The 72,089-nt window shown below is 41.3% G+C and overlaps 1 protein-coding gene across 1 annotated transcript; it reads left to right on the top strand.

The window, feature by feature from the left end:
* The first annotated feature begins 23,034 nt into the window (after positions 1–23,034).
* Tnfsf8 (TNF superfamily member 8) lies at positions 23,035–51,485 on the top strand. Its single transcript, XM_052176640.1, has 4 exons — positions 23,035–23,965; positions 33,928–33,970; positions 45,680–45,751; positions 48,148–51,485. The coding sequence occupies exons 1-4, from the start codon at positions 23,759–23,761 to the stop codon at positions 48,540–48,542; spliced, it is 717 nt and encodes a 238-aa protein (XP_052032600.1). The 5' UTR covers positions 23,035–23,758; the 3' UTR covers positions 48,543–51,485.
* The last annotated feature ends 20,604 nt before the right edge of the window (positions 51,486–72,089 follow it).

Genomic DNA, 72,089 nt, shown 5'->3' with positions numbered 1-72,089 from the left:
CTGTACCATTGTTACTGCAACATCTTCCCAAAAGACAGCAATGGCTGTCGGTCAGGAAAGGTGTAGAGAAATACCCTGGAGACAGTTTCAGGGAACACTGTCTGCATTATTGCACACTAGCAAGTTCTTATATAGTGGAATGTGATTGGTTAGCACTTTACCTTAGCTAGTGAGCACTCACACCACCAGGGTCTCTATGCAGAAGAAGCACATTGAAGGAGACATGGAGAGAGCAGACAAATCCACAGGCCAGCTACAGGCTACTCACAAGACTTCAGAAGACTTCAGAATTCAGTGTTCTGACTCCTAGAGCAAGGTGTGTCATGCTTCTTATTTAGAAGCACAGTATGCCAAGTAAACTTGCTGCCAGGTTATGCTTGCACTTTCTTCTACAGAATTGGTCAAAGTAAAGATAATAACTGTCAGTGATGTACCTAGCCCCAACTAATATAGCTATGACACAATCTCTACACCTAAGCCTCAAAAAACTTTTTGGAAGAGGGGTGGATAGACTGTAAGAGCCAAAGGACTAGGATACCTACTGCAAGATACATCTTCTATAAATGACAGAAAATTAGACTCAAGAAATCATAGCACTACAGTAGACTAAACAAGACCCAAGAGTGATAATCCCAGTCGACATTCCAGTAGTATACTAGGGAACTCTCACAGGTTAACCCTACCACATGAAGAGATACAGGCAACTTAGAGTTGCTAAGATAAAAGAGAATCAGTTTTCTCTAAGGATGAGCTTTATGAAAGGTTATTCAGTCCTAAAATAACAAATTACATATATAATTTTATATATATATATAAAATTATGTGGCCCACACTAAATAGAATCAGTAGGTTGTACTTCTATATGTATATATATATATATATATATATATAGCTAATAGAAAAGAAACTGGGGAAGACCCTTGAGGACATCGGTACAGGGGGAATGTTTCTGAACAGATCACCAATAGCAGCATATGCTCTAAGATCAAGAATTGACAAATGGGACCTCATAAAATTACAAAGTTTCTGTAAGGCAAAGGACACCATCAAAAGGACAAATCAGCAACCAACAAATTGGGAAAAGATCTTCACCATCCCTACATCAGATAGAGGGCTAATATCCAATATATACAAAGAACTCAAGAAGTTAGATCCCAGAAAACCAAATAACCCTATTAAAAATGGGGTACAGAGTTAACAAAGAATTCTCACCTGAAGAACTTCGGATGGTGGAGAAGCATCTTAAAAATGCTCAACTTCATTAGTCATTAGGGAAATGCAAATCAAAACAACCCTGAGATTTCATCTCACACCAGTCAGAATGGCTAAGATTAAAAATTCAGGAGACAGCAGGTGTTGGCGAAGATGTGGAGAAAGAGGAACATTCCTCCACTGCTGGTGGGGTTGCAAATTGGTACGACCACTCTGGAAATCAGTCTGGTGGTTCCTCAGAAAATTGAGCATGTCACTTCCAGAAGATCCTGCTATACCACTCCTGGGCATATACCCAGAGGATTCCCCAGCATGTAATAAGGATACATGCTCCACTATGTTCATAGCAGCCCTATTTATAATTGCCAGAAGCTGGAAAGAACCCAGGTATCCCTCAACAGAAGAATGGATGCAAAAAATGTGGTGTATATACACAATGGAGTACTATTCAGCCATTAGAAACAATGAATTCATGAAATTCTTAGGCAAATGGATGGAGCTGGAGAACATCATCCTAAGTGAGGTAACCCAGTCTCAAAAGATCAATCATGGTATGCACTCACTAATAAGTGGATATTAGCTTAGAAAACTGGAATACCCAAAACCTAATCCACACATCAAATGAGGTACAAGAAGAAGGGAGGAGTGGCCCCTTGTTCTGGACTCAGTGAAGCAGTATAGGGCAAAACCAGAATAGGGAAGTGGGAAGGGGTGGATGGGAGAACAGGGGGAGGGAAGAAGGCTTATGTGACTTTCGGGGAGTGGAGGGCCAGAAAAGGGGAAATCATTTGAAATGTAAATAAAAAATATATCAAATAAAAAAAAAAAGAAGGGGTCAAGAGATTGAGAGGGAATAGAAAGACAGGAGGAATTTGAGGAGAGTAGATGCCAGTAGAATGATGACAACAATGTACTCACCTATGAAGTTGTCAAAAGTAAATAAGTAAATACAATTTTTAAAATGTAAACTAAAGTATTTCATGGCCTACCACTGCCCACAGGACAAAGCCCTAACACCCTGCCCTGTAATTACCACACAAATGTGGCCCGCTTTGTATCTTTTCAGTCTGTCAAGCTCCTCTTTCTCTCATGACACCTCTAGCAGCTTCCTAAAGATTCTAAGTAGCCCATGGCAAAACTTCCTAATTAAAAAAAAAAACATATTTGCTATATCTTTGCTACACACACCAGCTTCTTTGATTGGCAATTAGTAACTAAGATCTCCTTTCTCTGAATGCTTTCTCTTTCCATTGTCACTAGCCAAAACCTATCTATCTGACAAAGTCCCATGCAAGTGCTGTCACCATGACCAAATCCTCCCTCTTCACCCCAGCTGCGGATGTGATATACACTGCTTGCACTTCTCCTGTTAGCATTGTGTAAGTCTGTTTCCCCATCATTCCAGTAATCTGCTACATGGAAAGGCTAGGTTTTTTAATACCTTTGTAGATGCTTTCCCCTCCCTGGTACTCTGTATAGATCACAGCATATGGTTAGTGGTCTTTGATGACTCCAATGATGAATTCAATCTAATCATGATGCCCTCCTAAATTCCTTTAATGTCATTTACTTCATTCAGACTATAAACATACTTTTTCCAATGTCACTGTCATTTACTCAGTCTCATCCAGAACTACCTCCTCTCTGTCCCTACACATACATCTCTCCCTGATGTGTTTCATGAACATATAAAGTTGTCCAACCTTAAGACCATCATACATGTTTTTTTAATTCACTTCTAAAACTCACTTCCTCCCATTAAATATATGATCTACAATTTCTGACATTTCAGGTTGCAATACAAAAAGCCACATCCTTAAAAGACCCTTTGAAGTATGAATCCATCTGGGTAATGTCAAGAACTAGGTGTTGTACACAAATGGGGTAAAATGTTCATAATGGACTATAAATAGCGGTATAGGTAGGGTTTAGAGACCCCAAGAGGAGACAGAGGCAATGCAGTTGCCTGTGACTAGTGATAACAGGAAGAGGTCTGAAGCAGGAGGTAATAGACCATATCTAAAAACTTGAAGAGGAAAAGTGAAAACTGAAGGGCACCTCAAAATATCAGTAGCAGGCTAGGCAGACCTTTTCTCCCAGCACTTGGGAGGCAGAAGCATGCTGATCTTCATGAGTTTGAGGCCTGCCTGATCTACATAGTGACATCCAGGAATACAGAGATAGAGAGTGAGACTCTGTCTCAAAAGCATACAAATCAGCAGCATCCAGAAGAGCACTTCTCTCAAGCAGATCTTATAGAGATCTGATAGGGAATATCCAGCCCTATTACGGATATCCCACCATCTGGATAGCAAATTCACAGCAGAGAGCAGAGATGTCTTTAGGGAAGCCCATCAACTCATTCTTCTTCTTAGTAGTCAGTATAATTCCCACCTGTATGTTTGCCTTGCTGGATTATTTTCTGTAAGTGACTTCCAAGTGAGTTTCTCATGGGCACGGTGCTTGAGTGTTGTTTCACGAGCACGTTATGGCTTTCTCAGAATCTAGCCTATTGACTATGCTACATAATTACCATGGAACGGATGTGTTTATAGCATTGACATATGTCATCATTAGGTGTGTAATGCATGTGAAATTATACATTTAGAAATCTCAGCTTCAAAAGAATAAACCATGTTTTTGTAATTAAGGAATGCAGAAACATATCTTATTTTGGTCAAGTCAGTGGCAAGAAACTTGCTTCCTGGTACAAAGACTTAAAACTCTAACTTCAAACAGAGTGAACTATATTCTAATCTGATGGGGAAAAACCTCCCCATGAAAACAATGAGCTAGATGAGCCATGATCCACCACATTATATGAAATCATTATTTTTTCCCAGTCCACAGAGCACACTTAAATCAAGAGGAAGTATTACACTTTAAACACCTTTTTGACATCATCATCACTCCTACAACATCAAATGAAGAAAGGTATCAGAAAACTCTAGCCACAACGGTCTCATATATCATCCCCAAAGGCCTTGTAGTAATATTGTGAAAAATCCACACACAAACTTTTCTAACTAAATTTCTCCATAACTTCATGTTATATTGCATCCTAGTCTCACTTATGTTTCTGTGACCAAAAAAATAATAATAATACCCTGACTAATCAAAAGCAACTATGGAAGGAAAGGGTTTGTTTGTGCTTACAGTTTCAGACGATATAGGATCAATTTGGAGACAGTGAGGCTGCAACCACATCCACAAAGAAGAACAAAGAAAATAAACACATCCTAGCCTTGTTCATTTTCTTCACTCAGGGTCTAGCCTAGGGAATGGTGTCACCCACGGTGGGCTAGGTCTTTCTATATCAATTAAAAATCAAGAAAATCCACCACTGACCTAAGAAATTCCCAGGAACACTCTCTTTACATGAAAAAAAGAATAAATAAAAGAGAAAAAAAAGTAAGTCTACCATATCATGAGCTGAAACCATGAGGGCATATAACCCTTTACTTTGTAAAAGCCAGCTGTCTCAGATATTTGGTTATAGTGAAAGGGAATTTACTAAAGCCTGCTGCCTACTTTTGACACTATCTGAGCTAAAGGTCACTCATTACATGTCAAAGACGTGAGAAATAAATTTTTATTTTCTTAAGTCTCTGATTTTTAAAGGTTAACATTTGTGGATGCCTATGCTTGTACTGTCTCAACACATCTGAAGACATGGATTAAAAGTCTAGAAAAAAAAAAGAAAAGAACCAAAAATTTCAGTCCCACCTTTTCCTTCAGCATATAAAGTGAGACCAGAAAGTCACAGGCTCTCCAGCCCTAAATTACTCACCTGTGTTACTAACACATGCAGAGATCATAATAGATGATCCAGCTTCCTCTATCTTTATCTGGAAGCAGAAGTCAACGTTTCATTACACCCTTCCCTCCCACACATAGATGAGGCTCTATACATTGGTGAATCATGTTATTTTCACTGAAAACAAAATAAGGTATACCTAGAGTGATCATGCATATTTTACAGTTTGACTAAAACAGGTTGCATGTCCGCACTATGATTCGGATAGAGCTTTGTTGCATGCCTTCTCTTGGAGAGATGTGAATGAATATCCATGTACTCCAGACAGGGTACCATCAACAGACTAGAAAGTGAATCACTGAGCTCACTGGTGCTATTTGCAAGAGTATAGGTAGGGGATTACATAGAGATTCATTGATGACTCAAAGGCAGCAGTTTCCCCGAAAAGCCCACCCCAGCCATCATAAGTAATAAGGTAATCTATGAAAGCTCTGTCCCCAGGGGCTCCTGACACAAAATGCGGTCAGCTGGAACCCATCAGAATCTCTTGTCCCCAACCACTGTGACTCTTCAACACCTTGGTTGGGGGGGCCACGTGTATCTTTATTTTCCTTTTCTTCCCCTTTCACTTCCAGATTGGGCAGCGACAAGATTATTTGTACATTTTCAAACCCAAAGCAGAAAACTTGGCCCACAGAGGATCTCAAAGCAGTGCTATCTCATGATACTAATATATTAGGATCAAGGAAGGCAAAAAAACCCAACTTACAGGTTTCAAGTGCAAAGCACAATTATTCATATGGCATTTAAATTGCATGGAGGGTGTTTAGGAAAACACAATCTAAAGAAGTTTTTTTTTACAAAGGTAGTAAGTTAAAAAGGTGGTAAACACTGTGTTAAAGCTCTTTCAAAAATTATAGTTGGGAGCTCACATTAAAGCCAGCAAGATGTCTTTCAATTTGTTTCATATGGAACTCACAGGTAAAGCTGAAACCAATTGTTTCTCTGTCCGTAGAAAAGCAAAGGAGCGTGTGTGGGATCGTGTTTGCTCTCACCACTCACAGAGCGAGCTGACAAACCTCAGGCAGAACGATCAGGCAGAGCACAGCACCTTTATAGGCCTCAGTCTCTTCCAACCACTTGGGCAGCTTAACTTGAGCTACAGACTACAGAGTTGAGACTGTGGGTATGTCTCGAGAACTTGATAGCAAAGCTTCAGAGGTGGAGGTTGAAACACCCACGGACTCAGACAAGTAACAACAAAGGCAGAAACACTGAGACCTGAACTCTTCCCTCTCAGCTAGTAAAAAGGTGTCAACCACTGCAAATGAGGTTTAGAGTTAAGGATTTCATTGATTTTCCTATTCCTGTGTACGGACATGCCAAAGGAATAACCATGAAGGACAAAGCTGTAAGCCTCAGTCACAGCCTTTACCAAACACAGGTATGGCCCAAAGAGAGTCCAGGAAGCATGAACTCTGCAAGGGTCCCCAGCACTCTCCCAAGTGAGATGGCATTACAAGAGTCATGGCTGCCCCAGTGAATTCACAGGCCCCAACACACGAAGCTGTCAGCATGGAACAAAAGCCTTGCTCAAGTCCTCTCCAATCAGCCCTGCCCTGTCAAAAGAATGACCCTGGGAGTGTCCCTCATCTCTGTAAGCCTCAGTTTCCCTGAAAAGAGGTACAATGGCCAGGTCACAGGCCAGGCAGGTGAATGACTATGATATAGAGACTTGCTATTTCAGAAGCTAAATGAAACTTACAAGGCTTGGGATTTACTGAGCCTGGAGTCCTGCTGAGGCCTAACCTGAGAGGCAAGAGGTAAGAGATGAGAGGCTCAGAAATCCTGGGATGAGCATCCAGAGGGAGAGACTGCCTGCCCAACCCATGCATGCCCACAGGGCTCTTCCTTGCTACCCCCACCCTGCGAAGCCTGGCCTTCTTTGGAGCTGGTGTGATCAGACTTGCCTCAGCCAATGCCCTGGAGAAAGGATGCACATCCGCCATCCACTGAGGACATGTCTCCAGCAGGACTCCAGGCTCAGTAAATCCCAAGCCTTGTAAGTTTCATTTACTTCCTGGGCCTGGCATATTTTATTTACTTCTTCAGTGTTGAGAGCCTCTGTCTTTCCTCCAGGAGGGAATATTTCAATAGGAAGGAAGTAGATACACAACAGTCCTCATTGCCTCCTAAGCATCCTGGTTTAAACAATAGCGTGTAGAGGTAAACTAATTAAAGAGCACACAGTATCCAGCAACACTTACCACATCTCTCTCTACTCATCAGGTCCTTCCTCTACCTTGAAGCTCCACTCCCCTCCCCCTCACCCCCAGTAATCTTCCTGGAACTGCTTTATTGCATCTTCCACATGCAGAGAGCTAGATACTTTTTCACAGATTGAACTCATAGGTCCCTGGCATAGCTCATGGTCCCAAAAATGCAGCAAGTCCCTGTCAATCTGTAAAGGAGTCAAGGGATTGTAGTCTTGGTAGGTTTGTGTGCTCTAACGCAGTGTTAGCACAATGTATCCTCAGGAAATGACTTATGGATTGGTCTTCTAGCATAGCTTATTCCTTAGAAGCTATTTCTTGATACAAATAGAACAGTATCATTATCATTAAGGGGAAATTTACTTTAATTAATAAACTTCAAAAGAGCTAGGAATGCAGGGTGGGAAGAAATAGATTTGGATTTCCCACAGAGCAGGGCCTGGAAGCTGTTATGATAGATTCTGATGCCCATGGAATTTAAAGCTTTCAAGTGGATCTGCTAGGCACACCTTATATGGTCTCATGACAACACCAAACCTATGTCACCAAGAAAAGGAGGATGACAGCCTGAGAACTACTGTGGAGATTCCAAATGAAGATAGATGCACGGTACCATGCAGGTCCTAGGTTTCCTCTGCCTTATTCTTCCAAATAAGACGAGTCACGGAATGGAAGTTTGACTTTCTCCTTGCGCGTTTAAGTGTGGCCCTTGGAAAAGAAACATCAGCATGTCCCAAGAATTTCTTAGAACTTCAGTCGCCTCCACCCAGCATGTGTGAGTTAGGATCTACATGCTCAGAAGCTCTCAGGTCATGCCTCACGCACCATTGTAGTTGGAGAATCAGAAGTGCATATAAACCAGTGCCCAGATCAGCAGCCATATTGGCCAGGCCGAACAACAAACACCAGTCAACTTCTGTAGCACTTGCCTCTTTGTAGATAGACTCAGTATCTGTGTATGTGTTCCTTTTCACTGGTTTTTTGGTTTCTGGATGGCTTAATGAAAACTAGACCAGGAGATCTATGTTGAGGCCAAAAGCTAAAGCTTTCCCCATGGCATACGCTGTCCCCCCAAAATATAACCTTACCAAAAAAATGTTTGTGGTTTATAGAGTGCTTTTAGTTGAGTGAGAAGGTGACAAGAGAGGGATAAGGGAAAACAAAAACAAAACTGTCACAGGCAAAAGGGACCACAGTAAGTAAAATTTTTCCAGGGGATCTCTGGCTATTCCGATTACAGGAGGTCAAGTTGTTCTGCTGAGACAAGATCTGGGGCCAGCATTCTTTCGATAAATATAGAATTCTCACTTTCCATTTCCCAAAGAGCTTGGGTCTTACACAAATCATCCATTTTGGTGTCTTAGGTGACTCTATCTTGGGCCTAAGATCTGGACCAGCCTAACAGTTTCCATCTTTAATTCCTAATCACAGCATTACTAATATTCTCCAGAAGACTCAGAAAGCAAAGAAATCAAGTCCTGTTTTAACCTACAACTAATCAGTTAGCTCTCAGTCTCTAGTGCAGCACAGCCGATGTTCTCAGTGTTTGAAGACTAGTGACATTTAGGGTTCGTTTTTTGACCCCCATATTGCTGACCAAATTCCATCACATCAAAAGAAGTGAGAGAGTAAAAAGCAAAGCCAGGCAGTCCAGAAGACTCTGGAAAGTTGAGTTAATTTTGTTCTCCTGGGCTCTCCCATGGACATGTACAGAAACCAAAGATGGAGTCACAGAAGAGCAAACGGCCAAGATGCTCTCAGCCTTGTCTCTCCAAGGACAAAACGATCACTTAGGGCTTGACCAAACTGGTAAGACCACGCTTCTAGCATAGCGGTCTCTCTCGCATTTCCCTGAGCGTCAGAAAACTGTCCAGTTACTAATCAGCTATGCCAATGTTTTATGAGCTGAATAATGAAAGGGATACCTGGGAAAGTGACTTGATAGAGAAAGGAAAAAGTATGTGCAGGTCTGGATCAACCACTGTGTACTAGGTTTAGGGAGAAAGGTTTAAATCTATTTCTATTTATTCTCATTCCCCAGAAAGAGGTAGTGAAAAATGGTACATGGCATTCAGACAAGGAAACACTCGATTTTCCTATGACACATAGGAAACTACATGTATCAGGAAAGGAAAAATTAGACATGAATCCAAGACATTATCTGTAGCCTTGCCTAAGTCCAGGAATTATGGACTGTTACTAGAATCTTACTCATAAGAAGCAACACCTAATTATTGCAAACACTTTGGATAAAATGCAATAAAAAGAAATGTCATAAGTACACTTAGTAAAACTGCAGCTTGGGAGTTAGTCAACAACGGGATAAAAGAACCTGAAGGGAATTGGATGAAGAAGGCAAAAAGGGAGAGTATGGGAGCACAGAAGGAGGGAAGAGGGAAAGAGAAAAATTACATCTTTGTGGTCCAACTAGAGGGGGGGGGAAGAGCTTTGGCTTAGGTATATGGTCTAGGTGGGAGGATTTGCTAACAGGGTGTGTAACACTTCAAATTAACAAAAGAAAACTTTGGGAACATTCTGAAAAAAACATATACAAGTCAAGGACCCACTCTGTACCTGGAGGTATCCCAAAAATTCTCCAATCCACAGCATCCGCATCTGAACAATACTAAAAGTAAAAATGGTCATCGTGTTCAAAAGAAAGCAACCAAGATTTGAGTGACTGAATGCCCTACTCCCCAGCTCAAAGGTTAAAAGAACCTACCCCACTTCAGGCTCTTATCAAATGTTTGCTTTCAAATGGAAGGAGTAGGGGGGGTCTATAGTCTCTAAAAACCCACCATCTTCTATCACTTCATCAAAGCAAGATTTCTCAGTGAGGTACTCCATTCAAACTTTCCAATTAGAGTCCCCACCACAAAGTGGTTTCTATGGCCCCGTGATACACAGGTGTCAAGGAGATATGTACACTTAAGCATGTATAGCCCGTCAGTGCACCCTGCATTCCATAGGCTGAAAGCTCAATAGTAGAAAGGAAAGGTTAGGCCAGGATGTTTTTGTTCTGAGTAAAAATAATTACTGTGCAAAATGCATTGGTGTGATCTGTTGTGGTTCACCTGTTTCTCTCCAGCTTATCTGTTCCCAAGTGAAAATATGTGCCCCTGTACAGCTAGCGCAGCCAACCAAGGGTTTACTGGGTTGCCCTAACCATCTGGAGATAAATTGATTTTTACTTCAAAGCCATGACTGCTGAGCTTACATATTTCCTAGAAATTGAAAGAAGAAAGTTTAGCCCACTTTAAAGAGAAAAATGTCACTTCCTGATTCTGCTTGCATTAGAAAACACTTCTGTAGGGCATGGGTGTCTCCTCTCACCTCCCATAATGCTCCACACATCTATTACAATATGCAGGCCAGATTGTTCACATAAAATATTTTGTTAGTGAGTTCATAAATGATCCATTTTTCTAAAACAACAACAAAAATACAACAAAACAAAGCAGGTTTCTACTAGGTATTGTTGTATAAGCCTGTGATTCTAGCAGTCAGGTAGCTGAGGCAGGAGGATCATGAATTTGAGGCAGCCTAAACTACAAAATAAATAAGTGAATTCTGCCTAAAAAAATAATAAATACAAATAAATAAATTTAAAAATAAATAACAATCCTCAGATTCCAAGCTTTCAAAATGTCCCTAGCTCCTCCCTCACCACCCTCTCACTTCCTCCTCTCTGGAAATGGCACTGGTCTATCCAAACTCTTTTCACAGTAGTTATCAGGTTTCCACTCTCTCAGGAGTGTGATATTTTCTGTCTGTGCTATTTAGAAGTCACTAAGGGAGTTGTAAAATTTGCAAAACAGCAAAGAGAGATACTCAAGAGTGAATGACACAAAATTGGAGTTCACAAAATGCAGACAAGTTGCCAAATACATAAAATAATCAATAGTAATCAGAGGAAGAATCAGGCTACAAACCTAACAAAGGAGAGAGGTTTATTGTTAATTGGAAGTGAAGGGTAGAAGAATGGAGAATATTTGACCAGAAACTTAAAACATGTACATACAAATAACATTATGTGGACTGAGCAGGTTGTGTCTCTGTATTTAGAAATATGTGTGTGTGTGTGTGTGTGTGTGTGTGTGTGTGTGTGTGTTTTAACAATCAAAGGAAAAGGCCACAGGGTTGGAAAGATTTCCTAGTGGTTAAGAGCACTTGATGCTCTTACAGATTTCCTGGTTTCAATTTCCAGCACTCACTTGTTGCTTTATGACCATCTGCAATTCCAGTCCCTGTTAATCTGATACATCTTCTGACCTCCTTGCGTACCAGTTACATATGTGGTGCAAAGACATGGGTGCAGGCAAAACACTTATACACACATATAATCAAATAAACACATTAATTTTTTAAAAGAAGCCATGCATTTGAATGGAAGATTAAAAAATATGAACTGCAAAAGATGCAAAACAAAGAGCCTCTGATGTTGCAAGAAGGATGCTGGCCTTACAAAAGATGAGTCAGAAAAGGCTGGCAGGAATGGTTCAGAATAAAGTAATGCATCCTTAGTAAGGGACGAATTCAGTAGGATCAGAGGCTGAAAGTGAGATGGAAAGGGAGGTAAGAGAAGTCTTGCCAGGATGCTGCAAGCAACGTCAGATGCTGATAGATTTTAAACCAGAAGGGGAAGGGAGTTGCATGGATTACTAAGAGTTGGTAATGGATTCCTTCTTGTTGAACTAGAACAGAAGCCAAAAAAGTATTCTTCCTTTTCCCACAAAATTAACCCTAAAGAATGGTGGATCAGCATGAGTTCCCCATGTGTGCACACAGCATTCTGAATCAACAGTTAGGAGTACCATCTCATTACAACTACTTCTTTAAATGAGCTTTGTATCAGGCTGTCCATAAAGTCCATGCAAAAAAGGATAATGCTAGCCTCTCACGTTACCTCGAAGATGAGATGATGCTTGCCTCCATCCCTTGTTATTGCCCTGATAGTGTCCTGCACTCTCCGTGCTCAATGATGATGCCTTTCCCTGTACCATGACTTATCATCATGGGAGACCCTTTCCTCAGCTCAGCATGAGTGCGGTCTCAACAGCTTTCTGAAGGACAGTTTTTTTTGTTTTGTTTTGTTTTTTTTGTAGCAAAAAATTGTTTATTGAAGAAAACACAGAAATGGTAATAGGTGCCATGAATAAGGGGTGGTAAAATGCTCAGCTCTGAATGTGATAGCGACACAACCCCGCTGAACCCCAGGGAGCATCATGGAAGAGAAGACAAAAAAGGCATAACAACTAGGGGTATGGTGTGTTCATCAAATGATGTGGCTCAACATTTTCATTTGTGACCTCAGTGCAACTGAATTACTTGTATAAAACTTGCCCAATATTGGATGGATAAAGTGAGATCCATAATGTACCATCCCTGAAGGACAGTTTTAACCATTTGAGTTTTCCAACCCTATACTGGAAGAAGTTGGGGCCTTAATATATAGTCTCTTGCTTCTATACTTGGCTCTCCCACTTTTATCATTAATTCTGTGTCACTGAAAATTTAAGCGTATTTCTTTGTTGAGGCAAGTTCTCACTAAATACTCTAGACTAGCCCTAAACTCAGGGCCTACCTGATGTTGTCTTCCAAGTGCTAGGATTGCAGGCATGCCCTGTCAGGTCTGGCTCAAACTATATTTATTTTTAAAATGTTTCACTATTTCCACTTATTAAGGTTGGCTGCTATCCTAATTCTCCAGAATGGCGTGCTTTCAACAGTCCTCAGTCATTTCTAAATGTTATACATTTCGAAGTGTCTTTATAACCATCAAATTGTGCATTTCTATTTGTGAGCTCCTCTGCTTTCATGAGCGAAGAGAGTGATGTAATCTAATACGCTTCCTTCTTTGCCATGATGACCAGGACACCTGTAGATATACCTATGATACTCAAATACATTTCTCAATACATTAACCTTACTCCCTCCCTTCAGATATCTGGATTTATGTTGATCATTGTCATTATTACCTGTAAACTTATTTTAAATTGTCTTAAAACCTCCACATGCACTTTAAATAAATGCATGCAATAATGAGAGCATCTTTGTATGAGTCTCCAAAATTTTCTCTACCCAACCTTTTTCTCAGATGCTACATTCTTTACAGCAGTCAGCCTTCATAATATACCAACCACATAGCTTAAAAAAACTTTTTAAATGAAAATATAGATTAGCAAGAAATTGGATTTTATAAAGGAAACTTCAACCTATCTCTGTCATTCCCACAAGTCTTCTTGATTGTTTTGCCTTGATTTCATTTTAATATTCTAAATCATGGATTGGAAAGTCTAAAGAGACTTTATAAACTCTATAATAAAAGAGTTTAAGACGCTATATGTAGTAAAAAATTTTTGATTGTATGAACTATGATGTCCCTTTTGAAGCTACTCATCTCTACCATTATAGAAAACAGTCACAGAAAGTGCAAAAGCAAATGTTCATGATTATTTCAATAAAATATTACTGACTAAAATAGGAGATTGCCAGATTTAACCATAGGATATTTCAGTGATCTTGCTCCAAACCTATCAACTTTTTACTGTGTCCTCTGAGTAAATGTCACATTGTGATTAAAGTCTAATGTCAAAGTTCTTCAAGTTAGCCCCAGCAACAGTGAAGGCTCTTGGGTTAAGGGGACAGACAGTCCCTCCTCAAAAGGTAGTTTAGTTCTGTGTTTTGTTGCTTAAAACATAGCCTATGTGAGTTTGTTCCCTCTCAAATATACCACATTTAAGAAACAACTTTTTATTTCATATTTGCACTTCAAGAAAATTAGATACTAAATCATCTTCATAATGTATATGCCATAAATCATGAAGATATGTCTGCATCCTCATAACCAATAGTAACTTTAAATAACATAGTTGTGACTGAGCTTAGATAGATGGCTCGGCCAAGACACCAGAAAAACAGTCCTCAAACCAGCGCTCCCCAACCACATGATGCTGGAGGCAACCTTATTCCTCTTCACTTTGCACATCCACAAAGCACAACAGTAGTATTTCTTCCCACAGATACCTTGGATGTTCTTTCTTAGTCATTCTACCACTGTTTGTCAAATGCTCCCAGGATACTCTGAAGTGCTTTTCCAAACATGTGTTTCCTGATGCCAACCCGAGAATCTGCTTCAGTAGCCCTCAAAGGTTTTTAAGTTCAGTCTTCTCCTAGAGATGCTGGTGCTGATGGTGCTGAGTCAGAGATGATCCCTCAAAAGCACGTACTTCATATATCGAATTCCCAATGGCCATACTATTAGGAAGTAATGAAAAGGTAGGGAAGCTACAGCTATGCCTCTCTATTTCAAAACAGGTTTTACTCATCGAAGGATGAGAGATTAGCTTGGTTTAACACACTGTCAGGTACTGGAACCACATCTTAGCAACGAATGCCACATTAAAGGAGACCAATGGACAATCTCACTAGGACATGCTAGAATGGAAGTGCTGCTAGTCAGGAAGGAAGATGGCAACATAGGAATAGAAAAAACGGCAGAAATACCACCACACAGTTCTTTGTTATATCTAGCCCTCTAGAGCTTTCTTGCTCAGTAGTCACCAAGTCAAGATGATCAGTGATTGAGGGTTAGTTATTTATGGGTCTAGACCCAAATCATGCAGATAGGATGCAAAGATGAAGAGTGTAAGAACATATGGAGTGGCTTTGGGACTCTAGCATCTCACAAGGTATGCAAAATTCAAATGTGCTCATGAAGTTGTCTTCTTTTTTATTTTCTATATTCTTTGTTTACATTCCAAATGATTTTATCTTTCCCGATTCCCCCCTCCCCCTAAGTAACATAAGTCCTCTTCCCTCCGCCAGTTCTCCAATCAACCCCCTCCCACTCCTCTGTCCTTATCAATAAATAGATCCAAGGAGGTAATTACATCATTAGGTGACATGTCCTGGAATCTAGATAGTGTGTTGGTGGGATGCTAGGTAGAGGCAGGTTTTACTAAGGAGATGGAACCAGATAGCCACAGTTCAGAGAGATTTGGCCATCATTTGACATATGTCTGTGCCAGTGCCCTGAGCAGACTTTGCACACAAACTCCACAGCCAGTCCTACAACACCTCCCAGGCACTCTTCCACACCCAGGATCATAGGATCAGAGGTGAGGAGAACACAACATCTGTCCCAACACCAGGAATAACTGGAACCATCAGGATCCAGTGACACAGGAACCCCACTTGACCAGTGGCATGGGTTCCTTCTGGTCTGGGCCAGTACCCTGAGCAGGCCTTGGGTGTGAACTCCACAGCCAATCCCACAACACCCAAAGGAAGCTCCCCTCCCAGGTGTTCTAACACACCCAGGATCACAGGATCACAAGATCACAGAAGCTTGCTCACACCAAGATCTCAGGGTCCCAGATGCAGTTTAACTCTCGGGAGCTCTGACACACCTAGGATCTCTGGATCCCAGGATCACAGAATCACAGAGACAGCTGAACTCTGAGGAGGTCTGACACAACCAGGATCACAGGAAGGACAGGCTCCAGTCAGATATAGTGAGGGCAGGTAGCACTGGAGATAACCAGATGGTGGGAAGCAAGTGTAAGAACATCAGCAACAAAAACAAAGGTTACTTGGCATCATCAGAACCCAATTCTCACACCATAGCAAGTCCTGGATACACCATCACACCGGAAAAGCAAGATTTGGATCTAAAATAACTTTTTATGATGATTATAGAGGACTTTAAGAAGGACATAAATAACTTCCTTAAAGAAATACAGGAGAACACTAGAAACAGGTAGAAATCTCTAAAGAGTAAACACAAAAATCCCTTAAAGAATTACAGGAAAACACAATCAAACAGGCAAAGGAAATGAACAAAACCATCCAGAATCTAAAAATAGAAATAGAACCAATAAAGAAATCACCAAGGGAGACAACCCTGGAGTTAGAAAACCTCGGAAAGAGATCAGGAGTCATAGATGCAAGCATCACCAACAGAATACAAGAGAGAAGAGAGAATTTCAGGTGTTGAAGATACCATAGGAAACACTGACACAATAGTCAAAGAAAATGCAAAATGCACAAAGCTCTTAACCCAAAACATCCAGGAAATCCAGGGCACAATAAGAAGACCAAACCTAAGGATCATAGGTATAGAAGAGAATGAAGATTCCCAACTTAAAGGGCCAGTAAATATCTTCAACAAAATTATAGAAGAAAACTTCCATAACTTAAGAAAGAGATGCCCATGAACATACAAGAAGTCTACAGAACTCCAAGTAGACTACACCAGAAAAGGAATTCCTCCTGTCACATAACAATCAAAACTCCAAATGCACTAAACATAGAAAGAACATTAAAAACAGTAAGAGAAAAATGTCAAGTAACATATAAAGGCAGACCTATCAGAATTACACCAGACTTCTCACCAGAGACTATGAAAGCTAGAAGATCCCGGGCAGATGTCATGCAGATCCTAAGAGAACACAAATGCCAGCCCAGACTACTATACCCATAAAACCTCTCAATTATCATAAATGGAGAAACCAAGATATTCCATGACAAAACCAAATTTATACAATATCTTTCCACAAATCCAGCTCTAGAAAAGATGATGGAAATACCTACACAAGGACGGAAACTATACCTTGGAAAAAGCAGGAAAGTAATCATTCAACAAACCCAAAAGAAGATAGCCACACAAACATAATTCCACCTCTAACAACAAAAATAATAGGAAGTAACAATCACTTTTCCTTAATATCTCTTAATATCAATGGACTCAATTCACCAATAAGAAGACATAGACTGAAAAACTGGATATGGAAACAGGAGCCAGCATTTTGGTGCATACAGGAAATGCACTTTGGGGACAAAGACAGACAGTACCTCAGAGTAAAAGGTAGGAAAACAATTTTTCCAAGCAAATGGTCCCAAGAAACAAGCTGGAGTAATCATCCTATTGTCAAATAAAATTAACTTTCAACCAAAAGTTATCAAAATATAAGGAAGGACATTTCATACTGGTCAAAGAAAAATATACCAAAATGGATTCTCAATTATGAACATCTATGCTCAAACTGCAAGGTCACCCACATTCATAAAAGAAACTTACTAAAGCTCAAAGCACACATTGCACCCCACACAATAATAGTGGGAGACTTCAACACCCTGCGCTCAGCAATGGACAGATCATGGAAACAGAAACTAAACAGAGATACAGTGAAACTAAAAAGAGTTATGAACATTTCATCCTAAAGCAAAAGAATATACCTTCTTCTCAGTACCTCCCAGTACCTTCTCCAAAACTGACTGGTCTTAAATACCAACAAAAACAATGGAGAGCTCACATACACATGGAAGCTGAATAACACTCTGCTCAATTACTTTGTCAATGAAGAAATAGACTTTTTAGAATTTAGTGAAAATGAAGACACATCATACCAAAACTTATGGAACACAATGAATGCAGTGGTAAGGTGAAAACTCATAGCTCTGAGTGCCTCCAAAAAGAAACTGTAGAGAGCTTACACTAGCAGCTTGACAGCCCACATGAAAGCCCTAGAACAAAAGGAAGCAAATACACCCAAGAACAGTACACTGCAAGAAATAATCAAACACAGGGCTGAAATCAACCAAATAGAAAGGGAAAAAAAAAGAACTATATAAAGATTCAACAAAACCAGGAGCTGGTTCTTTGAGAAAATCAACAAGATAGATAGACCCTTAGCCAGACTAATCAGAGGGCACAGACACAGTACCCAAATTAAAATCAGAAATGAAAAGGAAGATATAACAACAGAAACTGTGGAAATACAAAATATCATCAGATTCTTCTACAAAAACTTATACTCAACAAAACTGGAAAATCTGGATGAAATGGACAATTTTCTAGATAGACATGAGGAGCCAAAGAGCAAATAAACCATCTAAACAGTCCCATAACACCTAAAGAAATAGAATCAGTCATTAATATTCTCCCAACCAAAAAAAAAGGTCCAGTACCAGATGGGTTTAGTGAAGAATTCTATCAGACATTCAAAGAAGACCTAATACCAAGACTCTTCAAACGATTCCACAAAATAAAAAGAGAAGGAATATTACCCAATTCAATATGTGAAGGCATACAATAAGGCTTATAACTAAACTACAAAAGGACCAAACAAAGAAAGAGAACTTCAAACAAATTTCTCTTATGAACATTGATGCAAAAATATTCAACAAAATTCTTGCCAACTGAATCCAACAACACATCAAAATGATCATTCACCATGATCAAGCAGGCTTCATCCAAGGAATATAGGGATGGTTCAATATACAGAACTCCATCAATGTAATCCACTACATAAACAAACTAAAAGAAAAATGGTCACTGCATTAGATCCTGAAAAAAGGATTTGACAAAATTCAGCAACCCTTTATATGGAAAGTCTTGGGTAAAAGCAACATACAGCAAATCAGCAGCCAACATCAAACTAAATGGAGAGAAACATGAAATAATCCCACTAAAATCAGTGACTAGACAAGGCTGCCCACTCTCTCCCTACCTATTCAATACAGTACTCAAAATTCTAGCCAGAGCAATTAGACAACAAAATGAGCTCAAACTTATACAAATTAGAAAGGAAGAAGTCAAATTATCACTATTTGCAGATAACATGATAGTATATTTAAGTGACAACAAAAATTCTCACACCAGTCAGAATGTCTAAGATCAAAAACTCAGCTGACAGCAGATGCTGGCTCAGATGTGGAGAAAGAGAAACACTCCTCCATTTTTGGTGAGATTGGAAGCTGGTTCAACCACTATGAAAATCAGTCTGGTAGTTCCTCAGAAAATTGCACATAGTATATTACCCGAGGACCCAGCTATACCTCTCATGGGCATATACCCAAATAATAAGGATGCATAATATTATACCCATGTAATAAGGATGCATTCTCCACTATGTTCATAGCAGCCTTATTTATAATAGCCAGAAGCTGGAAGGAACCCAAATGTCCTTCAACAGATGAATGGATACAGAAAATGTGGTACATTTACACAATGGAGTACTACTCAGCTATTAAAAATGATGACTTCATGAAATTCTTAGGCAAATGAATGGAACTTGAAAATATTATCCCAAGTGAGGTAACCCAATCGCAAAAGAACACACATGGTATATACTTGCTGATAAGTGGCTATTGGCCCAATGGAGGAGCTAGAGAAAGGACCCAAGGAACTGAAGAGGTTTGCAGTCCCATAGAAGGAACAATAATATGTACCAACCAGTACCCCTAGAGCTCCCAGAGACTAAACCACCAACCAGAGTACACATGGAGGGACCCATGACTCTAGCTACATATGTAGCAGTGGATGGCCTTTTCAAACACAATGAGAGGAGAGGCAATTGGTCCTGTGAAGGCTCAATACCCCAGTGTAGGGGAGTGCCAGGAAAGGGAAGGGGGAGTGGGGATGGGGGTTAGTGGGGAAGGGGGAATGGAATAGGGGGTTTTCAGAGGGGAAATGAGGAAAGGGGACAACATTTGAAATGTAAATAAAAAATATATCGAATAAAAAATTAAAAAAAATTTAAAAAGAAAGAAAGAAAGAAAGGAAGGAAGAAAGAAAGAAAGAAAGAAAGAAAGAAAGAAAGAAAGAAAGAAAGAAAGAAAGAAAGAAAGAAAGAAAGAAAGAAAGAAAGAAAACAAAGGTAGGCATAACAAGGTGAGAGAAACATTCAAGGAAGCCTGAATGGGTTAACATAGAATCAGCAAAGACATCTGAAGAATAGAGGGAAGAAAAAACCTATTTCTGTCCCTTCTTTTTTTTTATTTATTTTTATTTTTTATTAGATATATTCTTTTTTTATTCGATATATCTTTTATTTACATTTCAAATGATTTCCGCTTTATTGTCCCCCCACTCCCTGAAAGTCACATAAGCCCCCTTCCCTCCCCCTGTTCTCCCATCCACCCCTTCCCACTTCCCTGTTCCGGTTTTGCCCTATACTGCTACACTGAGTCTTTCCAGAACCAGGGGTCACTCCTCCGTCCTTCTTGTACATCATTTGATGTGTGGATTATGTCTTGGGTATTCCAGTTTTCTAGGCTAAGATCCACTTATTAGTGAGTGCATACCATGACTGTTCTTTTGAGACTGGGTTACCTCACTTAGTATGATGTTCTCCAGCTCTATCCATTTGTCTCAGAATTTCATGAATTCATTGTTTCTAATGGCTAAATAGTACTCCATTGTGTATATATACCACATTTTTTGCATCCATTCTTCCATTGAGGGATACCTGGGTTCTTTCCAGCTTCTGGCTATTATAAATAAGGCTCTGAACATAGTGGAGCATGTGTCCTTATTGTATGCCAGGGAATCCTCTGGGTATAAGCCCAGGAGTGGTATAGCAGGGTCCTCCAGAAGTTTCATGCCCAGTTTTCTGAGGAACCACCAGATTGATTTCCAGAGTGGTTGTACCAATTTGCAACCCCACCAGCAGTGGAGGAGTGTTCCTCTTTCTCCACATCTTCGCCAACACCTGCTGTCTTCTGAATTTTTAATCTTAGCCATTCTGAACATAATCATTCCATTTTGATTTCGAGAAAGGTGTGTGTGCATGCACACACGCGCGTGCACAATGGAGGCTGCTACAGGTCAACTTCCAGTGTCATTTCTCAAGATCCACTGCCCTTGCTCTTTGAAGTGGAGTCTCTCAGTAATACTGAAATTCGACGATTAGGCTACGTTGACTGACCAGCAAATCTGCCTCTCCTGTCTCCCCAACTCTGTGGTTACAAATGCGCGCCACTGCACCCAGCTTATACATGTGGGTTTTGGAGAGCACACTTAGGTCCTCACGCTTGATCACTAAGTGAGTTCTCAACCCCCCAAGATCATGTCATTTCAGTGTCTCCATTTCCTTCCCTGTGAGATAAATAATTTGAGTTAAGTAATCACAAGCCTCCATATTTCACGCATCATGCATTGACTCTGGGCCTTATAAAGTGAGCGATCAGCTAGGCTCAGCCTTTCTGCCTGGCCTTCCTCTGTTCTAGCCAAGTTCTGCTTTTTTTTCTGCATTTTACATTTCCTAAGCAGTTTTACCTCCAAGAAGGATTTGAAAATAACTCAGCAAGGAGCCTGTAGGATCCTTCCACTTGCACTTTGTGTGGCTTAAGTAGAAATAGAAGGGAGCCTGCTAACACAAGGAGTTGACTGCTAGATTGCCTGGACCAGATCTTGTAACACATGGAAAAGTACAGAAGAGACGGAGACGATGGAAGTAGGGAATAGGGTGCCTCTGAAACTTCATGAGTAGAGGATGCAACCGCAAAAGAAGTGAAATTGGGCCCACAAACTGTTAGTGACTGATCTGAAAATCTCAACTCTTCAGAAGGTTCTAAGAACAAAGGGTAATTTTCCCCCTTGTCAGCCCTCCCTCCTAGGACAATGTACAATATGCAAAACTGTAAGTATAAGACAAACATTTTTTTCCACTGCCTCCTCGGCCCCATGGGCCTTCAGGAAGACCTGAACTTTAAGCAAAGCCTTTTTATTTTTCAACACCCACAGCTTCCATTCAGCAATCAGAAGTTTTCCACTTTGATCAAAGGAGCTAAACAGAGAGGGCCCAACGAAGCAGCCGGTTCTCAGCAGCTCTGGGCGCATTGCCACCCACCCCTGTCCATACCCAGCAAAGGACAAGGCCTTCTCCCTGAGTCAAACAAGTGTACCCCCAAAAACACTAGTTTGCCTTGCCCTGTCTAAACCAGCAAGACAAGTGAATATGGAAAAAAATCTGTGTTCCAAACCCCAGACTGGGCTTCCTTGACAACCAGGTGGAGACACTGCCCGAGAAGATAGATATTCACCAGTTCATCTCTCACTGCCTCTCCCACCTCTGTGGATTTTCATTTTATGGACTCAGCAAAAAGGGCCTCTAGCCCATCTCCTCAGTCTAAGATGCCTTGCAGAATGCTCCAAGAGAGATGTACACAGATCCAGAAAGGTGAATAACTCAAGCTTGGCTTTGGATATGGCATTTCGTTGGGGCTTCTGATATCTCCCATGGCCTGCGGAGGTAGATTATAGCAAAGAGAGAAGGGTGCTGTCTATCTAAGGGAAATAGCAAATGAGGTTTCTGGAGGCCACATCTGGAGACAGCTACGAAGCTTTTAGAGGTATTATGAAATAAAGGTCATTCATATCAACAGATATGATCCAGCTCTGTGTCCAGGGATCTATTTATTATATGAAATTCCAGATATGGCCCAGAGGGCAACTTGGGCTGTTTAACAGGAATTGTTCAACAACAGCTGCCAAGCCTCTTCCCATTCAGGAAGCCCTGTTACATCATCCTGTTTGATCTTCCCTACGACTGCAAGGCAGAGGGGGGTTAAAGCAAGGGCTGTGTCCACTTATTTCAGGAGCAAAGCTGAGAAGAGGAGAGGCTAAGATACAACATGAGGTTTTCAGTCTGTAAGGCAAGAGTCCTGCAGGCTTTGGAAGCCAGGCTGCTTTGCTAGATCACCAAGTTCTTCCATTAGATTAGCACTGGTAGATTTATGCTTGCTGGGCCTCTGTTTTCTATGCCGTGAAGAAGAAATATTACTTGCCTCCAAAGCCGGTGATGTGTGTTAAGTCAGTCTCTAAGCCAAGTTCCCAAGACTGTAGCTGAGCCAGAATGTTCGAGTCTAATAACCTCTGTGCACAAACCCAGCATTACCAATACCGGGAGCACTATTTGCACCCCCACACACCCCACAGACACTCACCCACTCGTTCCACAGCACCGAGCCTTCCCTTCCTGACCCCCTCACTAATTTCTTCCCCTAGTATCAACTTGATGGCAAACCAGTTTCATCTGCAAATTTAACAGCCCCCAAGATCACACCGCAAGATATTTAAGAGCTTTAGTTAAAAAGCAAATCATTTCCAAATTCCTGTTCTCTCACGGTGTCTTGAAACTATCCTCAAATTTCCTACTGCCACGACCTTGTCTCCAGGTAGGTAAATGCCCACACAGTGGGCTCTTCTTTCCCAAGAATGGGTGTATTTCCAGTTTAGAGCACGCAGAAATTGTCGGACAACCCCAACAGTCTTTGTGCTGCTGACAGAGGACTGCCACCTCTGGGGACCCAGCAAAGAGACTCATCTGGAAGCTTTGTGAGCCACCAGCTTGGATCATGCAGTGTGCAGGGTCCCCACAGCAAGGCGTTCTGTGGCTGAGGCTAAAGGAAACAGAAGTGGTTGGTGTAAACACAGGCGGAACTGTCTCCCTCCTACCACCGGCTCACATAAACCATCGCCTCTCGCTACAATTTCTCTGCACTCTGATTAATCCCGGGCGATGAAAAATGAACCTCTCCCCCACTCTTGCTGCCACCCTTCTCCTCACGCCCCCAGAGAAGAGTTTCTTCATCCGGCAACTGGTGAAGGCTTTTTTCCAAGTCACATGATCCAGGATGCAGGGGAAAATCCTTCTTGGAACAGAGCTGGGTACAGAATCGAATCAGATGAGGAGAGATAAGGTGTGATGTGGGACAGACTATATAAAGCATGGAGCCAGGGCTGCAGCAAGCAGGCAACTGTGGGGCCCCTTCCCCTGACCCAGCCATGCAGGTGCCGCCCGACTCGCTAACCAGCCCCTGGAGAAGCACGAGGCCCTGGAGAAGCACACAACGCAGCTACTTCTACCTCAGCACCACAGCACTGTTGTGCCTTGTGGCAGTGGCAATCATTCTGGTCCTGGTAGTCCAGAAAAAGGTGAGTAAACATATTTATATATATATATTGCTTTTCTTTTCTCATTTATAAATTGCATCCTCTAGAGCAACAGCTCAGGGAAGCTAATGAACAGTTTAACTGGAAGCAAAAACATTAAGAAGTGAAAACAAGTAAAACTATGCATATATAGAGATATTATATCAGAGGACAGGGAAAAATAGAAATGAACTTTCTGCACTCATTTGGAATTTTTTAAGAGGAATATAACTGGACATGAGCTCAAAATTTTCCAGATGCACTTGAGCCAAAAGAGCAGAGAGGAACTACTGACCTTGAGAAATTAAGATTAAAGCCCAGATGGGTCACAGCCTCGCAGTATGGAGGGAGGAAGCACAGAGCCCTGCTGGAGTGTATTCTTGTGGGTATCATCTCTGTAAGGCGCTCATCCTAATTCTAAATTTAAGCCCTCGGCTTCCGAGGCCTCTCGATTGCCAAGAATCTGTTGTTGCTGCTGTTTGTTTGTTTGTTGTTGTTGTTGTTTGTTTGCTTGGTTTTAGTGAGGAGCTACTTTTTAAAGACTGTGATATTTGAGAGAGAGAGAGAGAGAGAGAGAGAGAGAGAGAGAGAGAGAGAAGCTGAGACCTCCCAGCGCTCTGGTATTTCAATGTTAAAACCCACAAAAGAAATCGAAAGCTTCCTCAGAAGCCACTGACTTTGAAGAGCTCAGGGTGTTGAAGAGTAGCAGTGTTTTTGTCACCTGTACCCTCTGAGATGCTCACATAATATGCAGGACCACACGGTCTTGGGAGATTTAGTTTGTTTGAAATGGGGATAAGGTAGAAGTGTCAAAGGAGAAAGTCAAACTGTAGTTTAGGAAAGTATCCTTGAGAGAGAACTCTTCTTACACACTGTCTGGAAAGTGCTGTATGGTCAGCTCAAGTGACTCGTTTATAAATTGCATCCTCTAGAGGAACAGCTCAGGGAAGCTAATGAATAGTTTAACTGAGAGCAAAAACATTAAAAATTGAAAATAAGTAAAACTATGCATGGGCTTGGGGTGAGATGGAGGCATGGTGATTTGGATTCTGTATACTGTATGTATCACACCCACTGGTGAAACACCCTGCCCAAGTGTGAACGTGCCTTCTACTAGTTTATAATTCTCACAAGTCTTACATAGTATGATCACTCAGATATTTTTCCCCCTTGGCTTTCCTTCTGTTGCCTTGGACCACAGGCTCTGATGCTTACGAGTTGCTGAGAGAAAGCCAGGGCCTTACAAGTGTCATCAACTACTGACATTTAAATAAAGCTTTAAAGCTTCTTCCTTCTTGGCAGGGTAGGAAGGGAGTCATTCACACTTGGCCTTCAGAGCTGATGGAACTCATCATTTAATGAGTCATTTGCGTCTGCTAAGAATGACTCTTAAGCAAACCTTTGGGCACCTTTTCTTCTGTCCACATTCTCCACTTTCTGTCACTGTGATTTTCCATCCACAGAATGAATGTGTGTTGTTTTGCATCAATGGCCAGATACGGTAGATTGGAGTGGCCTTACGATGTTTGTCAGTCAGAGGACACAGGCAGAACTGCTGGGTGTGGGGGAGACGGCAAGATGGTGGGCTGATGATGGCACTGTGCAGATCCAGTCCCAGTCCATTGTTAAAATGATTCCTCCTGTGAAGTCTGGGCGAGCTTCTGCCCTGTTTCTGCAGATGCAAAAAATGAAGCACAGACGGGGGAAATCAAGCACAGTAGAGGAATCTCAGTGGCTCTGGGTTGCTCTGAGGATGCTGTTCCCATTCTTCTCTCAGAGATTTGTTCTCTTTGATCTGTTGATCTGACTTAACCTCCATGCCTGGATATAGAATGGTGCAGTCTGTGTAAGCTCTACTATCCTGTGATGTTTTTTTTACATGTCAGCTACTTGCTCACAGGTTAGGGCTTTCCATTTTAATAACCATGCTATTAAGAATCTAATGCTTTTTACATGTCATTTCTACTACATTATCAGGCATTAATTGTGGCAAGAAGTGGGGAAATATGAGTCCCCTGGGTCTGAGTTATCAGGAGTATGTCCAGTAGGAAGTTAGATGAGGACTGTTACAAACAGGTGACCTTAGCAACTGAAGAGATTCAGTAGGAATCTGTCAAAGAAACCGAAGCAAAGGTCCAAGGATCTCAGACTCACATCCTAGTATTAAATGTGGGATGGGCAATGAGCACACGGCGTCCTCCGTGTCCCACTGGGACTGTGTAGGGAACCGTGGGATTTGCTTTACTGCCCTATGTAGGACCACCTGCGAAGAAGTATTTTCCCAGCATACTGCAGGAAAACATCACTGCAAACTACAGTATCTTGTCAGAGTTAGAAATATGAATAATTTTCAAGGACTGGAAGAGATGAGAAGAGAGGTCCCACCTGGACAACTGCAGAGATGAGAGAAGAGATGGAGAAGGGATAGTTAACCATGTCAGGAAAGTGAGCCTGGATCCTTGAGACTTTGCTAGAGGAAGAGAGTTCCATAGTGGAGACAAAGGGTAAACTGAGGTATCAACTCAGCATTTACTGAGTGTCTATTTTGTACTAGTGTCTATTTTGTTCTAGACACTGGGTACATAACCCTAACCAAAGCCTTGAGCCAAATCTACCCCCTGCCCTTGAATTGTTTATATAGCTTTCTAGTGGCGTCTTTGAAGCCTTCTGAGATAGGTGTACATTTGTTTACATTAAAACCAACAATGTTTATTATGAAGTATACTTGCATTGTTCAGCAAAACTAACTAACAAATAAGGGTAAAGAAACTAGAAGCTCTTCATGTACTCCCAGTAGCAGGCTGTCTTTGCTGAGAAAGTCACTGTAAACAGATCTCTGTGTGTTCTTTCATAAATCTGAGTGTCTACAAATACCTAGTGCAAAGATATCGTTATTAAGTCCGCCCCATTTACTTGGTACTTTATCCATGTCTATATGTAGAAGTCTGCTTTGCGCCACTGTAGGGTCCTATCAGATTCTATTGTGCCGATGCCTAACGATTTATCTGTGCCTTGTAGTAGCACAGTTACATTTCCCTCTAGGACATCTCACCTTTTGTGCATGTTTACAAATAGGCATGTGTAAAAAAGGCCTAGAAATGGGAATAGAATGTGCATTTTTTCACTTGAATGAATACTGTCTATCAGTGTCCAAAGAGATGGTACTGTAGTGAGTCAGGGAAAGTCTACTATGAAAGGCATAACTCTTCACAGCACTATGGGAAGAAAGAAGAGTTGAATAACTCAAATGCATACACACTTCTCCTGTAGCTTGGGAAAGACTGCAGAGTAGTAATGAATGCCTACACACGGGGCAAAGCAAAAGGAAAACTCACAATAGAGCTTTTCTTATTCCCCCTGTGGAAGAAAAGCCCATAGTGACACTAGTTTCCTAGGCACTTTGTTCACTGAGAGGTGTTTGCATTATAGGGAAGGTCTGGACCCTCAGCCATAGTCATGTCTTCACTTCCTAAGCCAGGAGGCTGGGCTTACCCAGGCCTAGGAATGAACACAAACACAGTTCAGAGAGGTAGAAGAAGGTCTCAGGTTGTTTGATTTTCAAATATTGAACACCATTTCTAGAAAAACAAAACAGCTAAGCCTACCTTTCTCTTTCTTTAGTATGGCAATTGCTGGTAAGGGTAGTGTAGGACTGAGACTGCTTGGGAGGAGCCTTCTTTCTTAAACTCAGGCATTAAAAAGTGAATTGAAATGCCCTGGGTCACTTTCCGCTTCTTAAGGTACTCCCTTCATCTGGGGTTCATTATATTTAATAATTTGTTTAATTAATTAATTTAATTTAATTTAATTTAAATTTTCAAAAAAAAATGCTGTGATCTGTTTTTCCCCCTAAGGAGCATATGCTCTGCAGGGCTTTGAAGGAAAGACTCACGTGCATGTGTGGGACCCATTCTGGGAACTCTCCCACCTTGGGAAACTGAAGACTATGAAGCTGAGCTTCAGGCAGAATGCTCCCAATAGGAGAATGGGCCACCTCTGGTTAGGGTAGGGAGGGTTTAGGGGAGCAAATAGAATGTAAGCTGAATCTGAGAAAACTTAGAAACTGTCTTCTAATTTTTTTTAATGATATGATAAAGCCCTTATAACCGTCCACTAAATCTGTCAAGAATCCATCACATCCATGCTGCCTCTGTACATATATGAAAGCAAGGAGTAGGCAGTGTGGCTTCACTCACCCGTATTCTGCTATCTATCTCTATCCACCACAACACTGTTACTATAGCCAAGAGCTCACAGTAACTCAACAATATTGTCTAATAGCATACAATCACATATGGTCCATGTTTCATTTCCCCATATCTTCTGTGGCTGGGTTTTTTATTGTTACTTGGGGGTCTAGGCTCATATACCACCTTCTGTGAGATATCTATGTATGTTTTAATCAAAAACATTGTTTGCAGTTTAACGAGTAGCTCTATCTGGTTTTGTGTCTCATACCTGTGATCCTAGCTATTCTCAAAGATAAGGCAAGAAGATCACAAATCCAAAATCTACCTGGGCAAACTTAGTGAGATCCTGTTTCAAAATAAAAACATTGAAAGGGCTAGGGATATAGTTCAATACTAGGGTGCTTGCCTACTATAGGTAAGGCTTGAGTTCATTCTCCAATACCACAAGAAAATAAAATTAAATAAAATAAATAAGCAAACCAATAAATACGTGGATGGTCCTGAGAGTTTGTTAGAAATTGACTCAGGTTTGAGAGATGGTTTAGCAGTTGAGTTGCTTGCTGCCAAGCATGAAGACCTAAGTTTGCATGTCCAGAATCCAGGTGCACAGCTGTAAACCCATTGCTCCTAGAACAAAATAGGAGTTAGGGACAGAAAAATCACAGAGGAGCCTCTTCCAGCTAGTAGGGAGCGAACACACAACTGACCAGCCAAAGGACTGACATGGCAAAAGCTGAGAACTGATATCTGAGGTTGTCCTTTGACCACCACATATGCATAAATGTACTCATTCTCAGAGCCATGAACATACTTAGACACACATACCCACATACATGATACACACACACATGGAGAAAAGGGAGAGAGAGAGAGAGAGAGAGAGAGAGAGAGAGAGAGAGAGAGAGAGAGAGAGAGAGAGAGAGAGAGAGGAGAGAGAGAGAGAGATTAAGACTTCCCAGCTTCACCTCAGAGCTACCGGGTCAAACCTACATTTTAACAATCTTCCCAGAATAATTAAACCTACATTTTAATAATCTGTAAGAATAATTAAATTTGAGAAGGCATGATCTAACCATTATACCTACTGTTGATTGTTGGTTTTGTGGTATTGACTATGCTGTAAGAGATAGGCCAATTTTCTAGTAGAAATAATCAACATTCTGGGTCTGCCTGAGGTTATGTATACTTGGTATTATTATAGCAGCTAGGTACAAATGTCTGATGATATATAGTTATATGTTTGAACACTTCATTAAGGGGAGAGCTAGTAACAATATTTCTTTTCATGAATATCTAATCTATGGTGTAACAATCTAAAAATATAAATGTCTTCCACTTAGCAGACTGGCATTTTTGATGATCCTTATCTGAATCCTTTAACACCCTGAGGATTGATAACTGAGGGTTAGTAGATGCCGTCATCCTTTCAACTCACTATATTCTTTTTAAAAGATGAGCTCTCCATTATGATAAAGGACCAGGCAGAGGTGGGGCCCATCAAGCTAGATAATGAGTTGAGGCATGGCCCAGAGGAAGACAAGCTGGATTGTGAAAGTTACTAGGGTATGATCAATGGTCAGATTCAGGAGCAGACCAAGACATACTACAAAGTGAGACTAGATGACAGCATTCATTGACAGAGGAGGTCGAAAGGACAAAGTACCAACTCCATCTTTAGAGGAGAAAGAATTCTTAATTTCACATCTGAGAACAACTTCCTGCAGCGACTTTCCAAGACTATAAGACCTACTCGCCTATTGCAATGTGTCTTGAAGCCAGTGCCACTCAAAGAGTAGCTGGTGAACCAGCCGTGATAACAAGGCCAGGAGACTGACTACAATTAGAACACCTCAGAGCCTATCCCGGATCCACTGAATCAGAATACCTATTTTCAGGAATATACACGATGGTAGTGAAACACTGTTTATGCAAGTGGGAGAAACACTGTTTATGCCACTGTGTTCCAAATCCCCCTGCCAAGCTAGGAGGTCCTAATAAAAATACTTTCCCTGGGCGTGTCTGCCATTCAGTCTCCCATTGGGTCTTGGGAGAACATACTGCTGCTTTTTCTGCCTTAATCTTGAGAGACAATGCTAGAGTACTCTAGTACTAGACAACTCTAGTACTGTTGGAATGTCCATCAGATGTCCATAGAGGCTAAAGGAAAAGAGAAAGTATACTTAAGGAAATGAAGCAGGGCTTGGTAACCATGGTGATTGTTTTACCAGAGCTACAATGACTGTAGAGTCATTGGCCTTCATAGACAGTATGACCAACTTTCCTCTCTGGGAAATGATTAAGTTTGTAATGATTAAGTCATTTGTCTCTATTTTAGACAACTCTTAATTTTTGAAGTCCATTTGAAGACCAATACGATAAGGCCCAGAAAGGATTTGATTCCCAGACTAACCTGAATTAAGTGTTTAATTGTCTTATCTTTAAAGATAATAGAGATCTTCGTGTGCTTTGAGCTACCTTCTAAGACAATGAAAATCAGAAAAGAAACAGATGTGGAAATCTCTATAGAATATTCCACACTTGATAATTGTTAGTAACAGAGGACTTTGTTTGAAAAGCATATATGGGAACTTACACACATTTGTTCCATACCCTCCACATCATTGCTCTGAAAGTAAACAGACCTTTCAGGGAATTATGACAAACTAAACACATTATAAGGCCCAAAGCAGTCCCTCTCAAATAGCTACTGTTTTCAAACAATGGCTAGTCATTTACATGCCATATCTTGTTAGCACTGCAACAGCCCAGAGGAGGAATCATTGGCCAGAGCTCTGCTTACAGTAATTAAGGGAGAGAAACATACAGTTCTAAGCTAATGATTGGGTTGGGGGTCATTTCACCCGGAGAGAAACAGACCATGCATAGCCATTCTTTCCACTACAGAGAAAGAACTCTAGTACTGTTGGAATGTCCATCAGATGTCCATAGAGGCTAAAAGAAAAGAGAAAGTATACTTAAGGAAATGAAGCAGGGCTTGGTAACCATGGTGATTGTTTTTCCAGAGCTACTATGGAGATGTGATGACAGCCTGGAGAAAGCTATTTGTTTGCATTTAGGTCAAGCCTGTGTCCTTCCTACCTTACTCAAAGCCAAGTCACTGAGCAAGAGAGTTCTAATTTTTCCCAGCCAAGGTCTCAAATTCCCCAGGCAAGGTTTATTAAAACAGTTTACAGACAACACTCAGCATAGCACCTCGGGCCTAAACAATCTGACAAATTATAACAGTCATCATCTTGTCTCGTAAATGTAAGTAGTCATTATGTCCTCAGGCCTTGCTTCTCCATCCTCAAATTCAGGGGCTGCTTGAGAACAGGACAATAGGGAGGAGAGAATAATGAACTTCTTTGTCCTTGGCCAAGTGGAAAGTTCACTGGAGCATTTTAGTCCAGAATTGGTCCTAGACTCTAGTATCTTGGCATCCTTCCTTACAAATCAACTTGATGGTCTGTAAGACATCTGGGTTTGTCTCTTGCTTTGACTATGGAATCACATCTACTATGGGTAGCCAGAGGAAGCTTTAGAGACTTCGTGCTCTTCAACATAGGAACAGTTAGACTTCTGTCATGAATTCCCTGACCCTAGGTAAAAGACGAAGCTGCAGGATCCCCTGTCAGTGCTTTTGGCACTGGAGAGATAGAATTCTCAGCTGACAGGCAAAAACAAGACTTTCCCTTCTATGACCCCCCCCCCACGCCATTACATACCTTTAGGCCATCCTCCCAGATACACGTCTTCCATCCTTGATGATGAAAGGTTTTCTGGAAGCCAGGAGCATCAGCGTCCCCTGAGAACTTGTGAGAGAACCCAAGCTCGACCCAAACCTGCTAAATAAATTTGCATCCTGAGATCCTCAGCACTACAGCTTTAGAAATTCATTCTTCAAGCACTGTGATTCTTTAGCGGTATGTGCTACACTCCGTGTTCTGATTCCATATTAATTTCATTAATTAACCATTTAATTGTTTTTTCAATGGCTGTTTTAATGAACCAGGTCCATAGCATATCTTCTAATGAGTGATACAGTGCACAGCACAGATGATCCAAGGCTAAACGAGTGATTCTCTAGCATTTCTGCCACTGGGATGGCTCTGTTGATGTTGCTCCTCTGCTATTCACTCTGGGGTTATCTAGGTGGATATGGGGCTCTTGGTACATACTGTTAGGCCTCATCTAAATGGGAATGCCTTTCTTTGTGTGTTTGCACACCATGCTAATTGAAAGTCATGCTTGACATTAAGCCAGCTGCTCAATAAGTTTTGAACTGCTGGCTGTTATCTCACAGAGGCAACATAAAGGGGAATTTTATGATGTCAAGTTTTCCTAAGAATCATATGGGTAATCATGCAATCACAAATGTAAAGCACTGTTACACACAATAAGGCAACACAATCGGAAAACAAGCAGAGGGGAAAGTATCTTCCAAATCAGCTTCACATCTCTTCCCCCTAAAAAACTGAGATTCAAATATATAAACTTTCTTCAGATTAGTGTGACACCAAAGCTGGTATTCCTGAGGCCTCCGGGACTGTATTCCTGACCACCACCTCTTGGTCTAGAGAAGAGACCTACTTTGCAGATAACAATGTGTCCACAGAAGGAGAAGGACAGAGCTCTTGGAGATGTAAATTAAAATGATATCTCCAGATAGTCATCAGTTCTTGCACAGAACATTAAGAAAGGCAGATATAGTTAGTTGTCAACTCTCTACAATGGTAGACATTGGGAAACTATTTACCCATTTCTCTTATTTATAATTATCTCAGTTAAGTGCACTAGAGGTGACTGACTTATATAAGCCAAAATGTAAACGTTGCATTCCATTTCTTGGTGGAAGGCCACTTATATGCCTCTCTAGGCTGATATGTGAAGAAGTGAAGGACACTGGAAAGCTAGTCTCTGAGGAATCTGTTGGAAACCAGTGTCCCTCCATCTCTGTGGGCCACTTTTTACAGAACATGCTAACTACTTTTCTTTTCAATCCCCTCTGACCCCCAGCATGGTGTCCTCTTTAGCAGACAATGTTTCCATCAACCTCTCATTCATTTACATAAAAATCTGTGTAGAGATTTATGATTATAATAGAAATCATTTGTAATAGTGGGTGAATGTATAAACAAATACACCTCTGCTTGTATTACATATTTATGAATATTTGTAAATTATATCTGGCCATAAGCTTGCAATAAAGCCATGAGGTTAGAGTCCCAGTTTACTTGTGATATCATCACAATGTTTGGAATACAATCACTAATAAAAACATCACAATTTCCAACCACAAGTGAGGTAGAAAGATGTCTTCCAGGTATATTTACAACACTTTTAGATGAACCAAATATGGAAAGAAGAAAGTGTGTACATTTATTCACTTCATCTGATCATATGTTGTCTTATGGGGAAAAACAGTACTACCTGTGGAGAGGAAGAAAATTCTTGACTGGGAAGTGGAAGTTCCACTTCAGCTGTGGTCCTGAGCCCCACAAGCTCCTTGTGTGTCTCTGGACAAGCCATCTTGTCTTGTTTCTCATCTGTGGATGTAGATAATAACCGCTATCTTGTGTTTCTGGCGGTCAGGTGGGCTGGCATGGATAGGAAGCCCACTATAATCAATGAATGGGTGAAAATTCAAGCTTTAAGGGTCAAAGGGTGGTTGGATTCTAAATTTCACAGTGCTTTGACTACTCCCAAGGTAAAAAGGAAGATAAGCCGTTTTACCTCAGAAGTTTTCTTACCCTGTTCTTCTGTCTTCCCTTCCAGGATTCCACTCCAAAAACAACTGAAAAGGTCCCCCTTAAAGGAGGTAAGATCTCCGATTTAGGAATGAATGTGTAGTGAATCATGCAGGCGACACCACGAGGTGTGAGGCCTACTTACCAAACAGAAATTTTGTGACTGTCCCCAGCAGGAGTGGGTCAGATGCAAGTGGGGCTAATCAAGATGAGCTGATGCTTCTGAGTCATCTGGGTAACCCCTGATCACAGTGCTAATCCACACAAACCTCCCTCCTCCCGGTCACACTCTCACTAACGATGCCATTGCTGTTAGTCAAGCTGTGGACCCTGGAGTGGACACAAGACAGCCTTGTATTTTGAGCTGGAAGCCCTAAATGGAACAAATTTGTGTATGTATCTTTCCACCATTTCCCACATGGAAGTCTCTGTTACACATCCATTAAACACAGATCCCTGGGGTTCTAGATGACCCAATCAGGGCCAGCACACAACTGCTTGGCATGACTACCAGTATAAACTAATGGTCAAATAATTGGTAATAGCCAAAATACTTCATTAAGTTTAAGACCTACAAAAAACAGGCTTCTTCCCTCTATATTACCAGACACAAGCTATTAACATATTGCCCCCTACTAGTCCCTAAGAAGATATATGCAGAGTTCAATTAACATTGAATATTAAACTCTAGATCATCTGACTAATATTTTCATGACCCAGAGAAGGAAAAATCAGACAGTGAGGAAGTGTCTTGCTTTGATCATACAGGCTAAACCAAAAGGTCCTTGACTTTGACTCAGTGTCTTTATATCCAAAATATCAATCCCCATCTTAGCTCCACTCACAATTTTCAGAGCCCAGGTCCAAGCACAGCTGCCTAAGCACAGAACTAGAAGATGGGATGGGTAGATAGACCTTCACGGACAACAGAGTAAAGATGCTAGGTATCTTTGGGACCAAAGGATACAGAAGAAGTGACACAGCTCCTTCAGCAGCAGCACATTTGTAGTTTCTTTCCTTCAGGACATCCTTCTGAAGACTTAGAATGTATGGGCAAGGAGCCCTGGGTGGACATGCAGCCTTCTGAACCTTTTAAGATTGAGGAATAACCTCAATATTAGCCAAAAACACTTAGGGCCTAGTATGTGATCTTAAATCCCTCACTTGTGTAGATAACTAGTTATGCAATCAAAGAGCAAAGTAAAGTTAGAAGGGCACAGACAATGTCTACAAAGATTTGGATAGTAAATATTCTAGGCTTTGCGAATCTTGGCTGAAATCAGTCATGCAGTTACCATGATTGGGACAGCCTGAAAACACACAAACCTATGGGCCTGACTGCACTCCCTCGACCTTATTTACAGAATAAGTAGTGGTTTGGCTTGGCCCACGGACTGGAATAGCAAGACTCGTGTGGTACAGGCAGTATAGGCTCTGGAGTTAGACATCCTTGCTAACTTGTTGATATGTTCCTGGGCAGCTTAGCAAGGACTAATCCACACTGATTAAATGTAATCCTTCCATCTCTGCTTCCATTGTCCTGCCACCACCCCCTCTTACATTTCTCTAAGAAAGATTGGAAGCTTTCCTTTGGCAAGGGGTAGCAGCCACCTCTCTTGGATACAATGTGTGTGGTCAAGATAGCCTTGATTAGGTATCAGGACTCCAGCCACACTCACTAGCTGTTCTTTCTTGGTTGTAGACACTCCAAGCGAAGGTGACCAAGTATAAATGACTAGTATAACTAGTGGGTTACAGTTAGCACCAGATCACCTGGAATAAAAAATAAAGAACAAAGTTGTCCTCTTCATAACTGCTCAGTTACACTTAAGGTGAAAACATTCTTTCTAGGAAAACTCAGCCCCCTGAGTTCTGGTGTTAGAATGCCCCTCCCATCTCAGGAAAAAATTGATGCAGATACTAGAGTGCTTTGTCATTTATTCTGTTTTCATGATCATAAGAGACAAAATAAGCCAGGCAGTAGTGGCACATGCCTTTAATCCTAGAACTTGGGAGGCAGAGGCAAGCCTGGTCCATAGAGTGAGTTCCAGGACAGCCAGGGCTATACAGAGAAACCCTGTATCAAAAAAAAAAAACAAATCAAAAAAAAAAAAAGAGAGAGAGAGAGATAACATAAAATAAATTCTCCATGTTACTACACAGTTTTTCATTTAAGGCAAAAACTTCTTTAGTTCATGAAATCACAAATTTGGGGAACTCTGGATCTGACCACTTCCCAGTTCCCTTTTCACCTGGCTCTTGACTATGAATATCAGAACAAAAACTAACAACAACAACAAAATAACCTGTTTTTGATCAAGAGTTTCTACAACTAGATTCTATTTGTCAGTGATGATAATACTCCTCACTAGGAATATTAAATTTACCTTAAAGATTTTCCCCTACTTCCTTTGGGTTTGTCTGAGGACCAGCCCTGAGAGTTATCAGCGCAGGAGTGGAGGAATGGGTGTATTCCCATTGACATTCCATTTGTAGGTAAGTTTCTGGGATCCAAGAAGTCAGGGGGACTTGGTAGGGGCTATACAGAAGACAAAAACAGTCATGCAAATAAATATGAGATTCCAAGGTTTCCTCTGTTGATCCTACTTCAGCTGAGAGGATCCAACACCTTGTTGAGTATGGCCCATGACTCCCACTTTTAATGAACATCTATGCTTGACTTGACTCCACAGATTGGGGCCTCTATAATAGGATAAGGGAGAAAATTAACATCTGCAGCCAAAATCTGGTTCCCACACCAGCACACTAGGACTCTCCAAACATCACGGACTAAATTTACTAAATGAGTTAGAGTTGGAGCTAGAAAGATCACTTCCTTTATAAGCTTGTGTGTAGGTAAATGTTTTCTGTGCATCATGAGAGCCTGAGTCACAGCCCCATCACCCACATAAAAAGTAGGAGCAGCTGTGTATACAAATAATACAAGAATTGAGAACACAGAGACAGGAAGGTCTCTGGGTCTCACTGGCCAGGCAGCCTACCCAAGCTGGAAGGCTCTGGGTTCAGTAAGAAACCTTGTCTTAAGAAATAAGAGAGCAAGCAATTGAGAGGATACACATGAATACTTATGTGCATGCACACACACACACACACACACACACACACACACACACATTAGCAGAGTTCTTTGACACTTCCTGAGACTAGAATTCTCTTGCCCTATATATAAAGAGAGAAAGAAATAGCCTGACAATTATCTGAAGAAAGTCTGAAGCCACAACCTTTTTCACCAACAAACTAACCTTAGGCCAACACAAGAAACAAATAGCCCTTTGGAAAAAGAATGAAGCAGGCAGGGAAAAAATGAACCCTGTTGCAAGACATACTTCTTTCCAGAAATTCCTGGGAAGAAGTCCCAGGGGTGGCCTGAAGTTTGTCCCAAGGACAGAAGCTGCAAGAATGGGCGCCCTATGCCAGGACAGCTCTTGTAACCAGGAAACCAGCACTTGCCAGAGCCTGGGATGCAGGGCTCTGCACACATGCTGATAGTAGCCCAGCACAGGATATCCTTAGCTACAGGGAAACCACAGAAAACCACACCCGTGTTAGTAATGAGCCCTAACACAAACTTGTCATTCCTGGCCAGAATAGGCCCCAGGCAACCGCCGACTTGCACTCAGCCCACTGTGCTTGAGACTTGTTAGCCACTCGGTTTCATGGAGAAACTACAAGGGCGGGAGGCAAGCCTGTCCTGTAAGCTGATGCTGGGTTTTATTCTCTCCTCCAGAAGACAGTGGTAACATGCCTCCTGCAGGGAGCCACCATGAACCAAATTCAAACAAAAACATACCTTCATTTTCCCACTTGGCTGGACCTCAGAGTCCATCTGGTCCACTCTGCTCTTCCATCTTCCATGAAATGATCTACCTCTTCCACATACAGTTTGGAGGCAAGGCTCCTGTATCCTCTTGTCGTATCTTGTTCTAATGTTTTGCTTCTACTAAATTTTGAGTCTCTCTACTGTTGCTCATGCTCTGGGCTCATTTGTCCAAATCTCAGATTATAACTCCCTTTACCTGGATTTCCCAGGAGTTCCAACTACTGCTTGGAGTCTGCCTTTTACCCTCCAGACCCCACCAGGCAACATTCCTCTCAGGGCTGGACTGGTAGGAAAGAAGCGTAGCCAGGACTGGTGGGTTAGGCAGGATCTCTGTCTGACTGAGTTCAGGAGAAACAGCCTTCTTCAAAGACAGTTTTCAGTGAAACAGCTCTCTTTATTGGGGAAGAACAAGAACTATATAACCTTGGGGAGTGGGTAGGGGCTTGGGAGTGCAAGTGTACATCTTTGGCTGGGGCTGAAGTGCTAAGGAATGCTTCATTTGCATAAAAAGGAATCCCAGTGCTTGTAGGATGTATCCTTATAGGGTGAGATGAAGTTTAATCTATAATCTGGCCAGCAGATTATGTGACTACCTCAAAGGTGGTGGAGATGGGGGGACGTAAGGCTTACATGTGCCTGGACAGGCAGGCCCAGAGCAAGGAGGAAGCAGTTTTACTCATGCCTAACTCAGAACAAGATGTTCAGGACACAACTCACCCTCACTCTTGCTCTAGACCAGCTCCCCTGGTCACACAACCTTCCAGTCCCACTCCCAACAAAACTTCAAATCTTTGTATAGCAATATCTGCAACAGGATGTAAGACTTATAGAAATGCTGTCAGTGCAGTATGGTACAATACAGGGTCTCCCAAAAGGTGGTGGAGACCTCTGGAGCTCTGATTTGTGAAGACGAAGCTATTATAGTCACCAGGAACTTCTCAATGTCTATCATACTCTATCACTAAGTTCTGGGACAGAGAGGGCCACTGGTGCTTTGGGGCAGGCTTCAGGGGGTCATGTGACCTGGAGTGATTCTATATCCTGTTGTTAGAAAAACTTGCTGTTTTGGGGGTTGTTTGTTTGTTTGTTTGTTTTGCTTTCCTTTTCCTATGTGGTTTATGGTATTCAGAGATCCTTATAGTCCTTAGGAAATTCATACCCTCCAAAGCTAAAAGGGAAAAATTGGCATAAAAAGAGGCAAAATGAGGTGGGCTATATGATAAAGAAATAGTGAACAGCCAGGGAGACTAATTTCTCCCCAGTATTTTCCTGGCCCAAATGGTCTATGACTATGTGTCACACAGAAGCCACACTGATGGCACAAGGAGTGATAGCCTTTCTTGTCCTCACAACTCCTTCCCCTCAGGAGAATAAACACTGGCTGGCAGAGTCCCTCTCTGTCAGAAGGATGGGGCTGGATCCAGAATGCCAAGTCCACAGTTTGTTACTTCTAGTGTCTGTTTTTCTTCTTCCCCTTTACAGCATCATATGATGCTTTCCAGTAGGGATAAATTGCTTTTCATCTGGTCACTTATTTCTCTTGCCACAAGGAACCTATTTGTTTCTCCAGTCAATCTGAACACACTCAGTAAAACCTGCTCTTAAACCCACTTTCTTTTGCTCAAGGCAGTAATGACAGGAACCAGGAATCTCTCTGTTGAAAACACCCAGGAAGTGAGCCATTCAGAATGAAATGGAATGGAGTCCTAGACAGGCTAGCTAGCATTCTAAAGCCACAACTCCTAATTTCCAAACCCCCCCAAAAAGAATGAGGAGAAGACATGCGGTACAGGGGAGAGGAGAGAACACAAAGAAGGCAAAAAGGGGACACTCCTCCGTTCGTCTTGTACCTCATTTGATGTGTGGATTATGTTTTGGGTATTCCAGTTTTCTAGGATAATATCCACTTAATAGTGAGTGCATACCATGATTGATCTTTTGAGACTGGGTTACCTCACTTAGTATGATGTTCTCCCCTTGTTCTGGAAAGACTTAGTGAAGCAGTATAGGGCAAAACCAGAACAGGAAGTGGGAAGGGTTGGGTGGGAAAACAGGAGGAGGGAAGGGGGCTGATGGGACTTTTGGGGAGTGGGGGTCTAAAAAAGGGGAAATCATTTGAAATGTAAATAAAAATATATCGAATAAAAAAAAAGAGAGGCAGCAACTCCACACACACACACACACACACACACACACACACACAAAAGAAGGCAAAAAGGTTTCCATGTGACACTAGAATTGCCAGATATAATGCCTAGTCTCCAGCTCCAGACGATATGCCAACTTTTGCCTACACTTTAAGAGGGCGGAGGAAAGAGGGGGGAAAAAAGGGAGAGGGAGGGTAATGAGGGGAGAAGAGCACTAGAACTCACACTGGTTCCTTTCTATACTCTGTTCAAGCCCCGGACACATCTGTGGTCTTGATTCTCTGCCAGCCAGGTAGCCCAGGCCCCAGCCCAGAGAAGGGGAGCCAACTATCTGGCATTGTTTGTGTGGTATACAATAGGCTCAGTGTTGTGCATTATTCCACTTAATCCTCTTGCCAACTGTTGAGATGCATATTATTTTCACTTTGAGGAAGAAAGAACAATTCATAGAGTCTCACATACTTGTGCTAAAGCATACAACCAGTAAGTAACCAGGGTGAATTTGAACTCACATGTGTCTGAGCCCAAAACCGGACATTCTGAGAGTGCTTCTGTACTTCCACATTGCAAATAAGCCAAGCCATGGCATAGGAAAAGCCATTTAGAATGTTAGAGGAATTTTAAGATGTTTCTTAAACACCCCACACCACTCCAACATTGTCAGGTCCATCAGTCTTTAATATTCATCAACTGAAATGAAGTTCCCTAGAGTCCGATGTGTTTACCTTACAAACCACAACAGGTCAGCATTTGACGGGCTTCTAACTCCCAAAAGTTTTCACAGTATTAATATGAATCCTAATTTCATTTTAACCCACTTTTATTCATCACTTTTTCGGTGCCCAACAATAAGCATGCTCAACAACAGAGATTTTTTTTCAAGGATTGTTGTGAATTCAGAGTCCCCCTTTTACATATGACTTTTCTTGAGATTTTTGTCTCTGTCATAAATGTTCTTGGCACCTGATACCATCAAGAAAAAGGTTAGATTTGAAGGAATGTCTGTGAAGTGATCCTTTGCACAATGCCCACCAGGTTAAGTGATCACATTGATCCCAAATGCTGCTGAGAATGAAGATTCCTCTAGATGTCGCTGTTGGGACTTTCCCTGGGTATTCTCCAAGGGAGAAGAAACTAAAACATAGAGCTCTCTGTTTCTTCAAAGATTAAAGATACTTCCAAGAGGTCTTCATCCTCCCCTCCTCCAAAAACAATCAGAGAGCCTCAAACAATTGTGTATAGAAGTGAGAAAGTCTACTCTCACAGGTAAGACAGTGTTTCACTTTAATGAGCTCCTGATTATACAATCCTCTCTGTGCATCACCACAGAGCTATGCCAAGAAAACAAGAAAAGGAGACAAGAAGAGAAGTGACCTCACATTTTCAGAGTCACGGCTAGCCATGTGTTGCGCCAGTTACTTGACATCTGTAATCTTGATTTATGTTGCATTAGCTACACGTCTGTGTTGATAGTTACTGTGCTTGCTTCACTGGTACAGTAAGTAGCTGAAGTTCTGGGAGAGGAAATGAGGGATCCAACACCTTCACTAGAACTACATGCTCTCTGAGAAGCACCATCTGCCCAGTCCTTATAGGATTGGTTCTGAAGAAGCTGACTAGGATTTAGGTCACAAATCATCTGACTCGACAGCCCAATTTCCCTGACCTGTGACTTGACCCTGGCACTCTCTCAGACTCAGGATCAGGAAGGCTCACTGAAGCTTCTTTCCCAGCAACGCCCTCCAGCTATGTCCTGAGACTTCAGTTGAGGGTGTGTGAAATGGCTACAGATTCAATTCTCCTCTGTTTAATCCTCACTGCTCTAGAGTGATCTAGAAAGGCATTTCTACATCTCAGTCAAGAATGTTCTCCATCTAAATAGGAACACTAAAATCTGAAAGAAAATATTCCAGAAGCCAAACAGCCAAACACCAACTTAGCTTTCCTCTCCAGAGAGTTTTCATATTCCATCTCTCAGAATAAACCCTTCGAGACTCAGTCACTGGGGAGACAGACAGCGGGGACACAGTCTATATGTTCAGCCCACAAATCTCTGGAGCCACAGCAGGATTCCTACTGCCTGGGGTACCCACACAAGTCTTCATATCCACAGTAGACTGTCTGATCATGGGTTTACAAGCTGATGAGACTTGAGCTGCATCTTCTTGAGGTGTGACTGGCACCCCACACAATATTGTCTAGGTCTTAGCAAGAGCCCTGTGACTTCCAAAGCAGCCAACCCACTCCTTGAACAGCACTAACTGGTCAAATATTAAAGCTCCCATCTCTGTGACTTGTGTTATAACTTGGGTGTCCTTCGTGTACTTCTGCCCCAGAAACCATGTCGGGAAAAGGAGGTCAGCACGGTGTTAGTTGTTAGCCGAGAGCCTTTTAAACCTTCAGAAGCCACTGAGACTCTTGATGTTTGAATCCCACCCAGCATCCTTCACTCTTCTTTTGATGACACCTCCAAATGTGAGATAACAGAGATGGTGCCCTCCTCCGGGGTCTTCTTCAAGCTCAATGGTATCCCTCACTCAATAACCAGCCCCTCCTTGACCCAGCTCCCAATAATGCTATTCTTAGAAGGAGAAGCCTGTGCTTCTCCTGTGGCATGAAACCATCTAATCAATTCTTTAAGACAAACTAAAGTAAGCCTGCCATTTGACTTCAGGAAATGCAAATGCTTCAAAATAAGATAGACTTTTTCCATTATTGGGTTTCTCAGAATTACAGCTGAGGTCACCCCACTGTACACATGAAGACCAAAGGGGAAAAACAGAAGAAAAAACGCCTGCATGTGTGAGAGACTAGCCTGGGCTTGTACTTCTGCCACCATCTCTTTATAGATGCTCAGCTCTTGCAGATGTCTTCACAAGCCACCTGATACAGAGGGGCCTTTGGACCGGAGAGATAAAGCCTGTCTTTGATGTGATATCCTTGCTTTGATCCAGGGCATGAATCCTACTTTCTCACCTAACTTAGACAGAATCTGTGAGAGTAAGGCCAATTGTTCTTCCTGACAGGGGCCAAAGCAAGCCAAGCACCCCTTCTCGATATACTGATGCCCTTAGCACTGGTCTGGCTAGAGCTCCAGGAGGAAATAAAAGAGATGGACTAGTTGATTTCATTCAGCAAATGCATCTTCTTAGCTGACCAGTGGGAGAGACTAAACAGTAGTCTCTGCCAGGATGTGTTTCACAGGACAACTGGCTTGATAGAAGCAGGGCATTCTATGTGGCAGGAGCCAGAGGTACATCCATGTGGCAGGGAGAGGCATATCCATGTGGTTGTGAACTGGAGCTACAAGCCTCCAAAGGAGCAGAGTTGGGGGAGGGGGCATCTGTTTGGGCATTAGAGTCACACTGTCTGACTTTTAATCTCTGTCCTACTAGCAACTAGATGTGTGACTAAGAACAAGCCAGTTAACCTTTTCTTATTTATTTATTCATTCATTTATTCATTCATTTATTCATTTACATCCCAAATACTGGCCTTCCTCCCAGTCACCCCTCAGAGTCCTTCTTCCCATTCCCCTCCCCTTCTCCTCTAGGAGGATACACCCCCATATCCCCTCCCACCCTGGAGTATCAAGTCTCTACAGGATCAAGCACATCCTCTCCCACTGAGGCATTCTCCCTTTGCTACATATGTGCTGGGGGCCTCTGTCCAACCCATGTATGCTATTTGATTGGTGGCTCAGTCTGTAAGAGCTCCCAGGGGTCCAGGTTACTTGACACTGTTGGTCTTCCTGTGGAGTTCCTATCCCCTTTAGGGCCTTCAATCCCCCCGCCACCAACTCTTCCATAAGGGTCCCTGGCATCAGTCTAATGTTTGGCTGTGGGTATCTGCATCTGTTTTAGTCAGCTCCTGGGTAGAGCATCTCACAGGAGTTATGCTAGGCTCCTGTCTGCAAATACAACATATCATCAATAGTGTCAGGGATTGGTGTTTGCTCAAGGTCTTAAGTTGGGCCATTATTGTTTATTCATTCCTTCAATCTCTGCTCCATCTTTGTCCCCCAGTTAAACACTTCTAAAACCTAGGATTTCTAGTATATATAACAGAGATAAAGCTATACTGTTTCATGGAATGGTTGCAAAAATTGAATCTCTTATGGGATGGTTGCAAAAAATGTAAAAATGAAATCATGGCTGTAGCATGCTCAGCAAAATATGACAAAAATAGTCAACATTAATTTTGATGGTGGTAGTGATGGTAAGATTGATTAATATTAAGACACAGAAGTAAATGAGGTGAGGGAAGGTATGGGCTGAGACTAGAGAGACTGGGAGGAGTCAAAAGCCCATAGAAGCTGTAAATGATTTCATAAATCAGAAAATGAGTCCCAGCAAAGAGAGTCAGTCAGCTTTGCACCTCTCTGGATTCTTCCGGTTGATGTTCTACAGTCTCACAGATTACACTTTGGGATCAGATGTATTTTACACACCCCATGAGCATGTGCAGGGCAGCAGCACGCCTCACATGAACACTGCTTAGATGATAATCATGGGGTAAGATCTAGAGGATGGAAGCTGGCCTTCAGCGTTTGATGGGCCAGAAGCCCTTTGTGAGTCAAGAGCAGCTAGAGATGAATGCTGTCCCTACTTCTGCTGGGGCTCCTCTAGCAGTGAGCTTGCTCAGACAGCAGAGGGAACCCTTCACCCAGCTTGTAGCCATTCTCAGGGCCCCAGGGGCTTCTTTGAATCTGAGCAATGGGATAACAAAAGTAACTGGAAGCTCAAGACTTACTATTCAGAGACAGTAAGTAAGCTCAGTGGGGCATGGTTCCTATGGTATTAGCTTAAAGCTATTCGCCTCTAAAGGATGGACTGAGTGATCATCTCTGGTAACATCATCAAACTATATCACTGTCAGGCTGGAGAGTTTCCAGTTCTCCATATAGGGGAACCAAGGCCCAAAGAAGAGGAGATTTGCTCCAAATACATTGAATTCGTGAGTCACTGCAGGAAATGTGTAATTTGGTTCTTTGCATACAAAATAGCTTGTTATAATAAGAAAAAGTGATCATCAGTGATGATATTAAAAATATTTTTATTTCTCAAATGCTATAATGACACAAATAGTGTGTTTGTCTCTATTAAAGTAGCTCCAGATGGGAGGCTTCCTGCTAAGATGTCATTAACATTTTGTCCTCTTAAAATTGAATGGGATGTTTTTATCTGTGCTGTCTAGATGAGGCAGATGTAGGGAATCCTCACAGTTCTACATGCTCACTTAACCCTGAGCATGTCCTTGAGTGTTTTTAGACATAAAAGTTGGCCTTGGGTTAGTCTGAGAACAAGATTAGCTGGTGCTGGTTAAAGCAGAGTCTGGTGTCTGCTAAGCGGAAGATGCTGGGTAGCAAAACCTGCATCAGTGTTGCTGTTGGAGAGCCTGGTGTTCAGGCTGAAGGACATGGGATTCTCGGACTCATTTGACCTATTGGAGGTGGTCAATAACACCTTTCATGAGAACTATCAAGAATGGTGCCCAGCACTAGATCATATTTGTTCAACTTCTATAGTATACTGTAGCAGTCCAAGCAAGAGTAAACTTTAAAACTGCGAAAATCCTAGTCTGTTTAGAGGATTGTTGTTGCAGTTGTTGTTGTTATTGTTTGTTATCTTTATTGTTGTTAGTGATGTGTGTGTGTGTGTGTGTGTGCTTAATTTAGTCTCACAAATAAAAACAGACTAGTAAATTTCATCTCAGAGGGTCATAGAAAAAAAATGTGGTTGTTTACAGTTCCCAGAGAAACAAAAGGTAACTCATACCTGATCTTGTCTTAGGAAACTGCTCAGAGGATCTCTTATGTACCCTGAAAAGGACTCCATTCAAGAAGTCATGGGCCTACCTCCAAGGTCAGTAGCCAAAGCTAGAGAATTATATCCCCATGAAGACGATGTCCTATGCCACCTTGTACTGCAGAGGTCTCAGCTACAGTCCTCTAGCTGCAAGTGACATGCAAATGTGTTCTCAGCCTACATCACTCTCTTTATAAATTGAATTTCAGTGTCTTGGAAGGAGAAGATGAGAGTTTTGTTTTCAAAGTTACAAGGCTCTTCTCTCAGTCCCCATTTGATAGGGGAAAAAAAGAGTTTGGTTAGAAATTGCACAGTTTTAAAAAAAAAAACCATGAGCTTTGAGGAAGCCATGTTAGGGGCCACACTGGGAGCAGCCATGGACAGATGGACAGGTGTTCAAAACCTCCCTCAGCAGATAGGAGCCACTTCACTCACTCCTGTAGATTCCTATCTGTCCTTTGAAGATACTTTTGTCCTTTGACTGCATCACATCCTCCTTCCTCTACTACCCCAGGGCCATGCACCAACTTACTAGTTTGGGCCAAATGCAATCTTTTCCCTAATGCAAACAAAGAATGGTTCCATCTCTACCTCTATGAAGTTGCTCACAGGGGAACTACAAATTGCCTGGTCCCCAGATTGACAACTTAATGGGCTCCTTGGCACAGGGCCTGTTTGTATATTGCAGTGTGCTTCAGGTAAGAGTCTTTTGTAAATGAAACAGTAAGAGGCACTTAGAACTTGAAAGAATGAGCCGTGGAAGAGATGGTCAAGATTCCCCAAATAGCCTTTTTGCTCATTTTTTTTAAAAAATCCCATTTTGCAGTTACATTAGTTCTTGCCTTTCAATTGAATTGCAACAAGGTTTGAAGGAAAAGCGTTGAATCAATTAAAACCAGCACGCCAGCTTCCCAGTTCCAAAGGAACCTTTACCAGTCAGCACTAACTTTGTTAGGATTCGGAAACTTGGCTTTCACACAAACATATTTGCTTAGAGGCTGTTAATTCTCTGATTTTATATAATCCTACATGCTGGGCCCCTCACTGTGTACATGAGGAGCCCATGCAAGGATGTTTGATTTTCTTTTAAAGAAAAGAGGCATTTAAAACTTCAGACCATGTTAAAGGGTATATCTTAACTTTTTATCAGCACATATTAATTGCCCACGATAGTAAGTTTCATTGTTGATATTTTGTGCATGCACAAAACATACTTTTATTTTACCTTAATGCAAAAATTAATAGAGATTCTCCTAAAAAACGTAATACTGAAATTGAACAGTATTGAATGTCACAGCTCTGACACCACCTGCAATTCCTATCAAAACATTAAATGCTCATTCATTGACAAATAACACAATAGCATAGACCTTGTGCAAAATACAACCTAGGTGAGTGTGGTCTATAAATGCAAGGAGGACGTGAAATGGTGTAGTCAGTCAAGTGACTGGCTTTTAAGCATGAGGATCTGAGCTGGAGGACTGGAACCTGCTTTTTAAAAGCCAAACGTTATCCCTCATGCTTGCCATGCCAGTACTGCTAAGGCAAAAGCAAGGAGATCCCTGGAGCACACTGACTGACCAGCCTAGTCTACTGGGAAAGATTCTGGACAGTGAAAATCCCTGTGTCAGAAACACACGTTATGGAGCTGGAGAGATGGCTCAGCTGTTAAGCGCACTTTCTTTTCCAGAAGACCCAAATTTGTATCACAACATTCACATCAAGTGTCTCAAAACTGCCTGTAGTCCCATCTTTAGGGTATCTGATGCCCTGTAGCCTCTGGCCTCTGTAGTCACAACACACACACACACACACACACACTGAATATACTCATAGAGACAAATACACAAACACATAAATACAAATAAATCTTTATTTAAAAAAAACAGAAACAAGGTACATGGTAAAGCAGTACTGTGCATACTGGTACTGTATGAAGACTGATACCCAAGGTTGTCTTCTGGGCTAAACATACACATATACACAGACAGGTATATCTGCACCTGCACCTGTACCTGTACATACACACATACCTGGTTCTAACACAAACACATATATACATAGACACATGCTGAAAAAAGGTAAAAAAATATTAGTAAGTATCAAATGATATGAGATAATAATTAAAAGAAAGCCATCTATGGGAGTTGTCTTCCATTAGAAAACTCTCCTATAAGGTCTTTTGTTTTCCAGTGCAGTGTTGTGTGTGATCCAACCCTATAGTTTGAGAATTAAACAAATGGTCTAAAAAGAAAAGAAAAACAGATGGTTTTCTTCCAGTGACTTCCTAAATAGAAAAAATAAGCTACGGAAGAATACTCTAGAAAGAGTACTTCAGAAGATGTTTAAAAATTTGGGATGGCAGGCACCCTTCTAGAGAGGCTGGGTGGGAACCTTGAAGAAGAGGTTTCCAACATGTACCTAACATGTGAGTAACAATCCTATCTTTCCAGTGTCAAAGCACCTCAACAGTACCAAGCTGTCATGGAACGAGGACGGTACCGTCCAAGGACTCGCATACCAGGAAGGGGACCTGGTAGTCCAGTTCCCTGGCTGGTACTTCATCATCTGCCAGCTGCAGTTCCATGTGCAGTGCTCAAATCATTCTGTGGACCTGACATTGCAGCTTCTCATCGATTCCAAGATCCAAAAGCAGACACTGGTAACAGTGTGCGAATCTGGAGTTCAAAGCAAGAACATCTATCAGAATCTCTCTCAGTTCTTGCTGCATTACTTACAGGCCAACTCTACCATATCAGTCATGGTGGATAATTTCCAGTATGTGGATACAAACACTTTCCCTCTTGATAATGTGCTATCCGTCTTCTTATATAGTAGCTCAGACTGAATAGTGTGGCTCTTAACCTTTATGAAAATGCTGTTTACCATATAGTAGTTCATCTGTCCAAACATGGGCAAAAGAAAATATCAGGACAACTAAAACTAAGTGTATGAGTTAGTGTACTTCTCCTTCTGTCCCTTGGAAAGATGTACAAACCCAGGGGTTAGAAAGTGAAGTCTCCCTCAGATGCACAGCCAGGAAGGAGTGTGGTGTGTGGACAGAGACCTACCTGAGCACTAGATGGGGTCAAGTTGTCCCAGTATAACCACTAATTCACTGACCTTGAGCCATTTTTCCTCCCTGTGGAACTTGGGGTTTGAATCTGGAAAAGTAGGAGATGGGATTCACATTTCCCCAACATTTTCTTCAACTCAGAAGAGACTGTTGAGCTGAGTTTCCCAAGCAGATGAAAACCTCCTGTAGCATGAGGAAACTGATGGTACGAGTCATGTCTGTCTGATTTGTCATCTCAGCAAGTCATAAGAAATTCCGTGCTGCCTTGTTGAATGATACTTTAACCTCTTGTAATGGGCAAGGTGATCTTGTCTCTCTCACCTAGGGGAGTGGATGCTGCCATCTCCTGAGATATACATGGAGATATTTTCTGTCTCAAATTCCATTCTGTGTGCAGTTTTTAAGTACACCCCCAAAAGATGTTGATAATGAGAACCTTAAAAGTGGGAAGAACTTCTGGACAGCAAACATGAACAGCTTCTCCTGACTAAAGAGGCCATACAGCTAGATCTCCTAGACTCATCAAGCTTGTGGTTTCTAGAGCATTGTGGGAGAGAGACTTTTGCCAAATCATTTGAGTTGATGTGTGGGACCCTGGGAATTGCTCAATAAGGAAAGCAAGTCCTGCCAGCGCGGTGTGAGAAGATGGAGTAGAATAGGAGCTTCTCTGATAGAAAGGAGAAGAGCAAAGTTTTCCAGAAAAAGGCTAGAAAGCATTTCAAAGGAAAAGAAGAAAACCCAGCTTTTCTGATATGAGAGGAACTCAGAAAAACAAAACTGCAAAAGAAGAGTGGATCTGTCCCCCTCCTCTTAGGTCTCCTCCTCTCTAGTTATTGGGAAAATGGTTGCATGGTACAGGTCAGGTTCTGGTGTGTGGTAAAGTAGAATCAGGCATGGGGATGAGGAGACCTGTCATATTTGTGTGTTGTACTCAAATGAAGGGCAAACGCATTTTAGAAAAGGCACCCGTAACCTAGTTAAGTGGGAATTAAGCAAACATTCTCCCATTTCAGTTTCTAAGTCAAGAATGATTCCATTTCGTTTATCATAGACTGTCCTCTAGGCAGAAGCCCCTGACTTTTGTACTATAGTTCGATCTTTTCCTAATAACAATCTGTCAAGCTGTGCTCAGAAAGTCAACCACTGAAGATGGAGGGTTGGGCACTTGATTTAAAAAAGTGAAATGTAACAAAATGAAAACAAATACAGACAATAATTATTAGTAAGTCTACTGGAGTATAAATAGGAAGTGAACAGTCCAGGAGTTTAAAACTAAACTATGATCCTTTGAGGGTTAGCCAGCCCCTTGCGGGATTTTCTAGTGCATCTGTAATAATTATATTTTTCATTGATGTGACAGAGTACCTGATAGATAAAACTGAAGAAAAAATTTATTTTGGCTTATACTTTAAGAGAAGATACAGTCCAAGATGGCCAGAAGGCAAAGCAGTAGGAATATGAGGGAATGGTCACGTTGAGTTCACAGTCAAGAAGTAGATAGAGATAGATTCTGGTATTCATCTCTCATTCCCTTTTTATCCATTTATTCAGTCTGAGATTCTAGCCAATAAGATAGTGCTACCCACCTCAGGATGGGTCTACAATCCTTAGGTGAATCTCTCTAGAGACACTATCACAGAAATAACCAGGCACATGTCTCCCAGTAGATTCCAAATCCTGTCAACTTGACAGTTAAGATAATTATCACCACATACATGTAAGTAAGCGCATCATTTTTCTAACCAGATGCTTAGGCTGCCTAAGACTCATGTTTGCTTAGTGAAAATTCAGTGAATTTACATACTATGCAGTCATAAACTTGAGAAAAATTGTGTGTAAAAAGTTTATGTATAAGTTGATGAAATGTTTCACCTCTGGAGTGAGGTCAGTTAGTCCTGGTGGGGTTCCAGTTGTATAGAAATCCAGGGGACACCAATCACTATCCAGTCCTCAAGGACTTGCATCCAGCCCCCTGACTCCAGCTCTGCTGTTTCTCCTCAGGCTTTCTTGGACACCTCACAGCCTTTGTGAAAAGTTTTAAGTCACATCTCTCCAGCCCCACACTGAAGCAGCCCCAGCATCCAGGAAATCCTTGGGCTTCCTCTGTGTATCCCAACCATTTCATCTCCATCCTCTGTAAATTTGGCCCATAACTGAGTCACAGAAGAGGGCTAGAGCTATAATTTTATGGCCCTCAGAACCAAAGGAGTTTATGATCAAGCCAATACTATTTTTAGATTAAAAATAATAAAGCCTATTGTTTAATTTGAATCTATATAGGTGTATGTATATATGTGTGTCTACACACAAATATATGTGTATGTATATTTCTCCAGTCATGTTTTACACACCATCTGCTTAACCTAGTTCAGGGGAGGAAGCCTGACTCTTGCTTTGGGAATCGCAAAGCTTATATGTGTTCATATTTATTTTTAATTAAGAAGTAAAAATAATATTTTCCTAGGCCTCATCAGCTTATTTAATTATTATTAATATTTTTCCAGATTTCCATTTGCTTCAAGTTTTCTTAAATAGAGATAGAGCTTAACCATACTCTTCCATACCCCACTCCCTCTCCCAGGAGTCATAACTGTTGTCTGGAAGTCTGCAACTGCCTTTCTTTTACGTAAATTTACATTTGTTTTCTAATAAGAATATATAGAACAATTTTGCATGCTTTTTATTTTTTTAATAAAACATATACTTTATATAACATTTTGTGACTTGCAATGCTTTATGTAATACTAAAGTTTTGAGGTTTACCCAGCCCAAAAAATAAAAAACTTCAATCTAGTTCATTCACTTAAACATGGAATGTTTATTTTTCATTGCTTTAATGGATCTCTGCCCATTCTCAAAAAGACGAGCATTTGATTCACTTCCAAGGTTTCACTTTTATTCACGTATTGATGAAAGAGTCTTGTTTGTCCTCTTGGAGCTCTCACCTCACACTGTCAGTTCTCTATACAAAGGGAAGCAGTGGTTCCCATAGCTGCTGGCTTCACCGTGGCCAGTGAGGGCTGAGGCACCCAATGATAACGGTTAAAGATGGGAGCTTAGTCCTGGGAATCTGAGATGTCTTTCTATCTCTTGTGAGAACTGTTCTTCTCTGGATACCCACTCAAGGCTTCTGACCTGAGCCCCAGGGTGCAACAAGCCTCATGGTAGGTACCCGTGTATGACCAATCATGGTGAGGGGATTCATTCCATGTCTTTCCTAGGTACTCGGGATCTTTTCTTGATTTGGTTCTCTTTTTTTTTTCTGGAGAGTAATTGAAAAATATCAGCATGCACAAAGACAAAGAAAAGATCCAGAAAGAGGTTCAAATGTCCAGATTCCTTGTGTCTGGTCCAGGGTGCTTTTTTTCCCATCTTCCACATTATCTCATGAGGTGACCATCCACTTTTGTGGATGTAAGTGACAGTTTTCTTCCAATTCCTGTAGAAACTAGCTTGTTTTTAGTCTTCAGCCCAGCCATCCGCCTTCAGTAGCCATTGTACTCTACCCATTGCTCTCTCCTGAGACTTCATAATGAAGACTGACATGCACCAGCTAGTGCGGTGTTTTTTTCCAGAATTACATCTTTTCAACCCAGAAGAAATATTTCACATTGCCATCTGGGACCGAACTGAAACAAAGCAAAGCAAAGCAAAACAAAACAAAACAAAACTTTTACTTTCCATCTTGACTATATGATACTCTCATTAGTTATACACTATATTTTGTAAACCTCTATCTGAGTATGCAATCCAGATATTACAAAGCTAAAATATACTTCTGTTACTCTAGTCTCTGGGAAGCCAGTGCTATTGAGTCTGAGATGAGCAGGACTTGGGAATGCTCGTCCGCTCAGTCAGCAAGCACCACAGTGAAAAGGCACTTGGTTTCACTCTGCAGCTGCACTGGCACACATTTCCATGTTGTTCAGTTGCTAACAGAATACATCATGGTGAGGGGACTGCAAAGAGCTGGGACAGCATTTCTCTGGCAATGTAATATTGCCCAGGGCAGTGGGGCAGCCTCCTAATTGCATTGGTTTTCTGTTTATGATAGCAGTGCCGTGGTTCTAGAAAAGCCAGACTCCTGGTGGCCCAATTATTGAAAGAATGACTGCTACTGTGGCATCTCACTGGGGGCGGAAGTTGCCCATAAAGGCCCAATCTGTTTTGTCAGTCCTTTTTACAGCACTGTGATCCATCTCTACTTGGTCTCAGTAACGTTCTAAAATGAAGTCTGTCCCCTCTCATGGACTCCTATCAGACACAGTCTCAGTATGGTCAGACTGGCTGCTCTTAGCTGGTGTCCTCTTCCTGACAGTCTTTCATGATCCTTCTTCTTTCCTACCTTGATCATTGCTCCAGTATCTAATTCCATCCATTATCAGCGCACTCACACTGTTCAAATCCCGACTCACACCCTTAGCAACCTCACTCCTTACAAACCGTCTCCTGACAGCATTAATAATTGAGAGTAGAAGCAGTCATTTATTAAGCTCTTACATGTTTGGCATTTTTCATATACCCTTTGGTTTATGAAAATAAACCAAGTCAGCCTTAGGAGATAAACATCATTAGACTTATGCTCCCAGTAATGACACAGAGAGTCCAAGCCTTGGAGTAGCCTAGCCAACGTCTTACAGGCAGCAGATGGTAGAGTTTAACTAGGGAACTATACGCCTCCCTACTTTATGCTGGTCCCTCCTACCACTGCTTTTACTCAAATCACTTTTAACTCCTTCCCATTCCTGCATCCTTCCATATTTTCCCTGTCATCAGGGGTCTGATTTCTTCATTCCCATGGAAAGCGTATTCCACATTTTCCTCTCCATTGCTCTATTTTCCACTTCCATGTTTCCCCAGGATAGTAGTCTTCCAGATCTTCTGGTGTCTCCATCATCCTCAGTGACACGTTCTTCACTGGAGCCTTTGGTTCTCTCAATAGACATCTCCACTGACATCCAAATCCCAGAAGGCAGCACTAACTCCGCACAGTTCCTGAGATATGGCTGACTATTTATTAAATATTTTATAAATGAATTTTTAAGAAAGCCATTTAAATCCAAAGTACATCTTATGGAAAGAACATAGTCTAAGATATCTGCTTAGCACCTCAACAGTTAAAAATAAGCCCAAAATATAGAAATGTAGCCTGAATGTGACAGTTTCCTTAGAAATGATTTTTAGTACTCAAGAGAATACCTATTATTAGGCATCCTATCAGGCATCTATTAAATAAAGATGACATGTGCAGAAGACAAAATTCACCCAGGCTATCTGAGAATTTAAAGGGGAAAAGGTCAGTCTCCTTTGTCTTTAATGAATGACTCTTATAACCATACTATGTATTCTATACAATAATACATCCCCCCCCCTTTTTACTCTGAGGTAAGTGTCTGCTGTTTCTATTATATTGATTTTAGAAATAATTAGTGAGGATACTAACCATAGAGAGTTTATACTAACATTTGATGTACTTCGGAATCAAATGAAAGGTGGTGGTAGTGGTGGTGGTGATGGCAGTGGCAGCGTCGGCGGCGGCAGCAGCAGCAGCTGTTGTTGTTGTTGTTGTTGTTGTTATTGTTGTTGTATCATTGTTTGAAATCCTAAAATCCCAGGTTACATATAAGAGCAATTAAATTATAATCTCTGATCTTAGAATCTAAGAATCAGGATTATTTTAACTTCTCAAACTTTAAACTAAGTTTAAGAGTTAATAATACATATCAATGGACTGAACACAGGATCCCCAGTGGAGGAGCTAGAGAAAGGACCCAAGGAACTGAAGGGGTTTGCAGCCCCATAGGAAGAACAACAATATGAACCAACCAGTACCCCCCAGAGTTCCCAGGGACTGAACCACCAACCAAAAAGTACACATGGAGGGACCCATGGCTTCAGCTACATATGTAGCAGAGGATGGCCTTTTCAAACATCAATGAGAAGAGAGGCCTTTGGTCCTGTGAAGGCTCAATGTACAACATAGAGGAATGCCAGGTCAGGAAAGTGGGAGGCGGGAGGGAGAATGGGATAGGGGGTTTTTGGAGGGAAAACAAGGAAAGGGGGATAACATTTGATATTTAAATAAAGAAAATATCTAATAAAAAAGAGTTAATAATGGTTTAGGAGGGTAAATGTCAGGAGATTTACGGAGTAGATTAACCAAGACTAAGAATTACAAAAAAGTTTTATGGAGAACTGCTCCATATTTGTAAGACAATTACAACATATATTTTAAAGGATATTAAGCAGAGGTGGGAAGTTCTGCTCTCAGAAGACATGAGTTATTAAATAGAAAATCTCAGGGCCATGCATAGGATATCTCTCTATGAGCTATTGGTCAGGGAGGCCCCAGAGGTCTCTTAAACAATTCAGTCTGTTGTGTAGGTTTCTATCATAACTAGATGATAAGGCCCTATCCATGAGGACACCACACACTTTGGCTAAGAAAACTCAATCTCAAATTATCCAGGAAACTCCCTCTATAGTGGCTAGCTTTCATAGGGCCAAAAGGTACCATACTTGCCACTCGAACAGAGAGGACATCTGTGATCTTATCTGGCAATGGGTCTTGTAAGCTCCAATACCACTTCCAGTTATGGGGATAACAAACTGTTTTCTGGTTGAATTTGGGTTCTGTTCCACAGGATGGAACTCATGTCTGATGCTGTGAACATGCCAAAGGTACATGGCTGGGGAGATCCTTGTCCCTAAGGAGGTCGGACTATTGTTATTTTACTGCAACAAAATACTTTGGTCAGCTTCTCAGCCTGCCTTTTAAATATTTATGTTTATGTCCAAAGGTCTGTACTACACTCAACAGTGGTCAGAGAAAGTTCTTTTTGTAGTGGGCAGCAGTCATTGCTGGTCTGAAAATAAGTGATTGTGAGAATTTAACCCTAAATCCCCAGGACTTAGCAAAAGGGGGGACAGGAAAAGTCGTAAGAGCCCAAGGAGAGGGAGAAAGGCTGTAAAATGCTGACTTCTGGGTGCGACATGGCTGATGTGTTTATGACCTCAAGCCACTCATAAGTCCAGTGTGGATGGAGGAGGGACTCACTCATCCTTACCTCTAGCTGAGGAACTATTGTCACTTGATGGGGAAAGAAGAGTCATTTTTCTTTGAGGACAGAGCCATTAATAGGCTACCCATGCTCCAGTATATGGTCCCATGCCCACTTACACTTGGGTGGCACTAACTGGACCCAGTAGGATATTATTGTGCCCTGGACTCATGGGTGCCCCAGAAGCACTCTAAGTATTGCCAACCCACTGTAATATAACAAAAGAGCCTTTGTTCAAGTCAGATTCAGATGGCAAAACTTCCCCACTGCTCAGGTTAGAAATGTGAGGCTCATGTCTAGGGGATGGGAATTTTTATTCATCAACAGGAATCCTCAGGCTGGGACAGGGAGGTGACAAGGGAAGCCATCCCTCAAACTCATATAGTTCAGTCAGCCAGGCGTAATTGTGCAGCTAGACAGGGAGCCCTCTGACCTGGGTGCTATCAGGAACTAGTGTGTTTTCACAACTGGCCACAGCTGTGTGAGAACACTTAATTACCCTTCTGTCATGGCCAAAAGTGGGGCATTCATCATTTTCAAGGATGTTTGGTTCGTTTTTCTCAAGGACAGTAGCCATCTGCACTGGAGAAGTACTAGTTATCTATCAGGGAGGATCCCAGCCTCTGAGCTATGGAGACTGGGATATGTATTCTCAAAGCAGGCATCTGCTGGGACATGGAAGGAGTTGTTAGGGAACATCACCAGGAAAAGGAGGATTGTGATATTCTGGTGCCAGGTTGGGCTCTCTCTGTTTGCCCTCTCTGAAGGCGCTGGAAAAGGAGAAGGGAGGAGAAGGGAGGCGAGGAAGGGGAGGGAAGGGGAGAGGAGGGAAGGGGAGGGAAGGAAGAGGAGGGGAGGGGAAGGGAGGGAAGGGGAGGGGAAGGAGAAGAGGGGAGGAGAGGGGAGGGGAGGAAAGGGGAGGGAAGGGGAGGGGAGGGGAGGGAAAGGAGGGGAGGGGAGGGGAGGGGAGGGGAGGGGAGGGGAGGGAAGTTCTGTGCAAGTGCGGTAAAGTGCAGAGGCAGGCTTCCTGGATCTCTTCATCTTACCCAAAGTACTTGGGACTCTCGCTCTCTTGTTTGGTGAGATGATGACTGAGGCAATCATTATTTTTTAAACATAACATAATTCTTGGCATCATTTAATGAATCAGATGGTATCTTCCTGGGAATCACCCTGATTTTTGACTTAGATAAAAAGTCAATATGTGTGCTTATTCGGTATGGTTAAGGGAGGGGTTCATGAGGCTCTGCCCCTAGCTGAGGGGATTGATAGCTGAGGAGTGCCTTTTGCTTTTGTGGGTGCAGCTGCTGGACCCACACACATGCACAGATTGCCCAATGCACATGCAGAAAACACTAACTGAACTCAGTGAACAGGAGATGAAGGAGGATAGAGCACGATATGAACGAGATACACTGTATCAGTGTACAACTGGTAAAGAATAAATAAAAATATTTTTGATAAAAAATTTAAATGTGTGCTAAAATAAATAATAAAACTTTTAAAGTTAATCGTTTAAAATTTTAACATTCAAATTATGTCCTGATGTTGGCATCACCAGGCAACTTGTGTAAAAAGAAACATCTGTTATAGAGATGAAACAGAATGTGGATTTTTGTTAAGGATCTTGTTGAACCATTATATCCAGAGAACACTAGCTTTTCTAATAAAGATGGTGGCTTAGAATCCACTGTCCCCAATTCCTCCCGCTCTATCTGCCTTTGGAAAGTAGCGTATCCCTCCGCTTCATGCATCTAGGCAATGTGACAGTCTAACCATTAGAGAATGCATCAGTGTATAGACATGGTGCTTTCATTCACTGGAAATTATCAATTTTTAAACTTTGCCTTGTTGCTCACTCTCTCCCTGGGATTCTTGGGAAAGAGCTGGAGGCTGGGATAAGAGTGCCCATTGTGGAGAAAGCTTTGGACACCATCCAGATGCTCCAGTGAGGGCTCTCCTTTCCCTGTAGTAAAGAAAGGAGAGAAAACATGTAAAGGTGGCCAATGGGAAGGGACAGTCTCTACAGTGTCAGCATGCTTGAGTGTAAAAGTTCATAAAAGAAATTGCTAACCTTCTGATCTTGGCAAGTCTCATGGTCTCCTTGTTCCTCTGCTTTAAAATGAAAAGAATCCTTCCCAAAGCCACCAGGACAACATATGTACTAAGTTTCAAAAGTATGCAGCTGGGGGTATTTTATTGTGGATTCTTTCTCTGAAATTCCTTGGCTTGTGGAGAGCAGAGAAGAAGATAATGATTCAATGCAGGTTTGAAAGAAATAAAAGTTCATTATGCACACACAAAGGTGTTTCCTTCTGCATTGGGAGAAAACAGTCATTGACTCAGCAAGCATCTCCATGAAGCAAACACTCAAAGGGTGAGTCTATCTACAATCCCTACAAAATGGAGAACTCCTTAGGTAAGGCTCTCACAGAGGCAAAACATCAAGGACCCCTCTCCTTAAGCCTCCGCTGAGGCAGCCCCAGACACGCCGTTGCAGATAAGTCCCTTGTCCACATAGAAATGAAGCAGGAATTCATCGCTGAAGCAGCACAGACATAGGTCTCTGGCACAAACAGAAGACTGGAAAGAGGATTTCACCATCAGGATAATGAGGGAATAGCCGGCCTGAGTTATTGATTAATGTGTCTCCGGGCACACTAAGCTGAAGGTCGCCTTCCTCCAAGAGAACCCAGCCTAAGTACTTCACCATTCCATTCTCATGGCTAGGACCACAGATGACATAACTGTGGTGACCTTCTGACTCTGCCCTTTACTGTCTCTCTGGTTTCCTTTTACTAGCTGTTCACATACAGTCAACAGAAGCTCTGGAGTAAACAACAACAACAACCTGAAGGAGACTCTGTTCCTGTTGCTGATGCGTAGTCACAAAGACACAGACCTCAACTGTGATCTTTCCAGGTTCCTCTGATGTCATTCACGATGGATTGACTTAATTCATTTTATAACACGTAAGCAGGATTATTGACGCTTACTGAATCCAGGCAGCACGCAGAATCTTCCAGACACTGTAGGCCATTTCACGCTCCCAATAGTCACATGAGATTATTGGAGAAACAGAGGTCCAAAGAAATGCAAAAGCTTGTCCAAGTGTAAGCAGCTTCTTAGCTGAAGAACCAGATGTAAACATTCACCATCTGGGTCCCCGAGCCGCATCTATCCCCACAGAGTGATGAGCAACCAGGAGGCCACTTGACTTTGTGCAAGCGTCATCCTCTATTCTTTCAGCTTTGTTCACTTGACCTCTTTCATAAAATTCCAAATCAGATCTCATTTCTAGGAGCCACTCTCAGGCTGAGTTAGACCATGAGCCTTGATCGCCTCACCACCAGACTCATTCACTCTCTGCACCTTATGTATTTGACCTTGTTCTCTGAGAAAAACATCCCTATGCAGAATGCACTCCCTCCCATGTCTACAAAGTGAAATCATTCCTCCTTCTAGTTATTCTGGCCTGATCCCCCTCCCTTTCACACTCTATTCTGGGCTCCAGAAAAGGACTTGCTCATTTGAGCTTCTGCAGAGCCTTGAGATTTGACTCTGGTTACTACAGAAATGGGGTGCCTGTCCTTTTTGCCACTGACACTGGGAAGTGGAAAATTATGAATATGATAATACCACTCGCCCTAAGTCAAACCCAGGATGACCAGGAAATAGCTCACACTCCCATACAGAATCATACAGATCTTTCTGTAATTCGAAGTCTTGGCACAACTTTTCTGGGTTCCAGAGAGGGGAAGAACTTTGGCCACCCCCATCCCAAAGTGTGTACTCATTTCCTGCCCAGGACAAACCACTTCCCTTCATGGGCGCCTGTATCTGGGGTAAAACCCCACGCCCACCTCCAGGCTGTTGTCTTGTGCTATGAGCCCAACTTCACAATCACCCGGCACTCCAGTATTAGTACTTTTTCCAAATTTTGTGTGACTCATATGCATCTATCATCAATGTGATCCTAGGAAACCTCTTGACACACAGTGAGTATTTGATGTATATTTCTTCAGTAAATGAAAGATGATGCAAAACACTTTTGGGTTTAAAAAACTATTATATTAAATGACTGATGAGAGAATTAAGAAACACTGTACATTGATAAAGACTGGGATACCTGGTATTGATTCTTATTTTACTCAGCACTAGACTGTATTCAGGAGTCAGCAAGAGTCAGCCTTTGTCAATGGCTGACCATAGAGTGTTGAAGGAGCACAACTCTATCCTTCATCACTCAGAATCCATGCCTGGATTTGTGTAGCTGTGGTGAGGGAAGTGGCTATCCCAGAATGCAAGAGCTCCTACATGTCTGCAAAGCTGATTAATTCTGCCCTTTAAAGAAAGCATTCTATAGCACCGGTAACGTTGGTACCTTGTATCTTCAGACATATGCACAGTGCACACTCACACACATTATAAAGTACAGAGAGAATTGTACTTTATCACTACTACCTGAACCCCTCCAGCCTGCCTACTGTGACAAGGACCGTATCAGAGTTTTTCCAGAATTATGTCTGCTAGTGTTGGGGGAAATTCTTAGACCTTCCCTATGGACTTGGTCATATTCACCCTCAAAATATGAAGGAATTGAAAGAGTAGGAGGCAAGGAAGGAGGAAACGAGGAATGGAGGGAAGACAGGAGGGAGGGAAGCAAAGCAGGAAAGAAAGAGAGAGAGAAAGAAATTCTAGAAAGGCAACTTTTGGGTGGGAGGAAGCGAGACAGAAGGAGAGTTTGAAGATTCAGTAAATTCAAGGCCAACTTGGGCCACATGATGGCACTTCATCTCAAAATTAAAAAAAAAATAATAGATTTTAATAAAAGTCTCTCCAAAGAAGTCATAACGAAGGCAATGCATTAAGAAAATTATTGCATGTTTTTTGATCCATGGAGTCTTTATTTTGATTTTTAGGTAGCTACTCACTCAAGGAAGCAGAAAACAGATAATGATTTGGAGGGAAATGAAAATAATTTTTCCATTTACACTAGTAAGGGATATTTAATGAAGCCCATGAGAATATATATATATATATATATATATATATATATATATATATATATATATATATATATCTTTATGGCTGTGTTTTAGTTTGCACCACTGAGATCTCTAAATTACATCAGACAAAAGGACCTGCTCAGACATGTACCAAAGCTCATCCCTGTGACTGGAAAACACAGGAGGTAACCAGTAAGGACAAGATGCCAACACTGTTTCTCTTTGAATCACATGGTGATTTGAATACAAGCTGCTCTCACAAACACGAACTTCGTGTATTGATTTTTTTCCTTTTCTCCTTTTATGAAAAGGGTAAACAAGAATGATGTTCTATTTCCAAAAATATGTGGTAAAGAAGGAAATTCTGAAACAGAAGCTTTCTGAGAGCGTTGCTTCATGAATTCAGGTTATGTCAATCTTCCACAGTCTCTAAAATGTTATAATTCAGAAAGTTGTAGAAGGCTGACAGCAATCATGTAAATCTTACCCATAAGAACATAATTTATGGACTAGAGAATAGAAACTGACTTTTACTCTGTGGTTATTGTACAGCCTTTCAAAATTTTATGTCTGTTTTTAATGCCACCCAAACTGTTAGTATCTAAAGAGAACTGCCCTTGTTAATTGGTTTGCATAAAGAACAGCAGTTGTCAATTTAACAATCTTGTGACAGTATTCACACAAATCCACAGAGACACACACACATGCACACACACACACACACACACACACACACATTTTAAATCTGAATATGGGAGAAAGGTAAATACTGGGTTAAGATGAGGCATTATGCCTCCGTTTTACTGGTGCAGAGGCCGCTCTGCTAAGGCTGAGCTAGTGCGCCTCACTGAGAAGTAAGTACTGCCTCTATACTCCAAGCTCGACTTTCAGAGGCCAAATTCATTTACATTCCATTTCTTTGAGAAGCCTTCCTTGTTTCTTCACATGAATAAAAACAACAAAACAAAGCAAAACAAAAAAACAAGAGTTCTGCATAGAGAGGCACAGCTGTCACCTACAGAAGAACTTCAGAAAGGATCAGTCTAATGATATTATCAGAAATAGAATTTTTTTTTCAAAAAAAAAAAAAGACCTAAATTTCGATTCATTGTATTTATTATGGTTGGTAAATTTGACAAACACAATGGAAATGAAAGAAGAGTCTGAGGCCCAGATGTGCTTTTATGAAGCTTTGAAGCTTACTTTGAAAATATGCCATGTATGCAGTAAGCATTCTGCTAAAAGTATGTGATAAGTATGTTAAAGCCCACAAATATACTACCAGTTAATGACAATAACTAATGTACGATGGGTTTACTATCAGCCGGTGCTTGGCTAAGAACTTTTACATCTAGAGAGCTCTGTTTATCCTATTTCTGTGAGGTTGCTACTTTTATTATGCCCAATTGCAAGAGAAACAATCAAGGCCCTGAGAAGGGTGTGATGAAGGGGCGGGGCTTAGTCTGTGAGTCAAAAAACAACCCTGTTGATTCCCACCATCTGTGAAAGAAAGAAGGGCTACCATAGCTGTGTAGATATGTGGAATGGAGGGAGGACGCCTGGGAGAGGATACTAGGAAGGACACAAAAGAGAATAGAACAGTGGAAGGGCCAGAAATTGAGGAAGAATTCAATGACCCATGAAGATCATACTTTGAAAATACCTTGCTCAGACAGAATTATTTTTCAAATTCTTTGTAACAAGTTTATTTTATATAAAAACAGTGAGAGAGGGACTAGTGAGAAAACTTCATAGGTTAAAGACACTTCCCTGGTAACCTGAATTGTATTCCAAAACACATGTAAACTTTACAGAGACAACAGTAAAGTTGTCCTCTGACTTCTATATGCACACCATGATGCACAAACTCACTCTCTCTCTCTCTCTTTCTCTCTCTCTCTCCCTCATTCTCTCTCTCTCTCTCTCTCTCTCTCTCTCTCTCTCTCTCTCTCTCTCTAATAAGAGTAAGAATAATGGGGAAAGGAATAAGAATAACAAAATCTAAATAATGTTTTAATTTTTAAATTCTGAAAAGTAAAGCAAAAATAATTAGAAATCTTCTGACTGCTTCCAAGGCACTGACTTAGAAAGGGTTAATATTGCTGGCATGAAACTCCACGACCTGAAACAACTTGGGGGGGGGGTGTTCATTTGCCTTCCACATCACTGTTCATCACTGAAGGAAATCAGAATTGGGACTCAAACAGGGCAGGAACTTGGAGGCAGGAACTGATACAAAAGCCACAGAAGGGTACTGCTTACTAACTTGCTCCCCAGGGCTGGCTCACACTATTTCTTTACAAAACGTCGGACCACAAGCCCAGGAACAGTACTAACTGTAATGGCCTGGGTCCTCCCTACTAATCACTCAGAAAATTCTCTGCCGGCTTGCTGACAGGCCAGGTTTTCTGGAGACATTCTCTTAATTGGGGTTTCTTGCACTCAGATGGCTCCAGTTTGTGTCAACCTAACATAAAACTGACCAGCATGGGCTCAAAGCAGAGAAACTAGTCTACCTTCCAAATGGCAGAAAGAACAAGAGCCAAGTGCGACCTGGAGGAGCAGACATTCATTTCTTTTGTGTAAAAGACGCACCTGAAAAAATGAAAGTGCTCCTCCTATATTCATTGCCCTTTAAAATAATAGCAGGAGACCAAGGAACCATATTTATAAAAACCTTCAACTGGAATGTTACTCCATGGTAAAATACTGAGGATTGTCTGTTATCATCCACTCTATTCAATACCAAACAGAGGGTCTAGCCAGAATGAAAAAGTAAGATAAATTAATAAAAAAGGTAGGAAATAAGATTTTTATATTGAGATATTATGTGAATAGATTAATATCGATAGATTTATGAAGAATTATATTGGTATCTGTTCATCATTCACAGTACTGAGTCTCCTAAGGGTTCTTATGCACATCATGCCCTTTGAACATATTTACTTCTCTCTCATCTCAATCCCCTATACTCTTTTCTCACCTCCCACTAGTCTGTCTGGATAGCTACAAATAAATTCTATCCCTTAGGCTGTCAACAAGCAATTAGAAAATAGGATTCAGGGAAATATACAAATTGTAATAGTAATCTAACGTTTCACTAATATAAGAGTAAATTCTCATGAAAGATGCAAAAATTCTTCAAACTCTAAAATAGTTCTGAAAGAAGTTAAAGGCTTTACAGAGAAAAGGGGGAAGACAGAGAGAGACAAGAAGACAGAGATTGCAAGTATAAGATGAAAAATTAATTTATAGAGTGAGGTAAAATCTCCCCAATTTGATCCTTAAAAACACATGTCATGCCAGTAAAATTCCTATGAGTGTGTGTGTTAAAAGAAATTGAGAAACTGATTATAAATCAGAGGTAGAACCCACCCACAAAGCCCATCCCTTCCTTAGAAAATAATAATTGTTAATGGCTGCTGGAGGAAGAGATATATAGTAGCCTAAATGAAAACACCACCACCACACAATAGGCTCATGTCTTAAAATGTGGTCCCCAGTTGATGGAAACTTTGGGAAGGATTAGGAGGTATGGCTTTGTGGAGGGGGTGTGTCACTAGGGATGTACTTAGAGGTTTCCAAAGACTCAGGTCTTTCCCGACATGTTCTCTGCCACCTCCTTGCAGATCAAATGTGAGCTCTCAGTTGTTCATGCTGCTCTGCCTTTGCTCCAGCATCGTGTAATCTAAGCCTTTGGAATCATAAAACAAATTACAGGCTTTCTCTTATAAGCTCCTTGGTCATGGTGTTTTGTCACAGCAATAGAAAAGGAACTAATTTGGGGTGTCTCTTTTCTCTAACATAGCCACTGGGGGACTAAGTAGAAAGAAGAAGGATGCAGCAGGAAATCAAAGGAGATGTTAGCAGGCAGTGCAGGTTAATATAATCACCATTCATTACGTGTACATATGAGAATCTCAGAATGAAGAAAAAAATTGACAAATTTGGTTAAATATGTGGCTCTAATGCAAAGTTTTCACCTAAATTTATGAAGCCCTGAATCTCATCTCTAGCACCACAAAAAAAGGTGGAAGAAAAGAAGTTGACAAACTGTGAAATCTATTTAGAAATACATAGAACTTAAAATAAGTAAAATGGCTTTGAAGAAAATGTGCAAACTATGAGACTTAATCAGAAATCAACTTACTACAAAGCAAAGAAAATTAAAACAATATGATGTTAACACAGGAAGAGAAAATGGGTAAGTGGAATGAACTCAAACATTTAGGATTACTTGAATAGCATCAAAAAGATATCAACATTCTCCTTAGTAAAAAGTGTCAGAACAATTGGTTATCTATATAAAAACTTATCATTGCTTCATGTGCTTTATATCATACTTAAAAATTAGAATCAGATTATATTCCAGGATGTAAACAGTAAGATGACAAATATGTAGAATATCTTCATGATATCAAGGAGAACAAGCACACAGTATACAAAATATGAAAGGCACAAGCTATAAGAGAACAAAATCTTTTAACCTGGCAGTTACTGAATGAAGACCTTTTTGTTACTGTATAAGAGAACTGAAAAAAGTCACAGATTGGGGAGACCCTTGCTATTTGGCAAAAGTCTCACATCCACAATATGAAAATCCCCAAGTGGCCATCTAAAAGACAAATCATCTTACTATGGACATTTTGGATCCATTTAAATGTCTATTGAGCTAATGAGTTGATCAAGGCTTCAATAAAGGCATTGCTGTTTGTCTGGAGTGTGTTAGTATTACTAGAACATCAAGGAAATGGGCATGAAAACCACAATATGATGTAACTACGCTCCCACCAACCGACGGAAATCAAGCTACTGCCAACACTCAACACTTGGTGGTGAGGATGTGGAACCACTGGAAATCTTATTCACTGCTGGAGGAAGTGAAAGTGATACAGTCATTCCATCACACTGTCCAGCAGGGTTCACCAAAGCAATACCAGTGCTTGTCTTGTGATCAGCCACTCCACATCTAGGCTCATTTCACAAATACACTAGGTCACATGGACACAAAAGAACAGGTAGGGCCATGCTTCATAATGGTTCTGTGACAGTTAATATTGATTGTCAACTTGAAAACATCTATAATCACCAAAAAGACAAGCCTCTGATCATGCCTGGGAAGGGAGCTTCTGAGCTGGGTTAACTTTCATGTAAAAACCCACCTTAACTGTTGGTAACACAGCCCCCTTATCTGGTACCCTTGACTGAATTTAAAAAAAGAAAGTAAGCTGAGCACTAACACTTGTCTCTCTCAACTTCCTGATTGCAGACACAATGCAGCCATCTGTCTGAAGCTCCTGCTGACAGCTCCCATACCACGATGGACAGTAACTTCAATTGTGAATCAAAATAAGCTCTTAATCTTTGTATCTCTCTACTCATTATTGCTTGCTATATATGAGTCTGTCTCTATTGCAAATTGGAGAATAGTACTAGCTTACACATAAACAAACATACACATACACACACACACATTTGACAAAAGTCACAAGAATTCACACTGGTAAATAAAAAAACTTAAATGAATGATATGTAGTCACACACAGAAGAATGAAATTGTGTCTATGTTGCTCACCAAATTTAACTCAAAATGGATTGAAAACCTTAATAGAAGATTTAAAAAATGCTGAAATTGCCAGGGCAAACACCAAGATGTGGGCATAGAAAACTGCTTTGGAGATTGGTTCAAAGTGGTCTCATGAGCTCTTTTTATATTGCTGCCTCAGTGAACTCTCACTGGTGTCTCAGGCACTACTGTTGCTATTGCTTTCTCAGAATTTTGTTTTCTCAAACTCCGTATCCACAAGATTTGAGATGGGAAAGATACCCTCCTTGTATACCTTTTCTTCTTCTGTTCTTTTGTGGTTTGAAAGAGAAAGGCCCCCACAGACTCATATATTTTGCACGCTTGGTCCCTAGTTGGTGAAACTATTTAAGGTTTAGCTGAGGTGTGTCAGTCACTAAGAGTAGGCCAAAGTTCATGCTATTCCCAGTTAGTGCTCTGCCCTCTCTTTACTGTTCAGTTCTCAAGATGTAAGCTCTCAGCTACTGCTCCAGCTCCCGCACTAGCTATGCCTACTACCATGTTCCTCTCCATGACAGACTTACTCTCTGAAACTGTAAGCCACAAATAAAACAAACTTCCTTCTCTAATTTGCTTTGGTCATGGTATCTTATCATGGCAATAGAAAAGTAATGACATATATCATTCCTCTCCATTACCCATATTTAGTCTTGTGTAAACTCACATCCTCTCAGTTGTATAGTTATTTCCTCCTAACTAAAATATTTCTTCTTAAAGGGAAGAAGGAATTTCATAAGACTCAGGAAGTAAATGAAACTCACAGGCTTGAGAAGTAAATGAAATTCACAAGATTCATAACCTCCTCCACAAATATATAAATAGCAACACTTGCTGCTGAGAGGAGTCTCTAGCCAGCTAAGCTGCCTGAAAATTGTGCAGGTAGCTCTAGGTATTCCGCTTCCGTGAGTCAACCACACGTTACAAATGATAGGCTTTTTTAGTGATTTAGTTGTCTTTGGATCACCCATACTCCATAAATAACTCCTCATTCCCTAGTCTGTTAGTAACCCCAGGAAACTCACTGGTTTGCTAAGCCAGAATTGGATAGGATTGCTTATGTGGTTACCAGTGCCTTATCTGGAGTGGATGAACATTTTTAATTTGTGTACAATTTTTATTTATACACAACTGATCCCAAAGAGGAGGTAACAAAACCAAAGCTGACTTGGGGAGGAGCAGTTACATAGCAGCTATGATGGGTTATGAGACAGGTATCCAACACTGATCCATGTGGGTTGACCCAAGATGGCTGCTTTTCCCATGTGGTAGAGGATGGCGTGCTTTCTAGTTGTAGGGGTGCCATGATGCATGATGGCAGATGCAATCAAGACAATGTCATCTGAGAGTGTAGCATCCTTGATGGGAATCCTAAAGTGCTCATCTTCTACTTGTTATGGAGTGGCATTCAGTGACATTCACCACACAAGAATGGAGATTCCCCCAGCATTACCAGTAGAGTAGAGAATACATTACAATCTCTGAAAGTAGTACAAACAGAAAAGGATTATAAGCAAGCTGTGGTGTCAACTGCAAGGCCTTTATTCTAGATGATAAGATATAGAACAGATGCCTGTTGCCTAAAGCTTGTCTTTTGTTACTTTGTGGATTATTGTTTCTTCTACGTCTTTCCACTCCCTTTCTTCCACCCTTTCTACGCCTTAACACTAGATAACAGAAAAAAAGAATAGAGAGCAAAGAGAAGAGATCCCTGAATAAAGTCAGAAATTGGAAATCTGGTGTGTGGATGTATGTGTGTGGGGGGTGGTATTCTTAAATTAATTCCTGCTGATTTGGGCCATTGAGTTCCTTGGGTCAAGTTTGACCTTCGCCATCAGAATATCTGATTTTATCTTCTTTCTTCTTTGCTCATGGCTACTTACTGTGATCAACAACAAATAACCAACAACTCACCAACAATCCACCCCACTTCTCAAGGCCCTAGAACATTTATATACCCTCTCTATAAAAGTTCCCAGAATTCCAAACATCATCCAGTCACAGAAACTATCTGCAGCTGGAAAAAAAAATCACACCTCTGCTAGAGCATAGCCAAATCATAGTCAGCTTCTGTAGACAATCTGAGGCAGCCTCATATGCCACATCTGGGAAGAAAATGAAAACACATCTTACAATATTTGTGTGTTTTTAAAGGAAATTGAAATTCCAAAATTGTCACAACATTTTTCCTAAAAGAAAATACCTGAGTGGTTACAATGGAGAAAAGGCCTGTGGATACTATTAGTCTCTGATTTGCAAAGACAGTGGGAAAGAGAGAATGAGATCAAGTGTCAGTTTACCATTTCTTACAGAATGCCAAATACAATGAAGTGTAAATTAGATACATTCCATCTGCCCCTATAACAGAGGAAGGGTGATCTAGCATTTATCATGCAGACAAAGGGTCTAAATAACAGTGTAGTAGAGGAAACTATGGCATTCTTTAGCATCTAATCTTCTTGAACTGAGAAAGACTTTTAACCCAGCCATCCCTTATGTGGCTAAGGGATGCAGGGGCAGATGGAATTAGACTGAATGCTGTGGATGCAGAGAAACTGAGGAATGTAACTACTACTCCCTAGAGACAATGAATGCATAAACTGTAGTGATGTAAGGAAAATCAGGTCCTGATGGACTGGTTTATATGAGTTCCTGGGGATACATGCTTATGATTCTCATAAATATCAGAGACTGAGAAGACAATAGAGGAAAGACAAACATTGCTGAGGGAACTTGGAATGAGAGGGGCAGTATTTGATGTCCCCTGGACTAGGAAGGCTCATATTCACAGGGAAGTTTCAAAAGAAGTTGATTCAGCAGGGACCTCAAAACTAGTTTGGGGTTTTACTGTCTTTGCTGATCCCTATGAAGGGATCTTAATGAGATGATAGAGGCTTTGGAAAATCTGAATGATTTAGAACTATTTTTTTAATCAGGCTTGCATAGATAGAGCAATCACAAGGAAATTAGAGAGGAGAAAAGATGAAAAAGGTATCATTTGAAGGCAAATGTGACAAGATTTGTATTGAGCTGATTTATAGGTGGAAATTTAACAGAAAACAAAAAGTAATTGTGATGTACTTTCAGAAGTTTCCCTAAGCAACAGTTCACAAAAGATGTAAATGATAAAACAGTGCCAACAAAAAACAGAAGATTAAGCTTGCTCCAGGAGTGAGTAATTACCACCCCAGAGCAAGCTGTGTACTTTTCTCCCCTGAAAGAAAGTAAAGTGTTAGTAGAGACTGTTTACCCAGACCAGGACTTTCAGGATCTAGATGAGTCTGATAGAAAGGCAAGGACCATGGTGCTTGTCAGAACTGGGAAACCAGTACTTATAGCAAGTATAATGAATTCATGAAATTCTTAGGCAAATGGATGGAGCTAGAGAACATCATACTAAGTGAGGTAACCCAGACTCAAAAGGTGAATCATGGTATGCACTCACTAATAAGTGGTTATTAACCTAGAAAACTGGAATACCCAAAACATAATCCACACATCAAATGAGATACAAGAAGAAAGGAGGAGTGGTCCCTGGTTCTGGAAAGACTCAGTGAAACAGTATTCGGCAAAACCAGAACGGGGAACTGGGAAGGGGAGGGAGGGAGGACAGGGGAAGAGAAGGGGGCTTACGGGACTTTCGGGAAGGGGGGGGCTAGAAAAGGGGAAATCATTTGAAATGTAAATAAATTATATCGAATAAAAAAAAATTAAAAAAAAAAAAAAAGGCAGAGCAAACCCTTGCTTCCTTTTGGGCCTAAGCCAGGACAAACAGTAAAAGCCCATTTCACCAAGACCACCAAGGCAAGGCTCTTGAGGAAAGGAGAGTATGTACAGCAGTCCCATAGCAACAGTAGCATTCCAGAATGAGGAGGCTGTTTGGCTCTTGGATATTGACTGTAGATGACTGAGTACTAGATGGGTTAGTGTCTCCATCCATGATGCTGTGTCCAATATTTCTTTCTTTCTTGATGAAACAATTTGTACAAGTGATGGGATATCTTCATGGTGTATGGGACCTTGCTAACAATCCTTCTTTATTGTCTCTTTAGGCATCCAAGACCAAATGACAGTTATTTGAGTAGACAAAAGTGTCCTGTAAAGTGTGTTCCTCACCCTCTGTAAAAAGGTTTCTTTATGTAAGTCAAACCTGGGTGTCACACAGATTAATAAAGTAAGGCATTTGTGAGGTGAAAGAAGGTTCCTTCAGGAAAATCCCCAGAAGTAGTGGATTATCTCCCTCTGACTTGTTGGCTGGGGAGGTTGGTGAAGCCACACAAGCCATGAGGCTTTTGTTACTGTGGTTGTTAAATTTCAGAGCTAGATAATAGAAGGCCCTATTGTGGAAGACACAACTCACTTTGGACATGTGCATTTCAGGCTGCAACCGAACTCCTTCTTTGTTAACTGGATTCTGGGTTCTGTAGTACCAGAAGGCACTATGCACATTGCTGGGAACAGAATTATCACTAACAGGCTTGCTAAACTATAGGCCTTGTGTATTATGTACTGTTCTAGATTGATTCTGTTGTTGTGATAAGATATTCTGAGCAAAAGCAACTTGAATGAGAAAAGGATTTATGTGGCTTATACTCTCAAGTCACAGTCCATCACCGAGAAAAGTCAGGGCAGGCACTGAAGCAGAAACCAGAAAAGAACACTTCTTTTTCTTTTTTATTAGATATTTGTTTTATTTACATTTCAAATGTTATCCCCTTTCCTCATTTCCCCTCCAAAAACCTCCTATCCATCTCCCCTCCCCCTGCTCACCAGCCCAACCACTCCCACTTTCCTGTCCTGGCATTCCCCTAAACTAGGGCATTGGCCTCTCCTCTCATGGATGTCTGAAAAGGCCATCATCTGCTATATAAGTAGCTGGAGCCTATGGGTTCATGTTCAGCTAGCTTTCTTAGACAACCTGAGTCCCTAGGGATAGTACCAACCACAGTGGGCTGCCACCCCGAACTTCAAGCATCTATGAAGACAGCTTCTCACAGACATGACCACAGGCTACTCTAATTGAAGCAATTCTTTGGTTGATGTTACCTCTTTCCAGCTGAGCATAGGTTATATTAGTTCATAATAAAAACTATCCATCATAACTACCAACATTTAAGGCAAAATATGTCTGTTGATCAACTAGTAGCACAACTGTTCTAGCCAATGGTTTTCTCATTGTACATAAATCTCATTCTTTACAAACAGACACATTTGATACTGTGCACTAAGACAAAAGCCTATGGCTGCAGAGAGCACTGTAATTATAATAAATGATACGTTATGATTGTCAAATGGCTTCCTAACATTTGTGTTTATACCCACAGATTACTGTTACTTTCAGATCTGGTCATGGAGAGAAATTTCTTTTTTTTTTTTAACAGGGAGGCGGTATTAGCTATAAAGATTCATAACCAGTCAAACTCCTGAGAATAAGTGACTCCTAGAGTGGACATAAATGGAGAAAAATAACTACAGATCTATATCATCTCCCTCCAAAGCTCAAGGAAAGTCATAGATAGGTTTTGGGGGTGGGCCTTTGTTGATGCATCCACCTTTGAGTCACTCTTGTAAGTAGTTCCCAAAAATACTAGTTAATAGTACCTCCCCTAATACTAGTTAGCCAAGCTAAACTTGGGTGAATAAAATGAGTTACCTGGGATGAAAGTAT

This window comes from Apodemus sylvaticus, chromosome 3, assembly GCF_947179515.1.
Source record: "Apodemus sylvaticus chromosome 3, mApoSyl1.1, whole genome shotgun sequence".
Lineage (NCBI taxonomy): Eukaryota > Metazoa > Chordata > Mammalia > Rodentia > Muridae > Apodemus > Apodemus sylvaticus.
Note: the sequence above shows the minus strand (reverse complement) of the source record. Positions and strands in the feature narration are given on the sequence as shown.

Excerpts from the sequence above, each read along its gene's own strand:
- Tnfsf8 (XM_052176640.1), top strand. The coding sequence starts at position 23,759 with ATGGAGCCAGGGCTGCAGCAAGCAGGCAACTGTGGGGCCCCTTCCCCT. Across the intron at positions 23,966-33,927 it reads TCCTGGTAGTCCAGAAAAAG|GATTCCACTCCAAAAACAAC; the intron begins GTGAGTAAACAT and ends CTTCCCTTCCAG. Across the intron at positions 45,752-48,147 it reads GTCATGGGCCTACCTCCAAG|TGTCAAAGCACCTCAACAGT; the intron begins GTCAGTAGCCAA and ends CTATCTTTCCAG.